This window comes from Salvelinus fontinalis, chromosome 18, assembly GCF_029448725.1.
Source record: "Salvelinus fontinalis isolate EN_2023a chromosome 18, ASM2944872v1, whole genome shotgun sequence".
NCBI classification, from domain to species: domain Eukaryota; kingdom Metazoa; phylum Chordata; class Actinopteri; order Salmoniformes; family Salmonidae; genus Salvelinus; species Salvelinus fontinalis.
The window spans coordinates 41,550,278-41,621,398 of record NC_074682.1 but is presented as its reverse complement, the minus strand read 5'-3'; the positions used below and the strand labels follow the sequence as shown (position 1 = coordinate 41,621,398).

Sequence of the window (71,121 nt, the reverse complement as noted above, 5' to 3'; positions counted from 1 at the left end):
CAGTGTAATGATTATCACCTCTACAGTACATATTAGTACATCAATATACTGAAGAGTTCAATGCCATCTCATGCTAAGTCATTGTGTATTTAGTCTAATGTAATCCGCCTCTAAAGAGTCTAATGTGGACGTCAAGGTTTACCAGTATGCATGTTCTGTAGTGGATCATTTGTGGCCTTTTCTGTTTATCAAGGTCAATGTGATGTGGTCATATTATGTAATGCTAATGCAATGTGCTCTCCTGCAGGTTGGGAAAGGTTGCACTGCCGCACTGAAAGCCATGGGATCCATCGTCTACGTCACAGAGATTGATCCCATCTGTGCCCTGCAGGCCTGGTGAGGGACAGCAAGTAGGAAGCAGGAAGTACCAAATGTTAAGCACCAAATGTTAAGCACCCAGAGAAATGACACAGTGACCCTGTCCTGCTCTGAGAGAAACCTTTGAAACATAAAATTCTCCAGCAAAATATAAACGGAAAACCTGAGCTGGCTTTTATAATTCAGGATAAAATGATAGAAACCAGACGGCAATTTATTAAACGTTTGAATATAACAAAGAGCCTTATTATTTGAATGGCACTTTACTGTAGGCAGAGCACTTGTCTCTCCCCCTCGGTTCTGATTAACCGCTCTTTCCCCATGTGTGTCTTAACAGCATGGACGGCTTCAGGGTGGTCAAGCTGAACGAGGTCATCCGCCAGGTGGACGTCATCATCACATGCACTGGTAAACATCAAACTACTGTGTTTATGTAATCAATAGTGATATTATTTTGGACAATTATATATGATTGTAAAAAAATATATATATATATATATATACTCGTCATGGCCCTTTGCATCACCTAATCACCCTGAGGGTTTGTGCTAAGCCCTATATGGAGATTGGGGTTTAGACTGGTGTTCTTCTCTGGTCTCCTAGGTAATAAGAACGTGGTGACCAGGGACCAGCTGGACCGCATGAAGAACGGCTCCATCGTGTGCAACATGGGACACTCCAACACTGAGATTGACGTGGTGAGGAACTTTGACAAACCAATTTGTTGCTACAGTAAAACAAAAAAATCAAGGGAGGGAATAGTTGAAGTTTTCCTAGGAATATGAAGTTCGTGATGATGATTTCAAATGTACTGCATATTTAGACTTTTAGTAGCGAGTGAGAGTGCGTAGTGTGTTTGCATGACCCTTGTGTGTGTGACCTGCTAACCAGGCGAGCCTGCGGACCCCAGAACTGACCTGGGAGAGAGTGCGCTCTCAGGTGGACCACGTCATCTGGCCTGACGGCAAGAGGGTCATCCTGCTGGCCGAGGTGGGAAGTTACCCACACACACACACACACACACACACACACACACGCATGCACATATACTCTCACATAGCAAATTACACGTTTGTGTGTCTCCCTCAGGGTCGTCTTCTGAACCTCAGCTGCTCCACAGTTCCCACCTTCGTCCTGTCAATCACAGCCACGACCCAGGTAAAAGACACTCCCCACAGTAGCTAACAACCATACAGAGTAGTGCTGCAGATAGTAGCAGGTAATACAGACCCTCACTGCCTCTTCCAACCCCACACTAGTTACCAGATAGAAGAGTCTATGGCAGACATGGGCAAACTACGGCCCGCGGGCCACAGTAGGCTTTTTAATCCGGCCCGCCGAACTTGTCCAAATTATAGTAAAAACCTCCTTTTTTTCCCCTTTCCCTGCAATGCCCACGTTTCCCCAATAGATGGCGCACTCAAAACACATTGACCGTTGTTGGAGTGGCGCGTATTTCTCTTTATTTCACTTTAATTTTCACTTCGTTTCACGTCACCATTAAGCCCTTCTGTGAAAATGAGCGGACAAAAGAGAAGGAAAGTGGACAGCGAATGCCGAGTGTTTAATAAGGAGTGGACAACAAAATACTTCTTCACTGAAGTCCGATCAACGGCTGTATGTTTGATATGCCAAGAAGCTGTTGCGGTTTTCAAAGAGTACAATATCAGCCGTCACTTTGCCACGAAGCATGCAAACTATGCTAGCAAGCAGTCAACACAAGAACGGGCGGCTACTGCTCAGAGGTTGGCAGCTAATTTACAGAGTCAACAGAACTTTTTTCACCGACAAACTGCAATTCAAGAGTCAAGTACCAAGGCAAGTTATTTGCTGGTATTCAAATTAGCAAAGGCTAGCAAGCCTTTCTCCGAAGGCGAGTTTTTGAAAGAGTGCATGGTAGAGACAGCAGGTCTCTTGTGTCCGGAGAGCAAAGCCAAGTTTGGAAAAATCAGTTTAGCACGCAGGACAGTGACTCGCCGCGTGGAACTGATTGACGAAGATATAGTCAGCGAGTTAAACAAAAAGGCATTTACGCACAGCAGCGGTACAGTAGCTTTATTAACAAGCCGCACATCGCTCTTAATTTAAATTTAAATTTTCAGCTGCAGGTAGGATATTTAATACAGCCTATGTCTGTGTGCTTGGCAACGATACACGATACACGTGTACTGTTTGCGCGTGAAGGCGAGGGCGTCCGTGGCGAGTTTGTAGAGCGCGCGGTCAGGACAATCCATCCATGATTTTGCGGAGTTTAACACAAGTAGATATTATTGAGCTTGAGTATTTCGTTGTGTAATAATATGTTTTGAATGTTAAAAGTGATTCCATTTTTCAATATATGTTGATTTCTTTAACTTTGCACCTTCGATTGCGTCTGTTTTTAATAAGTTTCAATCTTGATAAATCACAGTGCTTATGTTATTTTAATCTATTTACATTTCCTCATCCCGGTATCTGCGAAATAGTATGTAAATGCCATATCTTGCATATTCCTTGAGACAAATTTATTAACTGATAAGGGCTATTTTTCACATTTGAAAGACAGTTAATAAATTGGGTTGTAGTGTTCTTACTGTGCTATGAGGTTTGCACACACTACATTTAATGCTTTAGTATATCCGGCCCAAACACTCCCTCCAAATGCTCCTGGCCCGGCCCCTCTGTCAAATTTTAGAACCCATTGTGGCCCGCGAGTCAAAAAGTTTGCCCACCCCTGGTCTATGGGTTATTATGTGGTCTATTCCCTCCCATAATTAGGCCACCGTGGTAGATGATAAGAGTGTACCTTGACCTCAGTGTCATCTCCAATAATAAACCTCCGGGAGGGAATGGCTAAGGAGGGCTTATCTGAACTGCATGTCTCATGTCTCATGTAGATTAGGTAGACTCTCAGAGCACTGTGTAGAACACCAAGCTAGGACAGGGGAAGCAATAGCATAGTGTAGCCATCTCCCCTAGTGTATATTTCATTCAGTGACAATTTGTGCATCGAATAACACCTTTCATTTGGCACATTAAGAACAGTATATTTACATGCACAGCTGTATATTTAGAATGCTGTCATGGCATTTCTAAAAAGGTTCTGTGGTAATTCGATGGTTCCAGGAACGGTGTGGGTATTTATACAATGTTTGAATGTAAGGAGGCTCTATGTGTTCACACGAGTACATTGTATAATGTGATTATTGATATGTGTCTATTCCTGTGATTGTGTGTGTATAACGAGGATTGTGTATGGTGCTTCATTTCTCCAACAGGCTCTGGCCCTTATTGAGCTGTACAATGCTCCAGAGGGCCGCTACAAACAGGATGTCTACTTGCTGCCCAAGAAGATGGGTGAGTCCTTATTATATCCTCATGTGTTTGGAGCGTTACATGAGAATACAGAGAAATAGTGGCTGTAGTGGTAGTTGTTATAATTATTATGTTATGGTCTAGCTAGCTACACAATTCCACGCTTCAAGATTGCTTCGATCACGTGGACTGGGATATGTTCCGGATAGCGTCGAACAACAACATTTTTTTTTATTTTTATTTTTTTTTATTTTTTATCCCATTTTCTCCCCAATTTTCGTGGTATCCAATCGCTAGTAATTACTACCTTGTCTCATCGCTACAACTCCCGTACGGGCTCGGGAGAGACGAAGGTCGAAAGCCATGCGTCCTCCGAAGCACAACCCAGCCAGCCGTACTGCTTCTTAACACAGCACGCCTCCAACCCGGAAGCCAGCCGCACCAATGTGTCGGAGGAAACACCGTGTACCTGGCCCCCTTGGCTGGCGCGCACTGCGCCCGGCCCGCCACAGGAGTCGCTGGAGCGCGATGAGACAAGGATATCCCTACCGGCCAAACCCTCCCTACCCCGGACGACGCTATGCCAATTGTGCGTCGCCCCACGGACCTCCCGGTCGCGGCCGGCTGCGACAGAGCCTGGGCGCGAACCCAGAGACTCTGGTGGCGCAGTTAGCACTGCGATGCAGTGCCCTAGACCACTGCGCCACCCGGGAGGCCCTCGAACAACAACATTGATGTATACGCTGATTCGGTGAGCGAGTTTATTAGCAAGTGCGTCGGGGGTGATGTACCAACAGCGACTGTTAAAACCTTCCCCAACCAGAAACCGTGGATTGATGGCAGCACTCGCGCAAAACTGAAAGCGCGAACCACTGCTTTTAATCAGGGCAAGGCGACCGGAAACATGACCGAATACAAACAGTGTAGCTATTCCCTCCGCAAGGCAATCAAACAAGCTAAGCGTCAGTATAGAGATAAAGTAGAGTCGCAGCGGTTCAGACACGAGAGGTATGTGGCAGGGTCTACAGTCAATCACGGACTACAAAAAAAAAACAGCCCGTGCACAGCCCGTGCCACCGACATGTGCCACTGACATGTGCCACTGGCACGGCCCGCTACCAAAACCTGCGGACTCTCCTTCACCGCAGCCAACGTGAGTAAAACATTTAAACTTGTTAACCCTCGCAAGGCTGCCGACCCAGACAGCATCCCTAGCCGCGTCCTCAAAGCATGTGCAGACCAGCTGGTTGGTGTGTTTACGGACATATTCAATCAATCCCTATCCCAGTCTGCTGTTCCCACATGCTTCAAGAGGGCCACCATTGTTCCTGTTTCCAAGAAAGCTAAGGTAACTGAGCTAAATGACTATCGCCCCGTAGCACTCACTTCCGCCATCATGAAGTGCTTTGAGAGACTAGTCAAGGATCATATCACCTCCACCCTAGGCCCACTCCAATTTGCTTATCGCCCCAATAGGTCCACAGATGACGCAATCGCGATCACACTGCACACTGCCCTAACCCATCTGGACAAAAGGATGTAAGACTGGGACTAAATACCCCTCTCTGCAAATGGATCCTGGACTTCCTGACAGGCCGCCTGCAGGCTGTAAGGGACTGTACCTATGTAAGAATGCTGTTCATCGACTACCGCTCTGCATTTAACACCATAGTACCTTCCAAACTCGTCATTAAGCTCGAGACCCTGGGTCTCGACCCCGCCCTGTGCAACTGGGTCCTGGACTTTGACTGGCCGCCCCCAGGTGGTGAGGGTAGGAAACAACATCTCCACCCCGCTGATCCTCAACACAGGGGCCCCATAAGGGTGCGTTCTCAGCCCTCTCCTGTACTCCCTGTTCACCCATGACTGCGTGGCCATGCACGCCTCCAACTCAATCATCAAGTTGGCAGACGACACTACAGTGGTAGGCTTGATTACCAACAATGACGAGACGGCCTACAGGGAGGAGTTGAGGGCCCTCGGAGTGTGGTGTCAGGAAAACAACCTCACACTCAACGTCAACAAACAAAGGAGATGATCGTGGACTTCAGGAAACAGTAGAGGGAGCACCCCCCCTATCCACATCGACGGGACAGTAGTGGAGAAGGTGGAAAGTGTTAAGTTCATCTGCGTACACATCACGGACAAACTGAAATGGTCCACCCACACAGACAGCGTGGTGAAGAAGTCGCAACAGCGCCTCTTCAACCTCAGGAGGCTGAAGAAATTTGGCTTGTCACCAAAAACACTCACAAACTTTTACAGATGCACGATCGAGAGCATCCTGTCGGGCTGTATCACAGCCTGGTTTGGCAACTGCTCCGCCCACAACCGCAAGGCTCTCCAGAGGGTAGTCAGGTCTGCACAACGCATCACCGGGGGCAGCCATCACTAACATTGAGAGGCTGCTGCCAACATACTGACTCATCTCTAGCCACTTTACGAATAAAAATTGGATGTAATAAATGTATCACTAGCCACTTTAAACAATGCCACTTTATATAATGTTTACATACCCTACATTACTCATCTCATATGTATATACTGTACTCTGTACTGTCTACTGCATCTTGCCTATGCCGTTTGGCCATCGCTCATCCATATCTTTATATGTACATATTCTTATTCATTCCTTTACACTTGTGTGTATAAGGTAGTTGTTGTGAAATTGTTAGATAGCTTGCTAGATATTACTGCATGGTCGGAACTAGAAGCACAAGCATTTCGCTACACTCGCATTAACATCTGCTAACCATGTGTATGTGACCAATAAAATTTGATTTGATTTGACAGAACGCAGCAATTCCTGCTCTAGCTGTTTAATCACTCCCTCTGAGAATGTGGACATAATGATACTGTTTCACAAGTGCTTGTTTTGGATAAGCTGTTCAAACAAAGTCCACTGGTTTCTGAAGCCCTACTTATGCCCTCTGATGACATGAATGAGGCATTCCGTTACGTTGACACAAATTGTTACATTGAATAAAATAAAACATTGTTTATCACTTCTATAATTGTATGTGTGTTGTGATTGTCTCAGATGAGTATGTTGCCAGCCTGCACCTGCCCACCTTTGATGCCCACCTGACTGAGCTTTCAGATGAGCAGGCCAAGTACCTGGGTCTCAACAAGAATGGCCCATTCAAACCCAACTACTACAGGTACGATCATCCATTTAAGATCCCTTTAAATGACACCCAAATGTCCGATTTATGTACGATTTATCTGCAATGGATCCCCACAGCCACAACATGGTCTAATCGAGCATAGTAAAAGTTTGTATGCTATTCAGTACAAACATTTGACTGCTAGGTTTGTTATTTTTTGGTATTCACAGGTATTAGCTTGCATAAATGGACCACAACTCTGCACTCCTTGACTTGGACAAGGCCTGGATGACCAGAAGATAATGAAATCTGTATTAAATTTTTTTAAGACACTGTTTTTGTTTTCAAATCAAGCTCTATTCTGTCATCTTCAGTAAATGTTACCCTGTTTCACTTGCTGTTTTGTGTGTTTAGTTTCACCATCAGTTCTGTAAATACACACCTCCTCTAAGAAACCAATACGCAGGATCCCACTGGCCATGAATGACTAATTGAAAGTACACCACTTAACCTTTACTCTCTGCTAGAGATTTTTTTTTTTCTACAGAAGTCTGATTTCATACCCACTCTCCACTAGAATATACATTTTTTTGGTGGTTTATCAGTAGTTTGATTTATGTTTATGTTTATATTATTGTGCCAAATGATTGTGTAGGGAAGGGGATAGTTGTGATTGAGATTTTTATTTCTTTTCTGCATTGACGTCACTGCAAGCTTCTCAAATAATTACATTCCAGCCAGGGGAACAGGGAGAAATGGCCTCTACACTAGAAAGTCCCAACCGCATTTAAAGGTCCAATGCAGCCGTTTGTATCTCAATATCTAATCATTTCTGGGTAACAATGAAGTACCTTACTGTGATTGTTTCTTTTCTTTTTTTACTATTTTAATTGAAAACGAACAGCATCTTAGCAAAGAGCAATTTCTCAAAGCAAGAATTTTGCTAAGACTGTCAGGGAGTGGTGTGAGTTGGTAGGGGAAAGCCGAAAACTAGCTGTTATTGTCAGAAAGGTTTGGAACTCTCTTTCTTATTGGTCTATTGACTAATTTACCGTCTGGTGATGTCATCAGGGAGTCTTTTCAAACAGCTCTTACACTAAAAGGGCATTATTGTAATTTTAACAATTCCACAGCCTTATTCCAACCTCAGTCTAGAAATATACACTGCTCAAAAGAATAAAGGGAACACTTAAACAACACAATGTCAAGTCAATCACACTTCTGTGAAATCAAAACTGTTCACTTAGGAAGCAACACTGATTGACAATAAATGTCACGTGCTGTTGTGCAAATGGAATAGACAACAGGTGGAAATTATAGGCAATTAGCAAGACACCCCCAATAAAGGAGTGGTTCTGCAGGTGGTGACCACAGACCACTTCTCAGTTCCTATACTTCCTGGATGATGTTTTGGTCACTTTTGAATGCTGGCGGTGCTTTCACTCTAGTGGTAGCATGAGACGGAGTCTACAACTCACACAAGTGGCTCAGGTAGTGCAGCTCATCCAGGATGGATGGCACATCAATGCGAGCTGTGGCAAGCAGGTTTGCTGTGTCTGTCAGCGTAGTGTCCAGAGCATGGAGGCGCTACCAGGAAACAGGCCAGTACATCAGGAGGCCGTAGGAGGGCAACAACCCAGCAGCAGGACCGCTACCTCCGCCTTTGTGCAAGGAGGAGCAGGAGGAGCACTGCCAGAGCCCTGCAAAATGACCTCCAGCAGGCCACAAATGTGCATGTGTCTGCTCAAATGGTCAGAAACAGACTCCATGAGGGTGGTATGAGGGCCCGACGTCCACAGGTGGGGGTTGTGCTTACAGCCCAACACCGTGCAAGACGTTTGGCATTTGCCAGAGAACACCAAGATTGGTGTTCGCCACTGGCGCCCTGTGCTCTTCACAGATGAAAGCAGGTTCACACTGAGCACGTGACAGACGTGACAGAGTCTGGAGACGCCGTGGAGAACGTTCTGCTGCCTGCAACATCCTCCAGCATGACCGGTTTGGCGGGGGTCAGTCATGGTGTGGGGTGGCATTTCTTTGGGGGGCATCACAGCCTTCCATGTGCTCGCCAGAGGTAGCCTGACTGCCATTAGGTACCGAGATGAGATCCTCAGACCCCTTGTGAGACCATCTGCTGGTGCGGTTGGCCCTGGGTTCCTCCTAATGCAAGACAATGCTAGACCTCATGTGGCTGGAGTGTGTCAGCAGTTCCTGCAAGAGGAAGGCATTGATGCTATGGACTGGCCCGCCCGTTCCCCAGACCTGAATCCAATTGAGCACATCTGGAACATCATGTCTCGCTCCATCCACCAACGCCACGTTGCACCACAGACTGTCCAGGAGTTGGCGGATGCTTTAGTCCAGGTCTGGGAGGAGATCCCTCAGGAGACCATCCGCCACCTCATCAGGAGCATGCCCAGGCGTTGTAGGGAGGTCATACAGGCACGTGGAGGCCACACACACTACTGAGCCTGCACGTGGAGGCCTCATTTTGACTTGTTTTAAGGACATTACATCAAAGTTGGATCAGCCTGTAGTGTGGTTTTCCACTTTAATTTTGAGTGTGACTCCAAATCCAGAACTCCATGGGTTGATATTTGATTTCCATTGATAATTTTTGTGTGATTTTGTTGTCAGCACATCCATCTATGTCCATCTATGTAAAGAAAAAAGTATTTAATAAGAATATTTCATTCATAAGAATATTTCATTCAGATATAGGATGTGTTATTTTAGTGTTCCCTTTATTTTTTTGAGCAGTGTATATAAAACACAGGAAATCAAGTGTTTGACTGCACTGGGCCTTAAACACATTGTCACGTTTCCTACTGGAAACATGATACCCACATAGATTGTTTATTACCAGCTGTTAATTGTACTGCTCTATCCTCTCTCCCTTTGAAACAGAGCTGAAATGTGATTGAATTGAAAAGATGATTACTTTTACTGACTAAACCTCCTAAGGCAGACGTGTATTGTATTTTCTGTATAGCACATGTATGCACGTACAGTACAGAAATGTAGTTATCTTCACCAACACGTAGATACAGAAAGGTATGTGTAACCAGAAGAGCGATTATCCAAGGTGGCACTGGTTTTGATTGAGTCTCACATGGTTATAGGGTAATAACACTGACATGTTTTGCATTAAAGGAGTCTTATCGGACTCAAATGACAATAGTGGAGTTGACATTTCTCCAGCTCTGGTCCTAATTATGTGAAAATGCGTTTATTGAAATTATTTTTGAAATATTGTAGTTGGCTGACAGTTTGTTACTGGTATCATTTTTTTGTGTCGTGAATCCTGTTTTCTCTTAATGTTCCTAATCACCATGTTGTCCTTCTCTATTCTCTGCATCCATACCTGCCTGTTTTCATGTCACCATCACATGGTCACTGTTGTCAAGTTTTTAGCAGAAAGAAGAAACTTACACAGCCAACCAACTCTCCATAAGGGAGAGTTGATTTTCAGTTGAGTAATGATGATCATCAGACTGCAAACTGCATGTTTTATGTTGTTTTTTAGTTTCACCCGCCGATAGTATTAGAGGGTAAATAATATGTATGTATTACCTGTGCATTTAAAAGGACATGCACTGTCACCCTGGTCTGTTAACATGGGACACCGAGTCCATTGAATACAGACCACATCTGTGCATACAATTTTATTTTTTGCTGAGGTTTTCAGGCTTTTCTGTCCTTCCATTTTAGCTGTGTGAAACAGATACTGTTTTATTTGTGTATATGTTAGCTGATGCAACTGTGAGATAAAGCGCTTTCATCTTTGCACTACTTAAAGCTGTTGGCCAGTACAAGCAAGGACATATGCGTGAGAAGAACATTGTTGGCGGGGTATTGGCATCGTAACGTTGGTTACTGGTCAAGTGACAGTGCCTTGTGACTCATCTGTACATATTCATCACTTGTAGGATTATGTCTGTCTGCTCTCTTCCTCTTTGGAAGCTGTCCAACAGTTCTGATTCTGCAATATAATCGCTGTGCACAAAGCTGTGCATAAATCTAGTGGTCTCTTATAAAGATTTGTACTTATTGTGGGGGTACCAAAACTGCTTGATGTGTCAACATTTTAAAGTTACTTCCATTGTGAGTTAACAAAGTAGTTTGAATTCACTTGTTTTGTACATACCATTGTTTTTGAAAGTACAGTACATTTTTCAATTTCTTCCCCTGGGTATTGTCTGTATAGCACTACCAAAAGCATGCCATAAAGTAAAATGACTCAATCTCCCAGAATTCCTTTACATGCACTGCATTGATTACAATGCCTCTATCAAATTCAGTTATAGTTAAATGAATCTTCCATATTTTTTATTCATTCATACTGTCATAACGATAAGGACTAGCCGGATGTCCTAATAACTGACAAATATAGTCAATTTATAAAACATTGTCTAACAGGAGAGAGTTCTTATCTGACCAGCTCAAGTCCAGGGTCATTTGGCTGTTGTATGCAACAGTGCTCTGCAATTTCACTTCAACTGACGTAAATAGTGAAGAACTCTAGTGACATATAATTATTATGCTTATGTGATTGATTTGTAACCATTTTTAATAATTTCATCTCGAAAATACCATATACCAAATGACAAGTTTCACTTGTTGACAAGTGTTCAAAACCAAGTGATGCGTGAGGAGCTGAAGTGTTGACCCTTTATTATTTGAAGCAAGGATCACTGAGACGTACATGATGCGAGAATCGCTTATGTATCTCTGGCTTTGACAAAACTAACTTTTTACCTAAGGACTTTTATTTGAGCTTTGCAAATGAAATCATAATGTTAGATTATACAGTACTAAGTATTATTTTTCTGTGTATTATTTGGTATAGTCTGGCTGAGTCTCAATTCAAATTGATCTACTTGAATGCTCTCTGATGCTGTTATTTCTGTTTCTGCTTTCTGGTTGATGTATACCTATCCCTTTAATAAACTTTTCTGTGTTTGAATTAAACTGCTAGTGCAAAAATGTTCAAGTCCTTCTTTACCAAGTGTGATGTTAAGTCCCATTTCTGTAACTAACTGTATGGGGGTTTTCTACTTAGCATAATATTTTCTAACACAAATTTGAAAAGACACAGTAAATGGAATGAATAAACAATTGTATTCATGTAAACCAGGGGTGTCAAACTCATTCCACGGAGGGCCTTGTGTCTGCAGGTTTTTGGTCTTTCCTTTCAATAAAGCCCTAGACAACCAGGTGTGGGGAGTTCCTAACTAATTAGTGATGTTAATTCATCAATCAAGTACAAGGGTGGAGCGAAAACCCGCAGACACTCGGCCCTCCGTGGAATGAGTTTGACACCTGTGATGTAAACAATGCTTTAAATGACAAAATATAGATTAAAGTATAACAAATATTTGATTTTGCTGTTTTCAAAAAATGTAAGACTGGGCCAACAATGACTGTGTATTTCAGTCCTAGCTCCTGATACGTCTACAGCAGCCATAGGTTAACTCGCTTCACTGCCCTCCAAACACGGCAGAGAATCTCCCTTGGGTGATTTACGATCACCTGAAGGATAGGAAGAAGTCTTAACTATTTACCTCCAAATCCATATATTCTGTGATTAGTTGACTCACTTGTTTGGAAGCTTGGTTTCTCCTCTGGTGTCAATGATCTGCCAAGTGCATACAAGGCTGCAGTTTACTCAACTGTAAACGGACATAACACCACAGTTGTAACTCACTAAACTACATTTGTCTGACTAACATACTGTAATTGTATTCATAGAGAGCTTACTCTTTTACCCATGTCCTCTGATCCTATAACGACTGCAGGGCTGTGGAATCCTCCTTTGGTGCACCACATTAGATTAGGTTCAGAAGTTTGGTCACAATGGTGTATATGGTTGGAAAACCAATCACAAGAAGTTCTCCATGTACAAAAGGGGACTCAGATAAAGTGGAAGTTTATACAGGAGGGTCCAGTCTTGCAGTCAAATGTGATCAGCTGACAGACACTTCGAGTGACCGCTGTCATGACAGTCCCAGAAGCCTCACCAAATCCAGCAGTCAGGGCTTTTCTCTGTGCAGCCACACTCAGCAGGTCATCAAGTATGGAGTGCACATTGGAGTGCCTGGAGAATAGGACCTACATCTGCTTTGTATAATTTAAAACATCTGTGAAGTGCAGAGTAACCAGCCTGGGTTGGGTTTCCCAAAATCATCTTAGCACTAAAATCATCTTATATCCATTTCATTTAAATGGAATTAAGACGACCTTAGTGCTACGATGCTTTTGGGAAACCCAGCCCTGGTCTCATAGACTATACATAACATAGTAAACATACATCCGGGACACTTAAATTAGTATGATATGTTAAGTTTGGTATGGTTACATAGAATCCGGGACACTTAAATTAGTGGGCAAAAACTAAAGTTGGGTGATTGGGCGTATAACGCAAACATCTAGCAACCCAAAGGTTGCATTTTAGCTAATTAGTAACTTTGCAACTACTCACTACTTTTTAGCTACTTTGCATGTTAGCTAACTCATAACCTTAACCCTAACCCATAGCCTAGCTAATGTTAGCCACCTAGCTAACATTAGCATTAGCCACCTAACTAACGTTAGCAACAATATTATATCATTTTTCAAATTCATAACATATTGTATGATTTGCAGTTCGTAACATATAGAAATTGGAATTTATAACATACAAAATGGATGATGGACATCCACAAAATAAATACATAGCATACGAAACTTAACATATCATACTAATTTGGGTATACCGGATTTACATTTACTATGTTACCTCTACCCCTGAGTCCAGGTTGGAGTACCATCAAGGTCCTGCAGCACAGATATCGCCACCCACATCATCAGGTTAACAAGTGCCATCCATGCTGGTGATCCCTCTCCCTCAGGGGAGTCTGCAGGGTTGGCTCCAACGCTGAGAATCACTGGTGACAATTCCCACCACCTTCCAAGATGCACTCTGTAGACGGGAGGCTGGGAAGTAGGTCAAGTCACTGTTGTTGTCCTCAATGGTCTTGGAGTAAGCTTCTGGATGAAAAACCAATTTGTTTGCTTTGAGTCACAGTCTGCTCTCCGCTTGTAGTATTATGCTACAGCAAGACAGAAAATAAAGGCCACAAGTTCAGAGACCATGAATACTACAGGAAATAATGGAACTGATAGCTAATAAACATCTGTATCAAGTGAAGTGACAGACTCACAGGTTAAGAGAGGAAAGGGAGAAACACTGACCCTTCAAGGCTATTAGACTGGGCGTTCCTCAGTGAGTAGGCCTGAAGAGAGAGATCCAGATAGGATGAGTTTTAGTAAGGTAGGATTTTTTGTGCTTATTGCTATGATTATCAACTGTACTGCACTGATTGGGTGTAAGAGATTTTAGTGCAGAAGATCTACAGGGGGTTTTGAGAGGAGTGGTTCCATCCTTCCAGGCCTGGAGTAGGATATGTTTTTTTTTGGGGGGGGGTGTACTGAATATGTGTTGCACAGGCGGCCGGTGGTACCTTAATTGGGGAGGATGGGCTCTTAGTAATTGCTGGAACGGAATTACTGAAATAGTATTGAACACAAACACATGGTTTCCATGTGTTTGATACCATTCCATTTACTCCATGCCACACATTATTATGAGCCGTCCTCCACTCAGCAACCTCCTGAGATGTGTAGGGGTTTCTTTTCTTCTCCTTTTCCATTTTTTTGTGACAAAAATGTTCAATTCACACTCCGACCTGTAAAAGGCAGTGAGATGTAAGAAGGTCTGCGTCGGGGAAGAGATTGCTGAGGGTGTGAATGAGAGTGCGAGTCATGACGCAGAGGCGGAAGAATGGGAAGAAAGGCTCCAGGCTCAAACCTGTCTTCTGAATAAATACCTAATAGTGTTAAAGAGTACAAAACAACTACTGAGTGTGAGTTCCTGTCTCCTGTTGCAGGTGACCATGGAGGGAGTGGCATCCCACTGGTCACACACTGTTTGAATCAACGTTGTTTCCACATAATTTTTATGAAATTACATTGAACCAATGTGGAATAGACTCTGAATTGACATCTATGCCCAGTAGGTTGGAGTTTCGAAGTGAGCTTGACCAGGGTGAAGTAGAGACTTCCAATATTTGCCCTGAGGAGCCTGAGATGATTTTGGACTGGTAGGAGTGACATTTAAATGACAAATTGGGAACGGTTACATCTGTGAAAGTTTTGAGAAGGGGATTTTTTTGTATAAATGTTTTTTGCATCCTCCGCCCAGAGGCAGCAGGTGTTCCGCGTCATGCATCTCAGGGCTCAACCTGTGTCGTTCTTTGTTTTCCGGAGCAGGGCACCGCTCAAAGGAGTGATCAGTGGGGTGGCATTGAGTGTAAAGGTGGTTAAGATGAGAAATAATATTCCTGGTGTTTGTGATGCCTGCCGTTTGGTAAGACACAGACCCGGTGGAAATAGTGAGACAGAGAATACGCTGTCTGTCTTGTTGAGCTTTGATATGGACTTTCTGCCTGATAAGGTCAGGCTAGGGTATATTAGCTATTCGGTGATGGTGTTTGGTCCAAACCCACTACGATGCTCTAAGTGCCAAGGATTTGGACATGTGGCAGCAGTATGTAGAAGGGAGATTCCACAATGTGGAAAGTGTGCAGGAGGGCATAGTCAGAGGGAGTGTGAAGTATAGGCCTTCTCGGGTCAAAACAATTGGACCCGGACCCGAGGACAATCAGACCCAAACCCAATCTTTTTTTTTAAAGGGGGACCCAGACTCGAACGGACCAGAGGACATTCAGACCCAAACCCGAATGGACCCGACGACAACCAGACCTAGGCCAAAACCGTACCCTAACAGGTCTAGACAAGACCCGAGTGACAAAAAAACTATGTTTATCAGCCTAGTTGCTCTTCTGGTTAACGAATATGTCTTTATTGGTTGGTTAGGTCTTCTATAAGTCAATAAATTCAACTTATTCACATTAAATAAATATGCTATAGGCTATGCAGAGCTGTGGTCGGGTCCATTTGTGTCCACTCAGGTCTATCAGCTAGTTACATAGACCCGAGACCTGATGACAATCAAACAGGACCCGACCCAGACCCAAGGAAAAAGTTAGAGTTTTCGGCATTCGCGTTTGTGTTGACCTTTAGTGTGAAGTTGGGGTTGAGAAATCACTGTGTGTAAACTGTGGGGGTGCCAATACAACTGGAGATCCGAAGTGCCCTGTATGAGAGAGACACATTGAGATTGCCATTTTGAGTGGGGAAGAATATTTCATATGCTCAGGCAGTAAGGAGAGTAGAGGATAGCCCAAGGATGAGGGATTCGACTAGGAACCCCCCAGTGAGTAGGCCTGAAGAGAAAGATCCAGAGAAGACGGGTTTTATTAAGGTTGGATTTCTTGTGTTTATAGCCATGGTGATCAACTGCACTGCACTGATGGAGCGGAAATTGATGTGGTAGTTGCAGCAGCATAAAAATATTGGTGTGTGAGAGATTTTAGTGCACAATATCTACATGGAGTTTTGAGAGAAGGGGTTCCAACCTGCAAAAGGCAGCACTCAACACAGTGTCTAGTCGGCCGGAAATTCACACGAAGAAGAAGAAAGTCTGCGTCTAGTCACCCGGAAAGCCACACGAAAAAGGAAAACTTTGTTGGTCAATCAAACATGGACGTTGGTGGTAATGGTGGTGGATTGATTGTTAACAATAAACAGAGGGCTATGTTACCCAACAAAAGTAGGGGTGAATTTGTCCGTAATCAAAGAAAAGACTCGGAGGTAAGGACCAAAAAAATACTGGTTTACTGTATTACGTTCTGCATCATAAATGCATGTTTTGTGCTAGCAACAAGCCGAACGGTAGCTAGCAACTAGCGCGTTAGCCAATACATGCTAACTAGATATTTATTTATCCCCTGGTCCGTTTTCACCCATTACAACTCTTCTGATGGCCAACAGTAAGCTAGTTAAGAATTGTGGCTCGCTTTCAGAATTGTTAACCCTGAACACGGAACTGCCACTTGTCCAACGCTACCTGTTAACGTTAGCGAGCTAGGTAACGATTGCTACAGTAGTTATGGACGCTAAATAGCTTGCTATAGCTATCCAGCTTCTGTTTAAATATAGCTCAAGCCTTCTGCTATTCAGAACTCGTTACTATAGTAGATATACACTGAGCGTACAAAACATTTATCTCTCATACAGGGCACTTCGGATCCCTAATACCCCCCCCCCCCCCATTTCTCGGGTTCAAGGTGTCTAAAGCGTACAACAGGGGTGCTTGCCCATGTTAACTCCAATGCTTCCCACAGTTGTGTATGTCTATAAAGCCAATGGCATCTCTTGACATTTCAAACACCATTGATCCTACAATCTTCTATGAGTTCACTATATTGAATACTGTCAAGTCCAAATGCAATGGACATGCCCCATCTGGCTGCAAACTTAAAACAATATTTCCCAAAATAAAAAGACTACGGACATTGGAATGTGCTCACATTTTCGTCTCTTTGTGGCCCGAAATAGCAATACAGTAGTGTATTTTTGTCTGTGCTCCGACATAGGGCTTCTCTGAGTCTCCAGACCTCGAGTTTGAGTATGCAGATACAGACAAGTGGTCTGCTGAACTGTCAGGTGAGGTATTTCTGGACAACCTCCTTTATTATTTTCTAAATAGTGACCTCTGACATTCTCTTGTGAATTTGGTACCAACTTTGCCTACTTATCTTCTTCAGAGCTATACAGTTACACTGAAGGACCAGAATTTCTTCTCAACAGAAAATGCTTTGAGGAGGAATTCCGAATTCATGGTACATACCTTAACGACTTGAATGCGTTGTCTTCCTCCAGTGTGCTTATATAGTACCTCTGACTGAGTGTCTTTTGTTCCTGCGCTGTCTCAGTGTCTGATAAAAAATGGACTGAGCTGGACGTGTCTCAACACAGAGCTCACGCAATGCGTCTACTGGACGGCCTGGAGGTGATCACCAGGGAGAAGAGGCTGAAGGTGGCCAGGGCCATCCTTTACATGGCTCAGGGTAGGTCATCACCGCTCAAGGCTTTAGCAGCGTAAGTTGACTAAGGAAGCCTGTGAAGAGGTAGCTGTTGCCATATGTTTTTATAGTGAGGCAGCCAGCAAACAATGTTTCAGCACTTAAGTCATGTTTCCTATCTGTGGCTCTACAGGGACATTTGCAGAGTGCAGCTCTGAGGCAGAAGTGCAGCACTGGATGAGGTACAACATCTTCCTGCTGCTGGATGTTGGCACCTTCACTGCTCTGGTGGAGCTGCTTAACATGGAGGTTGAGTAAGTTGGAACTACAAATCAGTGAGATGTCATTGTTTTTGGGAAGAGTTTCTTTGCTATACAAAATGTTGTCAAAATCAGGTAGCTGATTCTTCTTTCACTCCTCTTCTCCCCTCTCTCTCCTCTGCTTCTTCGCTCTCAGTAACAGTGCTGCCTGTAGCAGTGCAGTCAGAAAGCCAGCAATCTCCTTGGCTGACAGCACAGACCTCAGGTAAGATTACACACTGACTTTCCTGCAGCTCTATATAGTTTATACACCAGTGTATTGGAGTCCTCTGATGCTAGTGTTCCTCAGGGTGCTGCTCAACATCATGTATCTGATGGTGGAGACCATCCAGCAGGAGGACACAGCTGACTCACCTGAGTGGAGGGCCACCAGGGAGACCTTTAAAACAGAGCTGGGTAAGAGTGTGTGTGTTTCTATTAGATAGAAGGGTTTTGTAGAGGAGTAATTTTGGACTGTAGTTTTGCTCTTTCTCCCCCCTCTCTCTCCCAGGCTCTCCTCTGTACAACAACGAGCCCATCTCTGTCATGCTGTTTGGCATGGTGACCAAGTTCTGCAGTGGCCACGCACCCCACTTCCCTATGAAGAAGGTTCTTCTGCTGCTGTGGAAGAGCATACTGGTGAGAGGGATTTTATCTTATTTAGCTGATTTTGGCTATTGTGTTAGCCAGGTACTTTTGGCTGGCATATATATTTCTCTCTTTTACAACATGTCTTCTCATCTGCTCCAGTTCACCCTCGGGGGGTTTGAACAGCTCCAGAACATTAAGGTGCGTAAGCGAGAGCAGCTGTGCTTGCCCCCCCTCCCAGAGGACAGCATCCGGGTCATCAGGAGCATGAGGGCAGCCTCGCCTCCAGCTTCCGCCTCTGACCTCATCGAACAGCAGCAGAAACGGGCACGCCGTGAACACAAGGTAACCTCTACCGTGCCTGAATGAAATCTCAATGCAAGGCAACAAAGTGAAGGCAACCCCCTGTTTGACACCTGCTCAATGTAATATTGTCAGGCTCATTTGAAAAGTACCCTTTCCTCTCCATTAGTCCCTGACAAAACAGGACAACCTGGATGCCTTCAATGAGAAGGACCCCTACAAGTCAGATGACCCTCGTGAAGATGAGGATGACAACGATGACAATGACAACTCCATGGAGGTGGAGCCTTTTCCCATGGAGCGGGATGAGGTCATGCCCCCGCCCATCCCACACCCCCCCTCAGAGAGGGTGAACTTCCCCAAGGGGCTGCCCTGGGCCCCCAAAGTCAGGTGCGGGGCTGAGGGAGACCTCAAGAAGACCATTTGCTACAGATTAATGCTGTGTCTTTAGATGTACTTTGTGGTTTTATGTGTCTTGTATAATGTGCCTAATAGTATATGACTATATTTTTTTGTTTTGTTTTGCTTTTTACAGGGAAAAGGACATAGAACATTTCCTGGAATCAAGTAGAAGCAAATTTATTGGCTATACGCTTGGAAAGTAAGTTCAATTGGTGTCTTTTTTTTCATTTAAAGATGCACTATGTAGAAATCGCTCCGCCATTTCCAGGTTGCTAAAATTCTTATTGTTAACCAAATTTTTTATGTGACAAAACAAGCAAGTACAGTGTAAAAAATTATTGTTCCCTCAAAACCGCTGTGAAATATCTTTTCCATAACCAAAAATATATTATTTTCAGCTGTTTGAAGCTGGTGTACAAAACTGAAAATAAAAGTTGCTAACTAGCGCTAGCGCAAACCATAGACTTCCAGTCATTGCACTAACGCTGGTTAGCATTGGCTCGTGAAACTACCTCTTAACTTCCTACATACTGGACGCAGATAAATAAAAATGATATTCACAAGCTCATTTCCCAAATCTTGAAGTATCCCTTTAACAGAGATTTACTATTCATCTTGAAAAGTAATTTCTTGTCGAGGATCCTTGACCTAGATTTTGTGGTTATTTGTATTGCAGTGACACAGATACAGTTGTCGGCCTACCCAGACCCATCCATGAAAGCATCAGAACATTGAAGCAGGTATTATGCAGTTCTCAACATGTCTCAAGCATTGTTAAACATGGATAGATGTTCTAGTTATTGCTTAATAATCCTGCATTGTGCCTGAAAGAGAGCGGCTTAAGTTGGGCTGGTCTGTGACTCACTGACACGTTATTATTCAGAAGAATAGGGCAACCTCAGTGTCACACAATTGAGAACTTAATTTCCAGAGGATATGAGTTGGATGTGGTTCTGTACAAAGAGATATGAATGAATATATACAGATAGCAATACAATGAATGGGTAATTGGATACAATAGCACAAGCAATATTATTGTTATCCCGCTAAAGTCTATGCATTTGGTTGGGGGGGTTCTACAAAGCTAATGTGGAATTGTTTTAATATGTCATACCAAGGATCATTTTGCTATTTGATTTAAGTGATTTGATATAATGTTGAATTTTGCCTTACTGCGTTTAGCCCATAGAAACACGTTGAATAACATTCATACATGGAAAAACAGTCAAAAAAGGAAGTATGTTGTAAAGTGGGACCCATATTTAACCCCTTTTTCTTGCTCAAAACTACATCCATACTTCCATTCATTTAAAAAAAACGGTACCGGGTTACGTTTTGATGAGTCTTGTGAAGCTTTTGGGCGTCGTAGAACAAATCAACATGTTGGTGAGAGTCTAGGCTTGCGATGGTGGGGTCATTAGTTTGTAGCTCAAAACGTTTGGATTCTACAGACAGAAGTTGGCACATTGGCGGGACCAACTTCAGACGAGTCCCGTGACACTTGTGGGGAGCTGAGAGAACCATCGATTTTGGGAGAGTCTCAGCTTTCCATAGTGGGGTCATATAGTGCCTTCAGAAAGTATTCACACACTCCACATTTTGTTGTGTTACAGCCTTGATTTCAAATATATTAATTTTTGATTTTTTATCACTGGCCTACACACAATACCCTATAATATCAAAGTGGCAATATGTTTTTTCTAAATTGTCTTGGGAGGGAAAATATCTTTAATCAATAAGTATTCAACCTCTGTTATGGCAAGCCTAAATAACTTCAGGAGTAAATATTTGCTTCAGAAGTTGCATGGACTCACTCTGTGTGCAATAATGGTATTTAACATGATTGTTGATTGACTACCTCATCTCTGTACCACACACACATAATTATCTGTAAGGTCCCTTAATCGAGCAATGAATTTGAAACACAGGTTCAACCACAAAGATCAGGGAGGTTTTCCAATGACTCGCAAAGAAGGGCACCTGTTGGTAGATGGGTAAAAAAGCAGACATTGAATATCCATTTGAGCATGGTGAAGTTATTAGTTACACTTTGTATGGTGTCACTGGGTGTATTGATACAGGTGTCTTTGCTAACTCAGTTACCGGAGGAAGGAAACTGCTCTGGGTTTTCTCCATGAGGCCAATTGTAACTTTAAAACAGAGTTTAATTCCTGTGAAAGGAGAACTGTGGCTGGATCAACAACATTTGAGTTGATCCACAATACTAACCTAAATGACAGAGTGAAAAGGAAGCCTGTAGAGAATACAAATATTCCAAAACATGCATCCTATTTGCAATAAGGCACTAAAGTAATACTGCAAAAAATGTGGCAAAGCAATTCACTTTTGGTCGTGAATACAAAGTGTTATGTTTGGGGCAAATCCAATACAACACTACTGAGTCCCACTCTCCATATTTTCAAGCATAGAAGTGGCTGCATCATGTTATGGGTATGCTTGTAATCGTTAAGGACTGGGGAGTTTTTCAGATAAATAAATAAATGGAGCTAAGCACAGGCAAAATCCTTGAGGAAAACCTGGTTGTCTGCTTTCCACCAGACACTGGGAGATTAATTCACCTTTTAGCAGGACAGTAACCTAAAACACAAGGCCGAGTCTTCACTGGATTTGCTTGCTAAGAAGATGGTGAATGTTCCTGAGTGGCTGAGTTACAGTTTTGACCTAAATCTACTTGAAAATCTATGGCAAGACCTGAAAAATGTTTTTTTAGCAATGGTCAACAACAATTTGACAGAGCTTGGAGAAATCAGAAAATTATTATGGGCAAATGTTGCACATTCCAGGTGTGGAAAGCTCTCAGAGACTTACCTAGAAAGACTCACAGCTGTAATCGCTGCCAAAGGTGATTCTAACATATTGACTCGGGTGTGAATACCAATGGCTGTGCACCTGCCCAGTCATGTGAAATGGAAATAAGATGCTTCTATATTTCATTTTCAATACATTTGCAAAAGTGTCTAAAAACATGTTTTCACATTGTCATTATCGGGTATAGATTGGTGAGAGAAAAATATATATTTAATCCATTTTGAATTCAGGTTGTAATGCAACAATGTGGTAAAGTCTACACTTGTTGTATTCGGCACATGTGGCAAATAAAGTTTGATTTGAATAAGTCAAGGGGCATGAATACTTTCTGAAGGCACTGTCTTACACTGAACAAAAATATAAACGCAACATGCAACAATTTCAAAGATTTTACTGAGTTTACAGTTCATATAAGGAAATCAGTCAATTGAAATACATTCATTTGGCCCTAATCTATGAATTACAGTTAACTGGGCAGGTGCGCAGCCATTGGTGGTACTGGGAGGGCACTTGGGAGCCAGGCCCACCCACTTGGGAGCCTGGCCCACCCACTGGAGAGCCTGGCACAGCCAAACAGAATATGTTTTTCCCCACAAAAGGGCTTCATTACAGACCAAAATACTCCTCAGTTTAATCAGCTGTCCGGATGGCTGGTCTCAGATGATCGCGCAGGTGAAGAAGACGTGTTAAGGTCCTGGGCTGGCGAGGTTACATGTGGTTTGAGGCGGCTCATAGTACAGAATTGAACATTAAATTCTCTGGCAACATCTCTGGTGGACATTGCTGCAGTCAGCATGCCAATTGCCCACTCCCTCAACTTGATGTAACCGTTATTTAACTAGGCAAGTCATTTATTTTTGATACATCTGTGGCATTGTGTTGTGTGACCCAACTCCACATTTTAGTGTCTTTTATTGTCCCCAGCACAAGGTGCACCTGTGTAATGTCATGCTGTTTAATCAGCTTCTTGATATGTCACACCTGTCAGGTGGATGAATTATCTTGGCAAATAAGAAATGCTCACCAATAGGGATGTGAACCAAATTTGAGATAAATAAGGTTTTTGTGCGTATGGAGCATTTCTGGAATCTTTTATTTCAGCTCATGAAACATGGGTCCAACACTTTACATGTTGCTTTTGTATTTTTGTTCGGTATAGTTAGTAGCCCTAACCGTTAGGATGCTACAGACGTTTTTGAGAGATGTTTTGTGATGTGTCCTGGTCTGAGAAACAGCACTGTTGCTCTGCCACCTTCCACAGCAGATGCGGAAGGCCGACATTGGCGGATTTCTGCCCATGCAGAAAAACATATCTATAGCTTTTTATGGAAGATTTTTAAATTTTATTATGGTAATTTGATTTCTGCGTGGATATCGATTCTAGGGGGATGAAGTGATAGGGATGTAAGAAAAGGACTGTATAACACCTAGCACAACTACTATGAACAACTAACAATAGACAGATTGGAACCATAAACAGCAAACACAAGTTACAATAGTTACACCAACTCAACTCTGTCCACTCACTCCCTTACACATGTCCACTTGGAGAGAAACTGAGGAGTCTCTGACCTGTGAAGGCAGAAGGGCTGTCAGGTGTCTGGCCCTCTAGAAACCTGACCCTAGCACCCTATCAATGGCCTGGTCACTGGGATTTTGAGGGGCAGGTTTATCATCCCCCCAGTCTCTCTGGCACTGTTGCGGGATGGGTGGAGTGAGGTCGTGAGGGGATGAGAGAGGGACCTCACCACTGGTACTGGGAATACAGTGACAGTGTGTGACAGTGTTCTCCATTTCCTTGCAGCATAAGTACATCTCTATAGCTGAGATTCAGATTGCCAAGGAGGATGAGTTTCAGAAAACTCCATTGTCAGGGGTGAGTGCCAATGTATATCACTGACCTATCACTGGGATATATGCAGGAATATTACTGTCCAAGAGAAAGGGCAACAAGTGTTTATTTTTTATTTTTTTATTGTGTTTGTTTATAGGGGGAAGAGGATGTGGAGATGTGCTCCACTGAGCTGCTATACCAGGGCATTCTTCCCAGCTTGCCTCAGTACATGGTGAGTGTTCTGCTCCCCTTGTATGCTGATGAACATAGATCTCCAGTCCATTTCTATGACCTCTGGCAAAATTGACCTGTGACTCTTCTCCCTATCAGATTGCCCTGCTGAAGATCCTGCTGGCGGCAGCCCCCACCTCCAAGGCCAAGACAGACTCCATCAACATCCTGGCAGATGTGCTGCCTGAGGAGATGCCGTGAGTCAACTGTTAGTTTTGAAAGGGAGCTGTATTCAGTCGAGCTCCAATTGAAAGGGTTGGATTTGATACTGTATCTGCAGGACCACGGTGCTCCAGAGCATGAAGCTTGGTGTAGATGTTAACCGCCACAAGGAGGTCATTGTTAAGGCCATCTCTGCCATCCTGCTGTTGCTTCTCAAACACTTCAAACTCAATCACGTCTACCAGGTACTGGCAACCCACTCTCAACCACTACCACCAAATACAGTCAAACTCTGACTTACCCTCATCTACCAAGTATTGACAACCACTTAATAGGAGTGGTAATTTCTCACAAGCACCTCAAACTTGTGAATGGTCTTACCTTGCCTTACCCTTCTGTTTCTTGTGGGATTATTTTCAACAGTTTGAGTATATGGCTCAGCACCTGGTGTTTGCCAACTGTATTCCTCTCATTCTCAAGTTCTTCAACCAGAACATCATGTCTTACATCACAGCCAAGAACAGGTACGTTGGTGAATTTGAACCATTTCAAGACCCAGATGATCAAGAAGTTCTGTGACCCTTTTTAGTAATCATCTCTCCCACCACCTTTCTCATTTTATCTCCTGCAGTATTTCTGTGCTGGACTTCCCTTACTGTGTGGTGCATGAGCTTCCGGAACTTACTGCAGAGAGTTTGGTAAGTTGCATACTCCACCCCTCACATAATTGAAATACCTATTGTAATATGAGCTGCTGAACTCAAACAAACACCTAGGAAATGTTGTTGTAGAAGGGGTGGGGGGGGGGGGACACCAGGGTAACTAATGGAAGTGTTACAGTAGTCAAAGGTTGGAGGTGAGGTGTTGGTACCAATTGGTCGGTTTGTCTGTGTTCTTCAGGAGGCTGGAGACATCAACCAGTTCTGCTGGAGGAACCTGTTCTCCTGTATCAACCTGTTGAGGATTCTGAACAAGCTGACCAAGTGGAAGCACTCCAGAACCATGGTGAGGGAGAGACCCACCCACCCAAAACAACGCAGAGTTATTCTTATTCACTAGGAAAGACATCAGTCTGCGATTCTTTTAGATCATAATTTCATACCTCGCACTTCTCTCTGTCAGATGCTTGTGGTGTTCAAGTCTGCACCTATCCTGAAGAGGGCGCTGAAGGTCAAACAGGCCATGATGCAGCTGTATGTCCTCAAGCTGCTCAAAGTGCAAACCAAGTACCTGGGCCGCCAGTGGAGGAAGAGCAACATGAAGACCATGTCTGCCATCTACCAGAAGGTCCGCCATCGCCTCAATGACGATTGGGCCTACGGTAACGGTGAGTCGCTGTCGACACAAATCGACCCAGAAAAAGCCCATTGAGTTTTTCAGTCAGTGATTGACATGAAATGATTGGGAGCTGCTATCATAGACGTAACCGTGAAACATTTCCCCACAATGACTGAACTGCTAAATGTAAGCACCCCTACGTTTTTCAAGTTACCCCATTATCCCAAGTAATGAGCTTCCATGTTTCTTTGACAGCAGACCTGGATGCGCGGCCCTGGGACTTCCAGGCAGAGGAGTGTGCTCTGCGCGCCAACATTGAGCGCTTCAACAGCCGCCGCTACGACAACAACCAGAGCAACCCTGACTTCCTGCCCGTGGACAACTGCCTGCAGAGCGTTCTGGGACAGCGTGTCGACCTGCCGGAGGACTTCCAGATGAACTATGACCTCTGGCTGGAGCGAGAGGTCTTCTCCAAACCAATATCCTGGGAAGAGCTACTGCAATGAGAACAGGGCTGGGGTTGGGTGGTGGTGCTATAAGGAGGTTTTCCTTACACCTCCCCAAGGTGGCAGCAATGGTCTACATCCCCACCTCTTTAAGTTTACCTCTTTAAGTGCAAATGTTGCTGAACAAGCATATCTGTTACTTAAAGACAGCATTCATAGAGCACTGCATTTGTTTGTGAAAATGATGCAGACATGAGTCCCAATAACAAACCTTATCCTTGCATTGTTGTCACCTCATGCAGAGAGGAGTAACAAGTCAGTAAGTGATATTTAAGAGGTAAAGGGTCAACAGCAAAGCCACCTAAATGTGGACCTTTTGCATTACCCCTGCACAGTTGGACCAATCCTTTATAATCCCTGAATCTAGGCACTAGACCAGGGTTTCCCAAACTCTGTCCTGGGACTCTCCTGGGTACATGTGTTGGTTTTTGCCCTAGCACTACACAGCTGATTCAAATAATCAAAGCTTGATGATGAGTTGGTTGTTTGAATCAGCTGTGTAGTACTAGGGCAAAAACCAAAAGGTCCAGGATCAAGTTTGGGGAGACCTTGGGGTAGATTTATCCCATGTAGAACCCTTTTTCGTTTTGAACTGGACCTTTTTACAGAGTGCTATAGGTCTTATCGGCCTTTTCAAACCTCCCAGGGTGGGGATGTTAACCCTTTGTATTCCTGACTTCTTACACACTTAACCCCCCTCCTGGGTGTCGGCCCAGTACTTTGCCCTTCAAGCACTACAGTATAGTATGAAAACCCTTAGGAACAAGTGCAAAATAAAATGTGTTCTGTTTGTAAGGGAGGAGTTGCTTGAGTGTGTACAGTATGTGTCTGTGTTATGGTTACTGCTTTAACCTCCTGTTGATCAGGCTTTTGAATCCCTTTTGATGTTCCACTATTACTCTACTCACTGAGTGTCCATTGGCTTGTATGAATCACACACCTGTATGCAACCCAGGCGGAGATCGTTTGGTTTGGTATTAAGACATTTTAATTAAATTTACATACTAAAGTTTTAACCTAAAGCAACAGGAAAATGTGCTGGAGCACTCCACAACCTGGTTGAATAAGAACTTGGAAAACGTACTTTAATATTGTGTTTGTATACAGTATGTTTGAGAGAGTGAGGAAAGAAACAGAATGAGCCCTATGTTATTATTTGTGGTTCTCACTTAACTAGCTAACAGGTGTTTTTTACTCAAGGGAACAATTTTGCCCACCTGATAACTCCTCAGATTTAAGATAATTTTATAGTTGCATTGTGCTTATACTCATTTGCAGCTTCTATTGTTTTTTGTTGTCTTATAATGGTTATTAAATCTAAGATGGAGAAATGAAAACATCAGATGTTGGGAAAACCCTTATTTATCATGGCTTTTGTCAATCTGTTTTACATTGTATGAGTAAAAATGCTGGATTAAACAAATGCTCCCTCTTGCTCTGTCATTCTTGTTTTTGCTTTATTTATACAATGATATAATGGAATCACTCTCAAACAAACATACTGAGCTTTCTGTCAAACATCTTGATTTATTTTCCCTTAACTCAGCAAAAAAAGGAATGTCCTTTTTTCAGGATCCTGTCTTTCAAAGATAGTTTGTAAAAATCCAAATAACTTCACAGATCTTCTTTGTAAATGTTTAAAACACTGTTTCCCATGCTTGTTCAATGAACCATAAACAATTAATGAACATGAACCTGTGGAACGGTCCCTAAGACAATAACAGCTTACTGACGGTAGGCAATAAGGTCACAGTTATGAAAACTTAGGACACTAAAGAGGTCTTTCTACTGACTCTGAAAAACACCAAAGGAAAGATGCCCAGGGTCCCTGCTCATCTGCGTGAACGTGCCTTAGGCATGCTGCAAGGAGGCATGAGGACTGCAGATGTGGCCAGGGCAATAAATTGCAATGTCTGTACTGTGAGACGCCTAAGACAGCGCTACAGGGAGACAGGACGGACAGCTGATCATCCTCGCAGTGGCAGACCATGTGTAACAACACCTGCACAGGATCGGTATATCCGAACATCACACCTGCGGGACAGGTACAGGAGGGCAACAACTGCCCGAGTTACACCAGGAACGCACAATCCCTCCATCAGTGCTCAGACTATTCGCAATAGGCTGAGAGAGGCTGGACTGAGGACTTATAGGCATGTTGTGAGGCAGGTCCTCACCAGACATCACCGGCAACAACGTCGCCTATGGGCACAAACCCACCGTCGCTGGACCAGACAGGACTGGCAAAAGTGCTCTTCACTGACGAGTCGTGGTTTTGTCTCACCAGGGGTGATGGTTGGATTCGCGTTTATCGTCGAAGGAATAAGCGTTACACCGAGGCCTGTACTCTGGAGTGGAATCGATTTGGAGGTGGAGGGTCTGTCATGGTCTAGGGCGGTGTGTCACAGCATCATCGGACTGAGCTTGTTGTCATTGCAGGCAATCTCAACGCTGTGCGTTACAGGTCCTCCCTCATGTGGTACCCTTCCTGCAGGCTCATCCTGACATGACCCTCCAGCATGACAATGCCACCAGCCATGCTGCTCGTTCTGTGCGTGATTTTCTGCAAGACAGGAATGTCAGTGTTCTGCCATGGCCAGCGAAGAGCCCGGATCTCAATCCCATTGAGCACGTCTGGGACCTGTTGGATCGGAGAGTGAGGGCTAGGGCCATACCCCCCAGAAATGTCCAGGAACTTGCAGGTGCCTTGGTGGAATAGTGTGGTAACATCTCACAGCAAGAACTGGCAAATCTGGTGCAGTCCATGAGGAGGAGATGCACTGCAACACTTAATGCAGCTGGTGGCCACACCAGATACTGACTGTTACTTTTGATTTTGACCCCCCCCCCCCCCTTGTTCAGGGACACATTATTCCATTTCTGTTAGTCACATGTCTGTTGAATTTGTTCAGTTTATGTCTCAGTTGTTGAATCTTGTTATGTTCATACAAATATTTACACATGTTAAGTTTGCTGAAAAATAAACGCAGTTGACAGTGAGAGGACGTTTCTTTTTTTGCTGAGTTTAGTGATCTTTTGCTAACAACTACTGCTTTCACAGACTATCCACATTGACTCTATGCTCATCCATAGGTTTCTAACCATTCAACCTATGCTGCTGCTAAAATTATTATTGAATCAATTTATTACTCCGTTATGCTGCTATCTATTGATTATTGATTGCCATTAGTATTTATCTACTTATCCTACTACTGGTCACTATTACTCTTGTTTACATGTATATATTACCATTATTATATTACTATAAGTATCTATATATTCCTACTACCAGTCACTTTTCAGCTCTGCTTACATTTAAAGTACCATTCAAAAGTTTGGACACACCTACTCATTCCAGGGTTTTTCTTTATTTTTACTATTTTCTACATTGTAGAATAATAGTGAAGACATCAAAACTATGAAAGAACAATCATGTAGTAACCAAAAAATGTTAAACAAATCAAAATATATATTAAATTCTTCGAAGTAGCCAGCCTTTACCTTGATGACAGCTTTGCACACTCTTGGCATTCTCTCAACCAGCTTCATGAGGTAGGTACCTGGAATGCATTTCAATTAACAGGTGGGCCTTGTTAAAAGTTAATTTGTGGAATTTCATACCTTTATGCGTTTGAGCCAATCACTTGTGTTGTGACAAGGTATGGGTGGTACACAGAAGATAGCCCTATTTGGTAAAAGACCAAGTCCATATTATGGCAAGAACAGCTCAAATAACCAAAGAGAAACGACAGTCCATCATTACTTGTAAGACATGAAGGTCAGTCAATCTGGAAAATTTCAAGAACTTTGAAGTGGCAGTGTCAAAAACCATCAAGCGCTATGATGAAACTGGCTCTCATGAGGACCGCCACAGGAAAGGAAGACCCAGAGTTAACTCTGCTGCAGAGGATAAGTTCATTAGAGTTAACTGCACCTCAGATTGCAGCCCAAATAAATGCTTCACAGAGTTCAAGTAACAGACACATCTCAACATCAAGTGTTCAGAAGAGACTTTGTGAATCAGGCCTTTTTTAGCTTAACATCCCCACCTGCCCTGAATGACGGGTCGCCACTGGTGCACATGTAACCTATAGCCTCTTTTAGAGAAATGTAATCATTGAATATTGTAAGAGCTTTCATTTGCTCCTTATGCCCCCTTTATTTATCCTATGGTTCTGACTTGGTGTACAGGGAGAATACTGTAAGAACAGGCCATGTTCTGAATTCTGTCACTGTGCATTTCAAAAGTGCTGAAGAAATAGTTATATTCACTACGTCCATCCTAGCTCACTCATTAATGTCTTAATCGAAATTACGGATGCCTCGTATCCGCTTTTCGTCTCGTTATGCCATAGTTTGTACATCTTAATTATCAGTAGAAACCACATTTGTTTAAGCAAGTCAGCCATATCAGATATGTCTTTTTAAAAGGCAGTAAATTAGGCTGAATGAACTGTGTCGCTGCCAGACAAGGTTCCGCTGATTGCCAGGTGTAGCAGTGGTAAGGATTCACTCCATGGTGCTGAAAAGAAAGCTCTGCTGGGACAGCTTTATGTAGGCCCCAGTGATGTAAAGTACTTAAGTAAAATACTTTAAAGTACTAAGTTACTTAAGTCGTTTTTGGGGGGTATTTGTACATTACTTTACTATTTATATTTTTGACAAAACTTTTTTTTTACTTCTCTACATTCCTAAAGAAAATTATGTACTTTTTACTTCATACATTTTCCCTGACACCCAAAAGTACTTGTTACATTTGAATACTTAGTAGGAGAGAAATTGTCTAATTCACCAATTATCAAGAGAACATCACTAGTCATCTCTACTGCCTCTGATCTGGCGGACTCACTAAACACAAATGCTTTATTTCTGAATGATGTCTGAGTGTTGGTGTGCCCCTGGCTAGCCGTAAATAAAATAAAAAACCAGATTGTGCCATCTGGTTTGCTTAATATAAGGAATTTGAAATTATTTATACCTTTACTTTTGATACTTAAGTACATTTTAAAAATTACATTTCCTTTTGATACTTAAGTATATTTAAACCAAATACTTTTACTCAAGTAGTATTTTACTGGGTGACTTTCACTTTTAGGCATAATAGAGTAATAGAGTAATTTCCTTTTAAGGTATCTTTACTTTCACTTAAGTATGACAGTTGGGTGCTTTTCCCACCAGGCCCTAACAGTTTGTGGACACCGTTTGTCACTGTTATAGTCCAATTAATTCATTGTTAAGTGTTGTGTAGGGATTTTGCTGGCATGCATAGAACATTTTTGTGGGGAGTTTGCCCCACCAAGATTTACATGCTAAAATCGCCACTACTGGAGAGACCTAAAAATAACTGTGTAGCGACGCTCCCCATCCAACCTGACAGAGCTTGAGAGGATCTGCAGAGAAGAATGCGAGAAACTCCCCAAATACAGGTGTGCCAAGCTTGTAGCTTCATAACCAAGAAGACCCCAGGCTGTAATCGCTGCCAAAGGTGCTTCAACAAAGTACTGAGTAAAAGGTCTGAATACTTATGTAAATGTTATATTTCCGGGTTTTTTGTACATTTGTAAAAATGTATAAATAACTGTTTTTGCTTTGTCATAATCGGGTATTGTCTGTAGATGAGGGAAAAAAACAATCAGTACATTTTAGAATAAGGCTGTAAAGTAACAAGATTTGGAAAGAGTCAAGGGGTCTGTATAGTTTCCGAATGCACTGTCTGAATAGTTTCCGAATGCATACTCGTATTTCTTTAACTTACATCGTAGTTATGTGTTTTTCATATTGTTTTTATAATACTATCTATATTATTATCACTGCATTGTTGGGAAAGAGCTCTCAAGTAAAGAACAAGAAGGCCAAAATATACACATTTCACCTGACATGACCATTACCCACATTACACATGGTGGGTGTGGAAACAATTCAATTCACCTTGTGCACAATCTATCATAATTAATCAGAGGTACATATGGTCATAAAGGATTATATACATACAAATGGGTTCAAGTTAAAACCTAGGCAACAGTAAAAATATTATGTTGGAAACTGTTTGAATAACCACCCATATGAACATTATGCCCAGGATACGTGGTGACCGTAAATATAATTCCAGTGGCCTGTTAAAAAAAAAACCTGTGTATCTCTAATCATTTGATATCAATTAGATGGGAACATGTAGTAGTTACAGAATCTGATATATATGTACAAAATGACCAAGTAGGAGACCTGGAAGGCAAGACCATTAAAGTGACATTCATGTAAGAAATGGTCTGATATCAAACTCCTGGATCAGACCTTTTGGAGACATAGTGCACGAACGGTGAATCCAATACAATTCTCTTCTCAATAATAGATGATCAGTATCTTCCCCTTCCTATGAGTTTTAACATGTTCGATGCCAATGTATCTCAAAGAGCTAATGTTGTGACGAGCCTCTATGAAATGTGCAGCCACAGGGTTTATCTGGTCAGTAGTCTTGATATTTCACCTGTGTTATGCTATCCTTGTTTTCAGAGCTCGTTTCGTTGGTCCAACATAGCCTAGCATAGACCACAAATACACTTGATCAGATATATAATTTTTTTGTGGAATACGTAATGATGCCCTTAATCTTAATGACCTTGCCCATAATAGGTTGATTGGACATTTGTTGGTAAAGTTACACTGGGTACATCAGCCACCTCTGTAATCAGCCACCTTTGTAATCAGCCACCTCTGTAATTACCGTCTGGCACAATGTCATGGCACCGGTGGAAGATCAGACCTCACCACCGTTTGACTGATGTTGGAGGAGCGTCTTAAGACCACCAGCAGTGTTTATTTAAATATTGTTTTTATTCTATTAACTATATTATTATTATCACTGCATTGTTGGGAAAGAGCTCTCAATGTCAGAAATATTTTATACATGTTGTTTCCCACCGCAGCTCTCTGATTCAACCACTTCCCCTCAGCTCTCATGAACATACCAAGAAACGACAAGCAGTGCCACCTCACTTTACAGAATCGAAACTCTTGTCTTTCTGGAGGAAATGAAACTTGTTCCAGTCAGTCGGTATCAGTTTGTTCTCAGATATGGCAGTGTCTGGTGTATCGGTCAGGATGGCCCACCTCAGCTGTCCACTCTGCCAGGAGGTGCTCAGGACTCCAGCTGCTATTCCATGTGGACACACTTTCTGCAGTCTCTGCATCCAGGACTTCTGGGACAATGAAGAAAAGCATGATCGTTTCTGCAGCTGCCCTGAATGCCAATATACCTTTCATCCGAGGCCTAACCTGATCAAGAACATTGCTCTGGCTGAAATGGTGGAAGCCATGGAGAAGTCCAGGTGTAGAAAGAATGTGGGTTCCGTAGGTAAGCACAGACCTGCTGCAGCCTGCCATCAGGCAGGGCCATCCTCCAGTCAGACTCAGGAAAAGGCCAGACCCATGAAGAGTCCGCAAACCACTACAGTCTCAGAGGCACCGAAGAGCAGAGTATGTCCCACACATGACAGACTGCTGGAGGTTTACTGCTGTGATGATGATCAATGCATCTGCCTTCTGTGCGCCCTGGTTGAGCACAAAGCACACTCCACTTTGTTCGTTAATGAGGGATGGAGCAGGAAACAGGTACTGACCTATAAACTTAAATCTGTTGCTTCAAGTATCCCAAGGGTTATGTGTATAATGCACATTTGATCACTTATTTATTCAATTCAAATAAGTAAGTAAATATCACTTAATTCCCTTGTGCATTCCAGGATTTATGAGATCATTATTGGTTTAACCTTTAAAATATTTCATCTGTAGATATATTTTCCCTCCACAGACACAGCTCCAGGACCTTAAGAAGGAATCCAAGGAGAGGATCAAAAAGAGAGAAAATGAGCAGAAGGACCTGATAGAGAGCATACAGATGATTAAGGTGTGTATACAGTAGGTCAGAGAAGGAAGTGAAAATAGTTATTTACAATGCTCTCAGGACCAAACCAACTAATGGCAATGTCTATGTCTCCTTCCTACCTTATGGGTTTATATTGCCCCAGCTGCCCAGGGGGCCCCCACTGACAGATTTTTTAACACAAATGTGTTAAAAACAACTTTATACGGCCTATATCTTTAAAAATGAAAAAGTCAAAGGGTCTGAAAAAAAACAAAGATAAATTGCTTTGTCCGCCCCTAACTGTATGCGTAACAGGAAGGTAGTAGGGCTGCTGAAGAGCACTGTGAGGGCGTCCTCGCTGGGCTTATTGACTCCCTCCAGAGGCACTACTCCACCACAGTCAGAGAGCTGATCAGGGCCCAGGAGACAGCTGTAGTGGCTCAGGCTGAGAGCTCCCTGTGCAACCTGGAGACAGACATTGCTGACCTGAAGAAGAAAGACACTGAGCTGGAGGAGCTGTCACAGACAGATGATGATATCCACTTCCTACAGGTATGGTTAGTTGCATCACAGGCTGTACCCACTGGACACACTGGTTGAATCAATGTTTCCACTTCATTTCAATGAAATTACATTAAACCAACGTGGAATTGACATTGAATTGACATCACCACATCATTTCAACATGGACATTTGGGTAATATTTGGTTGAGACATTGATCAATGAGATTTCAACCTTTATTCACCCACTCAAAAAGACAGAGAGAAGTTTATTTAATTACCAATGTGTTATCACTATGCTTTCAACCATCTAAAAGCACAACCAAATTCCAATGGAAAAACTATTTCTGATTTATGGTTTAGTTGCCATCTAAATGTGTTATCACTGCGCTTTCAACCATTTAAAGCACAACAACATTCAAATGGGATACAATGTCAGATATTTTGTATTTATACAACAACTTAATGTTTCATCACTCTGCTTAATCAAATAACACAACCAAATGACCTGGATTGCAGTTGACATTGCATTAAAAGTAGATAGTTCAAGTGACCAATGGTGTTCGAGATTCTGCACATATTATTCTAGCAATTGTGATTATTATAGTAGTCTCCACAGACCTGCAACCTTTCCATACCATCTTGAACATGCCTGCTTTCTATGATTACATAAGAAGATATTGATAGTTACAGTACCCTAACCTCAAAATGTGGCAATAGATGTGTTACTCATTTTAAGGTTAAATAAATACTGTTGCATTAGTTTGTAAGATAGCCTTAACATTAGGCTATTTACTGTATTAAATAATAAAGTCATATTGAATTGTGTTTGGTTGACAACAACCAAATATCAACATTTAAAGGATATCTAATGCTTGGACAGTTTCATCTGAGCCACTGGCTTAATTTTTTAAGATTTTATTTTATTTCACCTTTATTTCACCAGGTAGGCTAGTTGAGAACAAGTTCTCATTTACAACTACGACCTGGACAAGATAAAGCAAAGCAGTGCGTCACAAACAACAGATGGAATAAACAAACATACAGTCAATAATACAATTTAAAAAGTCTATATACAGTGTGTGCAAATGAGGTAGGATAAGGGAGGTAAGGCAATAAATAGGCCATAGTGGTAAAATTATTACAATATAGCACTTAAACACTGGAGTGATAGATGTGCAGAAGATGAATGTGCAAGTAGAGATACTGGGGTGCAAAGTTGCAAAATAAATCAAATAAATAACAGTATGGGAATGAGGTAGTTGGATGGGCTTTTTACGGATGGGCTATGTACAGGTGAAGTGATCTGTGAGCTGCTCTGACAGCTGGTGTTTAAGGTTAGTGAGGGAGATATGAGTCTCCAGCTTCAGTGATTTCTGCAGTTCGTTCCAGTCATTGGCAGCAGAGAACTGGAAGGAAAGGCGGCCAAAGGACGAATTGGCTTTGAGGGTGACCAGTGAAATATACCTGCTGGAGCGCGTGCTACGGGTGGGTGCTGCTATGGTGACCAGTGAGCTGAGATAAGGCAGAGCTTTACCTAGCAAAGACTTATAGATGACCTGGAGCCAGTGGGTTTGGCAACAAATATGAAGCGAGGGTTAGCCAACGAGAGCATACAGGTCGCTGTGGTGGGTAGTATATGGGGCTTTGGTGACAAAACGGATGGCACTGTGATAGACTGCATCCAATTTGCTGAGTAGAGTATTGGAGGCTATTTTGTAAATGACATCGCCGAAGTCAAGGATCGGTAGGATAGTCAGTTTTACGAAGGTATGTTTGGCAGCATGAGTGATGGATGCTTTGTTGTGAAATAGGAAGCCGATTCTAGATTTAATTTTGGATTGGAGATGCTTAATGTGAGTCTGGAAGGAGAGTTTACAGTCTAACCAGACACCTAGGTATTTGTAGTTGTCCACATATTCTAAGTCAGAACTGTCCAAACTAGTGATGCTGGACGGGCGGGCAGGTGTGGGCAGCGATCGGTTGAAGAGCATGCATTTAGTTTTACTTGCATTTAAGAGCAGTTGGAGGCCACGGAAGGAGAGTTGTATGGCATCGAAGCTTGTCTGGAGGTTAGTTAACACAGTGTCCAACGAAGGGCCAGAAATATACAGAATGGTGTCGTCTGCGTAGAGGTGGATCAGAGAATCACCAGCAGCAAGAGTGACATCATTGATGTATACAGAGAAAAGAGTCGGCCCCATAGAGACTGCAAGAGGTCCGGACAACAGGCCCTCCGATTTGACACACTGAACTCTATCTGAGAAGTAGTTGGTTAACCAGGCAAGGCAGTCAATTGAGAATCCAAGGCTGTTGAGTCTGCCGATAAGAGGGTGGTGATTGACAGAGTCGAAAGCCTTGGCTAGGTCGATGAATACAGCTGCACAGTATTGTCTCTTATCGATGGCGGTTATGATATCGTTTAGGACCTTGAGCGTGGCTGAGGTGAACCCATGACCAGCTCGGAAACCAGATTGCATATCTGTTTGTTAACTTGGCTTTCGGAGATCTTAGAAAGGCAGGGTAGGATAGATATAGGTCTGTAGCAGTTTGGGTCTAGAATGTCTCCTCCTTTGAAGATGACCGCGGTAGCTTTCCAATCTTTGGGGATCTCAGACGATACGAAAGAGTGGTTGAACAGTCTAGTAATAGGGGTTGCAACAATTTTGGCAGATAATTTTAGAAAGAGAGGGTCCAGATTGTCTAGCCCGGCTGATTTGTAGGGGTCCAGATTTTGCAGCTCTTTCAGAACATCAGCTATCTGGATTTGGGTGAAGGAGAAATGGGGTATGCTTGGGCAAGTTGATCCTATTCTTTACATTTTATTTTTGGTTTAGTTGGAGACGTGACTCCAACATATAATTTGTTAACTTGTCAACAAGCTAATAGGCTATTTACTGTATTGCAAAAGTGATATTGAATTGCGTTTGGTTGTCAACGCAACCAGATATCAACATTTGAAGGAGATGTATCTTTTGTGCCACTGACTTAGTCCGACTTTAATTCAAGTTTGTCTACAAATGAATCATTTATATTTTTATTTATTTTATTTAACCTTTATTTAACTAGGTAAATCAGTAAAGAACAAATTCTTATTTACAATGACTTCATACCAAAAGGCAAAAGGCCTCCTGTGGGGACGGAAGCTAGGACGCTAGGAAGCTAGGAAAATAGGACAAAACACACATAATGACAAGAGAGACACCATAACACTACATAAAGAGAGACCTAAGACAACAACATAGCATGGCATCAACACATGACAACAACATGGTAGCAACACAACATGGCAGCAGCACAACATGGTAGCAGCATATAACATGGTACAAACATTATGGGGCACAGACAACAGCACAAAGGGTAAGAAGGTAGAGACAACAATAAATCGTGTGAAGCAGCCACAACTGTCAGTAAGAATGTCCATGACTGAGTCTTTGAATGAAGAGATTGAGATAAAACTGTCCAGTTTGAGTGTTTTTTACAGCTCGTTCAAGTCGCTACGTGCAGCGAACTGAAAATAGGAGCGATGCAGGGATGTGTGTGCTTTGGGGACCTTTAACAGAATGTGACTGCAGAACGGGTGTTGAATGTGGAGGAAGAGGGCTGCAGCAGGTATCTCAGAAAGGGGGGAGTGAGGCCTAAGAGGGTTTTATAAATGAGCATCAACCAGAGGGTCTTGCAACAGGTACAGGGGCAAAAATCTGAGATCAACCTTGGAGGGGACAATTACATTAAATTTTCTCAAGAGCAATTCCTGAGGGGGACACCAAAAGTAGTGCTGTAACACATAGCATACGTTGTTAAATGTATATTGAGGAACCATAATTCCTACAACTGGATAATTGATAGGTACAGTAGTTAACTGAAGGGTTTTCCCAACTTGTTCAAATGTTTAAATCATTATAATTCTACTACTAATAATAGTTATAGCAGTGCTCCTTACCAGTCCAGTATGTATGCAGGTATTCGTACTTACAACCAGCAATATCAAGAAAGGTCAGTAGGTGACAATGGTACTGTACACTGTATGGGTGTAGTTTTCATAAATACAATGAACATGGTGTGATCACATCTAAAAGAATCTCCATTGAGAACCATCACAAAGTTGGTCTCCGTATTGAATTGACCTTTTAATTTGACTTTTTCTGATACATTTATATAGTCATTAAATATGTGCACCTGGCCTGAGTCTACAATATCTTTGCAAGAACAAAAAGCTTAAAATAAGTACAGTTCTAAAAGCAAAATAACTACTTCAATGAAAAACCCAAATAAATCAAACAAAATATCCTTCAGTGTCTCAACTCTTCAAACAACAGCTATGGACAAGTATGTCGCACAAAGTATGCCATTTTAAATAAAATAACATGAAATAAATCATTTGTAAGTGTACTGAAAACTACTAAACAAAAGAACAACTATCAATTACACCATGGGTTCTCTTGGTTTGCAATGGACCCCGTAGTTCCACTCTCCGTACCTCTGATACCTCCTTTGTCCCACCCCCCACACATGCGGTGACCTCACCCATTGAGACCAGCATGTCCAGAGATACAACCTCTCTTATCATCACCCAGTGCCTGGGCTTGCCTCCGCTGTACCCGTGCCCCACCATACCCTGGTCTGCACATTATGCCCAGAATCTATTCTACCACGCCCATAAATCTGCTCCTTTTATTCCTTGTCCCCAACGCTCTAGGCGACCAGTTTTGATAGCCTTTAGCCGCACCCTCATCCTACTACTACTCTGTTCCTCGGGTGATGTGGAGGTAAACCCAGGCCCTGCATGTCCCCAGTCACCCTCATTTGTTGACTTCTGTGATCGAAAAAGCCTTGGCCTCATGCATGTCAACATCAGAAGCCTCCTCCCTAAGTTTGCCTTACTCACCGCTTTAGCACACTCTGCCAACCCTGTTGTCCTTGCCGTGTCTGAATCCTGGCTTAGGAAGGCCACCAAAAACTCTGAGATTTCCATACCCAACTATAACACTTTCCGTCAAGATAGAACTGCCAAAGGGGGAGGAGTTGCAATCTACTGCAGAGATAGCCTGCAAAGTTCTGTCATACTTTCCAAGTCTATGCCCAAACAGTTCGAACTTCTAATTTTAAAAATTAATCTCTCCAGAAATAAGTCTCTCACTGTTGCCGCCTGCTACCGACCCCCCTCAGCTCCCAGCTGTGCCCTGGACACCATCTGTGAATTGATCGCTCCCCATCTAGCTTCAGAGTTTGTTCTGTTAGGTGACCTAAACTGGGATATGCTTAACACCCCGGCAGTCCTACAATCTAAGCTTGATGCCCTCAATCTCACACAAATCATCAAGGAACCCACCAGGTACAACCCTAAATCCGTAAACATGGGCACCCTAATAGACATTATCCTGACCAACTTGCCCTCCAAATACACCTCTGCTGTCTTCAATCAAGATCTCAGCGATCACTGCCTCATTGCCTGTATCCGCCACGGGTCCACGGTCAAACGACCACCCCTCATCACTGTCAAACGCTCCCTGAAACACTTCTGCGAGCAGGCCTTTCTAATCGACCTGGCCCGGGAACCCAGGAAGGATATTGACCTCATCCCGTCAGTTGAGGATGCCTGGTCATTCTTTAAAAGTTACTTCCTCACCATATTAGACAAGCATGCTCCGTTCAAAAAATGCAGAACCAAGAACAGATATAGCCCTTGGTTCACTCCAGACCTGACTGCCCTCGACCAGCACAAAAACATCCTGTGGCGAACTGCAATAGCATCGAAGAGCCCCCGTGATATGCAACTGTTCAGGGAAGTCAGGAACCAATACACGCAGTCAGTCAGGAAAGCAAAGGCCAGCTTTTTCAAGCAGAAATTTGCATCCTGTAGCTCTAACTCCAAAAAGTTCTGGGATACTGTAAAGTCCATGGAAAACAAGAGCACCTCCTCCCAGCTGCCCACTGCACTGAGGCTAGATAACACGGTCACCACTGATAAGTCCGTGATAATCGAAAACTTCAACAAACATTTCTCAATGGCTGGCCATGCCTTCCACCTGGCGACTCCAACCTTGGCCAACAGCCCCGCCCCCCCCGCTGCTACTCGCCCAAGCCTCCCCAGCTTCTCCTTTACCCATATCCAGATAGCAGATGTTCTGAAAGAGCTGGAAAACCTGGACCCATACAAATCAGCTGGGCTTGACAATCTGGACCCCCTATTTCTGAAACTGTCCGCCGCCATTGTCGCACCCCCTATTACCAGCCTGTTCAACCTCTCCTTCGTATCATCTGAGATCCCCAAGGATTGGAAAGCTGCCGCTGTCATCCCCCTCTTCAAAGGGGGAGACACCCTGGACCCAAACTGTTACAGACCTATATCCATCCTGCCCTGCCTAGCTAAGGTCTTCGAAAGCCAAGTCAACAAACAGATCACTGACCATCTCGAATCCCACCGTACCTTCTCCGCTGTGCAATCCGGTTTCCGAGCCGGTCACGGGTGCACCTCAGCCACGCTCAAGGTACTAAACAATATCATAACCGCCATCGATAAAAGACATTACTGTGCAGCCGTCTTCATCGACCTGGCCAAGGCTTTCGACTCTGTCAATCACCATATTCTTATCGGCAGACTCAATAGCCTCGGTTTTTCTAATGACTGCCTTGCCTGGTTCACCAACTACTTTGAAGACAGAGTTCAGTGTGTCAAATCGGAGGGCATGTTGTCCGGTCCTCTGGCAGTCTCTATGGGGGTACCACAGGGTTCAATTCTCGGGCCGACTCTTTTCTCTGTATACATCAATGATGTTTTCTTGCTGCGGGCGATTCCCTGATCCACCTCTACGCAGACGACACCATTCTGTATACTTCCGGCCCTTCTCTGGACACTGTGCTATCTAACCTCCAAACGAGCTTCAATGCCATACAACACTCCTTCCGTGGCCTCCAACTGCTCTTAAACGCTAGTAAAACCAAATGCATGCTTTTCAACCGCTCGCTGCCTGCACCCGCACGCCCGACTAGCATCACCACCCTGGACGGTTCCGACCTAGAATATGTGGACATCTATAAGTACCTAGGTGTGTGGCTAGACTGCAAACTCTCCTTCCAGACTCATATCAAACATCTCCAATCCAAAATCAAATCTAGAGTCGGCTTTCTATTCCGGAACAAAGCCTCCTTCACTCACGCCGCCAAACTTACCCTAGTAAAACTGACTATCCTACCGATCCTCGACTTCGGCGATGTCATCTACAAAATAGCTTCCAATACTCTACTCAGCAAACTGGATGCAGTTTATCACAGTGCCATCCGTTTTGTTACTAAAGCACCTTATACGACCCACCACTGCGACCTGTATGCCCTAGTCGGCTGGCCCTCGCTACATGTTCGTCGTCAGACCCACTGGCTCCAGGTCATCTACAAGGCTATGCTAGGTAAAGTGCCGCCTTATCTCAGTTCACTGGTCACGATGGCTACACCCACCCGTAGCACGCGCTCCAGCAGGTGTATCTCACTGATCATCCCTAAAGCCAAAACCTCATTTGGACGCCTTTCCTTACAGTTCTCTGCTGCCTGCGACTGGAACGAATTGCAAAAATCTCTGAAGTTGGAGACTTTTATCTCCCTCAACAACTTTAAAAATCTGCTATCCGAGCAGCTAACCGATCGCTGCAGCTGTACATAGTCCATCTGTAAACTACCCACCCAATTTACCTACCTCACCCCCATACTGCTTTTATTTATTTACTTTTCTGCTCTTTTGCACACCAGTATCTCTTCTTGCACATGATCATCTGATGATTTATCACTCCAGTGTTAATCTGCTAAATTGTAATTATTCGATTTATTGCCTACCTCATGCCTTTTGCACACATTGTATATAGATTCTCTTTTTTCTAACATGTTATTGACCTGTCTATTGTTTACTCCATGTGTAACTCTGTGTTGTTGTCTGTTCACACTGCTATGCTTTATCTTGGCCAGGTCGCAGTTGCAAATGAGAACTTGTTCTCAACTAGCCTACCTGGTTAAATAAAGGTGAAATAAAAAAATTAAAAAACAGGGGTCCATGGACTAATTGCAAGGGGTCCGTGAAATAAAAAAGTGTAATGAATGTAGTCAGTACCACAAGGTTTCCAGTAAGTTTACATATAATATAGAGGGGGTGGAGGTCCCTGAGGACCGCTTAAAACCTTGCCTGCCTTGCCTCAAAATATGCAGGGGTTCCAGTACCCCAAAAAGGTTGAGAACCACTGCTATACACACTACTGAACAAAAGAACTGAGCATATGTTTGCGGGTTTCCTCAACAACACATCAGTTGGCACTTTCGCAATGCCCTCGCCTGTTGTCTCCGACACCCTGTATAGCCCAATAAACTCCTCGTGAGGGACAAGGTCTTGGTCAACATAACGCAGACAGACATTCTCCTGTTCAGCACCAGAGACATCTTGAGTACCATCAACAATTAATGAAAATTGTACAATCGGAAGAGACCTAATCTCAGCTGCAATGCCTCGAATGACTATTGGCCATGATGTTCAGAATTTCATTCTGTGCTTTTGGGCCTGTGTACATTGTGGTACGCTCTGTTAACCACTTCAGTAAAATGGGATCATCCTCTTCTGCCCTAAGTTTCAAAATCTGGTATAAATTCCCACTGTCACCCGTGTGGCCTCTAAAGGCTTGTCCCTGTCTTACTACATGCCGCACCGAACTAACAATTTTCATCAAGCAATGCCTTGCGTCATCCTGCTGTTTACCCCACGCGCTGGACATAACTGGACACTGATTGGATTTAGCTGGTGTGCTGTTACAATTACAAAGTGGCGGTGGGTTTGGCAATTTTGATGTGCTGTGAATTTTTCAATGCCTTTTCTCCAGTTCCTAAATCCTGCACTAATGAAGGCAGCATCAGCTCTTTGGCCAAAAGATGGCTGGCTTGAAAACCCTTGGCTACAGTGAAAACACAACACTCCTTTTATTGATGGGTTATAATGTAGCCAGGGGAAATCGCGAAACCATCTCTCTTGAAACGTCAACACTCTGTTGGCAAGAGTTTGCGGTTCTATAAATTGTGGGTGTGGCTGATATGGTTTTGTGCCATCACTGTGGTAACTGGACAATGCTGTGCCACTGTCCCCTATACTGGTGCTGCTGGCAACAAGGGTGACACTTGGTCCTGCCGTGGCTGTGACACTGTCCTCTGAAGTCTCTCTCCCTGGCTCTTTCCCTTTCACCACCCTAACTGACTCAGTCTGTCTCCTAGAAAATAAATAAGGTGTTTGCCGTACTCCTAACTACCGGTACCCAAAACTACACAATTAATCACAACAGCAATACCATTGCCGTAAACAAATCTTAGTTTAGTCACCAGTTTAAGTTGAGAGTGGGGGTATCCATGGCATTTTCCAATTATGTCCCTATTTTACAAGTCAAAAAAATTGAGAACCTTTCATAATGTTGCCAAACAAAGACTCAACAAACTTACCTGAGACTCCCTGTCTCTGCCAATCTGTCCCTGCATATCTGTCCCCAGCTCTGCTGTCTGTGTGCCATCTGTTGCCTGCTCTGCCTAATGACATCATTGTGAAACATTTCCATTAGCATTTCACTTCTTTCTTATGAACATTTTATCAACTAGTCTTTGAGATATTAGGATACTAGAGTTCTTACTATGCGTTTTGGTGTACTGACAAATACTCTGATGTCCGTCTTCTTACTTTTTTCTGCCATTTTTCTACCTGGCTGGCTGGCCTAGCTGCACACACACACATTTACACAACACATGCTGCAACCTTTTGTAATTTAAATAGTTTGTTTCATATTGGCTGGCTTCCAACAATAGCTGAATTTGTAAAGCTAGCGAGCACCAATTCCGTTTCTGTGTGTTTGCTATAATCTTTGCTACCTGGTTAAATAAAGGTGAAATAAAATAAAATAAAAAAAGTTCACTAGCGACAATTTATCTTTTGCAACGAGACCATTATATATATTTAAGACAATGGTAGAAGAGAGTGTAGTTCTGTTCTGTTCAGTTTGGACTTCAGTTTATTGCTAACCTTATCACAGGGACGTCGAAGCACTACAGCTGCATGCTGATCTTGGAATAAACTGACGATAGCAAAGATTCCATCTTTGACGACGCCACATAAATGGAATAGGTACTAGCTAGCTTGATAGTTAATGTTTGCTTTAGTTTGCGCGCTAGCTCTGCAAATTCAACTAGTGTGTGAACCCTGCCAACATAAAAATAAATAAATAACATTGCTATGGACCTGCTATGGATTGACTGAATGAACCTCACGTCAGTTACGTACATGTCCCTTTCGGACAGTAGATACGAACCCTTTATTACCTTGCCAGCTAAAGAACTGGCAGTGGATCAAACCATTGTGAGGCAAAGGGCGGGGGGGGGGTCGCAATCTTTTGAAATTTAAATGTGCTATTAAGTGTCTATAATCAGCACAAGTGCTTTCATTGCGTATTATTAATATTATTGAAATTACATAGTTATGTTTACAGTGATATATTGGGGGGGACAAATCATATTTTTCCCAAGATGGGGGGGTCGTGTCCCCCCCGGGATTTCCGCCTATGAACAGGTATACAGAGACGACCAGTTTACAGAGTGTAGAGTGCAGTGATGTGTCCTATTAGGAGCATTAGTGGCAAATCTGATGGCTGAATGGGAAAGAAAATCTAGCCGCTCGAAAGCACCCTTATCTTCCAATTTATTTTTTATTTTTTATTTATTTCACCTTTATTTAACCAGGTAGGCAAATTGAGAACACGTTCTCATTTACAATTGCGACCTGGCCAAGATAAAGCAAAGCAGTTCGACACATACAACAACACATAGTTACACATGGAGTAAAACAAACATACAGTCAATAATACAGTGAAAATAAGTCTATATACAATATGAGCAAGTGAGGTGAGATAAGGGAGGTGAAGGCAAACAAAATATATATATAAATAAATAAAAAAATATATAAAAAGGCCATGGTGGCGAAGTAAATACAATATAGCAAGTAAAAAAAATAACACTGGAATGGTTGGTTTGCAGTGGAAGAAGGTGCAAAGTAGAGATAGAAATAATGGGATGCAAAGGAGCAAAATAAATAAATACAGTAGGTAAAGAGGTAGTTGTTTGGGCTAAATTATAGATGGGCTATGTACAGGTGCAGTAATCTATGAGCTGCTCTGACAGCTGGTGCTTAAAGCTAGTGAGGGAGATAAGTGTTTCCAGTTTCAGAGATTTTTGTAGTTCGTTCCAGTCATTGGCAGCAGAGAACTGGAAGGAGAGGCGGCCAAAGGAAGAATTGGTTTTGGGGGTGACCAGAGAGATATACCTGCTGGAGCGCGTGCTACGGGTGGGCGTTGCTATGGTGACCAGCGAGCTGAGATAAGGGGGGACTTTACCTAGCAGGGTCTTGTAGATGACCTGTAGCCAGTGGGTTTGGCGACGAGTGTGAAGCGAGGGCCAGCCAACGAGAGCGTACAGGTCGCAGTGGTGGGTAGTATATGGGGCTTTGGTGACAAAACGGATGGCACTGTGATAGACTGCATCCAATTTATTGAGTAGGGTTTTGGAGGCTATTTTGTAAATGACATCACCGAAGTCGAGGATTGGTAGGATGGTCAGTTTTACAAGGGTATGTTTGGCAGCATGAGTGATGGATGCATTGTTGCGGAATAGGAAGCCGATTCTAGATTTAACTTTGGATTGGAGATGCTTGATGTGAGTCTGGAAGGAGAGTTTACAGTCTAACCAGACACCTAGGTATTTGTAGTTGTCCACATATTCTAAGTCAGAGCCGTCCAGAGTAGTGATGCTGGACAGGCGGGCAGGTGCAGGCAGCGATCGGTTGAAGAGCATGCATTTAGTTTTACTTGTATTTAAGAGCAATTGGAGGCCACGGAAGGAGAGTTGTATGGCATTGAAGCTCGCCTGGAGGGTTGTTAACACAGTGTCAAGAGAAGGGCCAGAAGTATACAGAATAGTGTCGTCTGCGTAGAGGTGGATCAGAGACTCACCAGCAGCAAGAGCGACATCATTGATGTATACAGAGAAGAGAGTCGGTCCAAGAATTGAACCCTGTGGCACCCCCATAGAGACTGCCAGAGGTCCGGACAACAGACCCTCCGATTTGACACACTGAACTCGATCAGAGAAGTAGTTGGTGAACCAGGCGAGGCAATCATTAGAGAAACCAAGGCTGTCGAGTCTGCCGATGAGGATGTGGTGATTGACAGAGTCAAAAGCCTTGGCCAGGTCAATGAATATGGCTGCACAGTACTGTTTCCTATCGATAGCGGTTAAGATATCGTTTATGACCTTGAGCGTGGCTGAGGTGCACCCATGACCAGCTCTGAAACCAGATTGCATAGTGGAGAAGGTATGGTGGGATTCGAGATGGTCGGTAATCTGTTTGTTGACTTGGCTTTCGAAGACCTTAGAAAGGCAGGGTAGGATAGATATAGGTCTGTAGCAGTTTGGGTCTAGAGTGTCTCCCCCTTTGAAGAGGGGGATAACCACAGCTGCTTTCCAATCTTTGGGAATCTCAGACGACACGAAAGAGAGGTTGAAAAGGCTGGTAATAGGGGTGGCAACAATTTCAGCAGATAGATTTAGAAAGAAAGGGTCCAGATTATCTAGCCCGGCTGATTTGTAAGGGTCCAGATTTTGCAGCTCTTTCAGAACATCAGCTGACTGTATTTGGGAGAAAGAGAAATGGGGAAGGCTTGGGCGAGTAGCAGAGGGGAGGGCAGTGCTGTTGACCGGGGTAGGGGTAGCCAGGTGGAAAGCATGGCCAGCCGTAGAAAAATGCTTATTGAAATTCTCAATTATAATGGATTTGTCGGTGGTGACAGTATTTCCTATCTTCAGTGCAGTTGGAAGCTGGGAGGAGGTGTTCTTATTCTCCATGGACTTTACAGTGTCCCAGAACTTTTTTGAGTTTGTGTTGCAGGAAGCAAATTCCTGCTTGAAAAAGCTAGCCTTGGCTTTTCTAACTGCCTGTGTATACTGGTTTCTAGCTTCCCTGAAAAGTTGCATATCACGGGGGCTGTTCGATGCTAATGCAGAACGCCATAGGATGTTTTTCTGTTGGTTAAGGGCAGTCAGGTCAGGAGAGAACCAAGGGCTATATCTGTTCCTGGTTCTAAATTTCTTGAATGGGGCATGCTTATTCAAGATGGTGAGGAAGGCATTTTTAAAAAATATCCAGGCATCCTCTACTGACGGGATGAGATCAATATCCTTCCAGGATACCTCGGCCAGGTCGATTAGAAAGGCCTGCTCGCTGAAGTGTTTCAGGGAGCGTTTGACAGTGATGAGTGGAGGTCGTTTGATCACTGACCCATTACGGATACAGGCAATGAGGCAGTGATCGCTGAGATCTTGGTTGAAAACAGCAGAGGTGTATTTGGAGGGCAAGTTGGTTAGGATGATGTCTATGAGGGTACCCGTGTTTACAGAATTGGGGTGATACCTGGTAGGTTCATTGATAATTTGTGTGAGATTGAGGGCATCAAGCTTAGATTGTAGGATGGCTGGGGTGTTAAGCATGTTCCAATTTAGGTCGCCTAGCAGCACAAGCTCTGAAGATAGATGGGGGGCAATCAGTTCACATATGGTGTCCAGAGCACAGCTGGGGGCAGAGGGTGGTCTATAGCAGGCGGCAACAGTGAGAGACTTGTTTTTAGAGAGGTGGATTTTTAAAAGTAGGAGTTCAAATTGTTTCGGAACAGACCTGGATAGTAAAACAGAACTCTGCAGGCAATCCTTGCAGTAGATTGCAACACCGCCCCCTTTGGCCGTTCTATCTTGTCTGAAAATCTTGTAGTTAGGGATGAAAATGTCAGAATTTTTGGTGGTCTTCCTAAGCCAGGATTCAGACACGGCTAAAACATCTGGGTTGGCAGAGTGTGCTAAAGCAGTGAACAAAACAAACTGAGGGAGGAGGCTTCAAATGTTAACATGCATGAAACCAAGGCTATTACGGTTACAGAAGTCATCAAAAGAGAGCGCCTGGGGAATAGGAGTGGAGCTAGGTACTGCAGGGCCTGGATTCACCTCTACATCACCAGAGGAACAGAGAAGGAGTAGGATAAGGGTACGGATAAAAGCTATGAGAATTGGTCGTTTGGAACGTCTAGAACAGAGAGTAAAAGGAAGTTTCTGGGGGCGATAAAATAGCTTCAAGGAATAATGTACAGACAAACGTATGGTAGGATGTGAATACAGTGGAGGTAAACCTAGGTAATGGGTGATGATGAGAGAGATATAGTCTCTAGAAAACATCATTGAAACCAGGTGATGTCATCGCATATGTGGGTGGTGGAACTGAGAGGTTGGATATATAGTGAGCAGGGCTAGAGGCTCTACAGTGAAATAAGCCAATAAACACTAACCAGAACAGCAATGGACAAGGCATATTTACATTAAGGAGAGGCATGCTTAATCGAGTGATCATAAGGGTCCAGTGAGTAGAGGTTGGTTGGGGGCACGGCGATCCAGACAGCTGGCCGGGTAGCTGGCTATCGGTAGCAAGATAACATAGGATGGAGGTCTGTTTTTATTTTTTATTTTTTTTATTTTTTTGTCACCTCGTTCGTTTCCGTCGGTAGATTAGTGGGGTTCCGTGTGGTAGAGGGGATCGATCCAATTGGCAAAATAGATATAGTGACCCAGGAAAAAGAAAAAAAAAATTGTCCGGTATATTTATTTAGATAGCAGCCGATAAGACAGCTAATAATTAGCAGATGGGTATTCAGAAACGTCGCAATGGAAAAGCCTGTTGAAACCACCTCGGACAATTACGTCGGCAGACCAGTCGTGATGGATCGGCGGGGCTCCGTGTCGGCAATAAAGGGTCCAGTCCAATTGGCAAAAGAGGTATTGTAGCCCAATAATTCGCTGGTAGGCCTCTTCGGCTAGCCGGCAGATGGGCCTAGCTCGAGGCTAGCTCAAGGCTAACTGGTGCTTGTTTCGGGACAGAGGTATTAGCCAGTAGTAGCCACCTGGTTGCAGCTAGCTAGCGACGATGATCCGGTGTAATTGTCCAGAGCTTGCGTCAGGAATCCGGTGATGTGGTAGAGAAAAAGCAGTCCTATATTCTCTGGGTTGATATCGCGCCTGCAGACTGGCAGGTATTTGCCCGAGCTGAAGCTGGCTGGTGTCCGAGTTAAGGGCGAAGACCGCAGCAGTGGCTAACTGACTAGTAGTAACTAGTAGCTAGTTATCTGGCTAGCTTCTGATTGGGGTTACGGTTCTAAAGTATAAAAAATAGCAGATCCGTACCACATTGGGTGAGGCGGGTTGCGGGAATGTATATTCAGTTCCAAGATGGAAAGTGAAATTAAAATATATACGAAATGTATACAAAAAATACGAGGACTATTTACGCGGGACAAGACGGGACAAGACAAGACAAACACACGTCCGACTGCTACGCTCAGAGTTAGTTTGGCAGCTGGGGTGAAAGAAGAGTGATTACGATAGAGGAAACCAAGTCTAGATTTAACCTTAGCCTGCAGCTTTGATATGTGCTGAGTGAAGGACAGTGTACCGTCTATCCATACTCCCAAGTACTTATGAGGTGACTACCTCAAGCTCTAAACCCTCAGCGGTAGTAATCACACCGGTTTGGAGAGGGGCAATCTTCTTACCAAACCACATGACCTTTGTTTTGGAGGTGTTCAGAACAAGGTTAAGGGCAGAGAAAGCTTGTTGGACACTAAGAAAGCTTTGTTGTAGAGCGTTTAACACAAAATCTGGGGAGAGGCCAGTTTAGTTTTTTGACCGTATTGTCTGCATATAAATGGATGAGAGAGCTTCCTACTGCCTGATCTATGTTCTTGATGTAAATTGAGAAGAGCGTGGGGCCTAGGATCAAGCCTTGGGGTACTCCCTTGGTGACAGGCAGTGGCTGAGACAGCAGATGTTCTGACTTTATACACTGTAATCTTTGAGAGAGGAAGTTAGCAAACCAGGCTAAAGACCCCTCAGAGACACCAATACTCATTAGCCGGCCCACAAGAATAGAATGGTCTACCATATCCAAAGCTTTGGCCAAGTCAATAAAAATAGCAGCACAACATTGCTTAGAATCAAGGGCAATGATGACATAATTTAGGACCTTTAAGTTTGCAGTGACACATCCTTAACCAGAGCAGAAACCAGATTGCATACCAGAGAGAATACTAAATACATCAAGAAAGCCAGTCAGTTGATTATTGACAAGTTTTTCCAACACTTTTGATAAACAAGGCAAAATAGAAATTGACCTATAACAGTTAGGATCAGCTTGATCTTCCCCTTTAAATAAAAGACACACCGTGCCTGCCTTCCAAGCAATGGGAACCTCCCCAGAGAGGAGAGACAGGTTAAAAAGGTCAGAGATAGGCTTGGCAATGATCGGGCTGCAACCTTAAAGAAGAAAGGATCTAAACCATCTGACAGATGTTTTTGGGGGTCAAGTTTAAGGAGCTCCTTTAGCACCTCAGACTCAGTGACTGCCTGCAGGGAGTAACTTTGTAGCGGGGCAGGGGAAAAAGAGGGAGGAGCATCAGTGCTAGTCGCATTAGAAGGGGTGGGAGATGAGGTAATGTTGGACGGGCAAGGAGGCATGGCTGAGTCAAATAGGAATCCTGACTTAATGAAGTGGTGATTGAAGAGCTCAGCCATGTGCTCCTTGTCAGTAACAACCACATCATCAACATTAAGGGACATGGGCAGCAGTGAGGAGGAGGGTTTATTCTCCAGGTCTTTAAACGTTTTCCAGAACTTCTTGGGGTTAGACCCACAGAGCTAGAACTGCTCCTTAACTCCTTAAAGTAACTAACTTTGGCCTTAGTAGCCTGAGTGCACTTATTTCTCATTTGCCTGAACGAGAGCCAGTCAGCCTGAGTATGCGTGTGCCGAGTGCGTGTGCCGACATATCAATGATTAACTTGAAGATTACATTTGAAATCAACCAAAGCTTGAAACCCTAGGCCTATATGTATTGTCTATTTTTAGTTGAACCCTGGGTTGAATTGAAACAATAGTTGTTGATGCTTTATAGGCCTAAATCAGTGGATGCTGCTGAGTGGAGGACGGCTCATAATAAGGGCTTGAACGGCGCTAATGGAATGTCATCAAACACATAGAAACCATGTGTTTGATACCACACCACTGATTCCGCTCCAGCCATTAACACGAGCCTGTCCTCCCCAATTAAGCTGCTACCAACCTCCGGGGGCCTAAATAGCATCATTGAGGATATATGATTGATAAAGTATGGTTACTTTTCATTTGCTCTGTTGAACCTACCCTTTGGAATGACTTCACTGGCAACAGTGAATATATTTAGTTATAAACAGATATCTCAATAATCATACTTATGATAGCAAATTGGTAGTAGTCAGTGACACAGCTAAGCAGGGCTGGGCTTGTTAAAAACCCTGGATGGGAGACCAAATTAATAGCTGTAAGGGCAACACATTCAGAAAGTATTCAGACCCCTTGACTGTTTCCACATTTTGTTACGTTAAAACGTTATTTTAAAATGGATTAAATTGTTTTTTTCCCTCATCAATCTACAGACAATAATCCATAATGACAATGCAAAAACAGGTTTTTAAAGTAATAAAACTGAAATATAACATTTTCATAAGTATTCAGACACTTTACTCAGTACTTTGTTGAAGCACCTTGGGCAGCAATTACAGCCTTGAGTCTTCTTGGTTATGACGCTACAAGCTTGACACACCTGTATTTGGGGAGTTTATCCCATCCTTCTCTGTAGATCCTCTCAAGCTCTGTCAGGTTGGATGGGGAGCGTCGCTGCACAGCTATTTTCAGGTCTCGCCAGAGATGTTCGGTCGGGTTCAAGTCTGGGCTCTGGCTGGGCCACTCAAGGACATTCAGAGACTTGTCCCAATACCACTCCTGTGTTGTCTTGGCTGTGTGCTGAGGGTCGTTGTCCTGTTGGAAGGTGAACCATCATTCCAGTCTGAGGTCCTGAGCAGGTTTTCATCAAGCATATCTCTGTACTTTGCTCTGTTCATCTTTCCGTCAATTCTGACTATTCTCCCAGTCCCTGCCGCTTAAAAACATCCCCACAGCATGATGCTGCCACCGCCATGCTTCACCATAGGGATGGTGCCAGGTTTCCTCCAGATGTGATGCTTGGCACGCTTGGTATTCAGGCCAAAGAGTTCAATCTTGGTTTCATCAGACCATCAGACTACGTTTCTCATGGTCTGAGAGTCCTTTAGGTGCCTTTGGTTAAACTCCAAGCGGGTTGTCATGTGCCTTTTACTGAGGAGTGGCTTCTGTCTGGCCACGCTACCATAAAGGCCTGATTGGTGGAGTGCTGCAGAGATGGTTGTCCTACTGGAAGGTTCTCCCATCTCCACAGAGGAACTCTGGAGCTCTGTCAGAGTGACCATCAGGTTCTTGGTCACCTCCCTGTCCAAGGCCCTTCTCCCCCGATTGCTCAGTTTTGCCAATCGGCCAGCTCTAGGAAGAGTCTTGGTGGTTCCAAATTCGAGTCTCATAGCAAAGGGTCTGAATACCTATGTAAATAAGGTATTTCTGTTATATTTTTTATCAATTTGCAAAATTTCTTAAAAACCTGTTTTTCCTTTGTCATTATGGTATAGTGTGTGTAGATGAGGATGTTTAAAGCAATCCATTTTAAAATAAGGCTGTAACGTAACAAAATGTGGAAAAAGGGAAGGGGTCTGAATACTTTCCATTAGGATGTGCTGCCCAGCCAATAGTTTTTTTCTGAATGTGGATATAAAGTTGAAGATCTGACTTTGTTTCAACGTACAAATTCAACATATCTTATACAAGGTTTGTCTATGTTGAAAATTGCTCAAAAACATATCAAATCTAAAGTATTTTCCACATACATTCCATGTCACAATAAGTTGACAAATTACATTGAAATTACGTTGATTCAACCAGTTTGTGCCCAGTGGGTAGTAGATAGATGTAGGGTCTGGTTCTGAAGGTTTGCAACTGTGTGCATGATGATATGGTGAATTGTCACGATTAATAACAATAACTCTTTCAGTTTCATGTCTCTCTATCTCCCTCTCTCTTATTACCAAAGAGTTGGCCCTCTCTTCCTACCCTCTCAGAGTCCAACATTTTTTCCAGCGTCTCGACGGACCCACACCTCCCCTTTGAGGCTATAAGAAATGTCGTCTCAGAGTTTGGGGATCGACTGGAGGCATTCTGTGAGGAAGAAATCAATACAGTGTCTCAAACTGGTCAGTTGAAGAGAGCAATATACAGACAGACAGACAGACAGACAGACAGACAGACAGACAGACAGACAGACAGACAGACAGATATACAAGACATTTGTAAAGGATTTTATGATCTGTCTCAACAGTGGCTGGTAATGGAGGTTCCCAATCTCCAGTCAGACCTGAGCAGCTTCCAGGTGACTGTTATCCTGAGTGTTTTAGAAAATCAGTCACAGTTTACTTGACCTTAAGTAATGAGAGTTAGTAAGTAACTACAACCTTAACCACAACTGAGCATGATCAATTACATATTACGTCTGTTCTGCCTTTCTCCTGACCGACAGTTATCAGCGCTGCACAGACCCTAGAGCCTACGACCAGACCTGAGTTTCTACAGTGTGAGTCCTAAGTCCTTTAGTCACACACACAGACATGCAACACATCTAAAATCCCCTCAACCTGTACAACACCAACTGTAAAGAAACATAATAATAAAGAGATTTTTGTTTTAAATGGGTCTGAACCAACCTCATGAGAATGCTGTTTGAACATGATCATGAACATAATTTTACGATCCTCTGATCCTTCAGATGCCTGTGATCTCACTCTGGACCCCAACACTGCCCACAAGGACCTCTCCATCTCAATGGAGGACAGAATGGTGAGGTGGGACCCTAAAAAGCAGAAGGTTCCAGTCCGACCTCACCCTGAGAGGTTTACAAACCGTCACCAGGTGATGTGCAGGGAGGGGCTTGAGGCTGAGCGCTGCTACTGGGAGGTGGAGATGGTGGGGAACAAGGCTGAGATTGCCCTGGCCTACTGGGGCATAAACAGAAAATCACGCTCTAAGACATCCGCTTTTGGGGGCAGTGACCAATCCTGGAGCCTCGACTGTTCAAAAGGCTATTCTGTGTCCCACAACAATAAAAGTATTCTACTCAGTGCAACCCCCAGCCAGCACAAAATAGGGGTTTACCTGAAATTCAAGGAGGGCACCATAGCCTTTTATGAAGTCTCAGATAGGATGAAGTTTCTCTACAGAACCCAGAAATGCACATTCACTGAACCCCTCTACCCAGGGTTCTGGCTTGAGGACGAGAGTCCCATCACACTATGTAATCTGAGGCATAAGAGATTCTAACCATGAGATAGAGAACAAAACACCCAGGAAGAGTAGGCTGTGGGTAGAAGTTCCAAATAAAGATATGCATTCGGGAAAATTAATGGATGAAAATTCAAAACTGTTTTTGTTTTGTCATTATGGGGTATTGTGTGTAGATTGATGAGGGAGAAAAAACAATTTCATCCATTTTAGAATAAGGCTGTAATGTAACAAAATGTGGAAATAGTGAAGGGGTCTGAATACATTCCGAATGCACTTTACATCCCGGAGAACATTTGAAAGGTTTTAGATTGCTGTTAGGTTTTGGGGAATCTTATTGTCTAAATAGCTTGTAATCCTCTAAATGGTTTCATGGTTACCCTCTTTACATTTGTAATATCGACTTATTTGTAATATCTACGGGGGAAAAAATACTTTTTTTAATAAATAGTTTCATAAATACATTTACATTTAATATACATATAAAAGCAAGCGAATAAAGAGCAAAGTGTTGGTTATTATACAGCTTTTATGTCATTCTTTCTCTGACTATTTCTCTTGGAAACACACTAGAGGGCAGTGTCATGTCCCTTATACAGCAGGATGACACGAGAGGTCATTAGCCCAATAGATACTGCTTTACGCTTTAGTCAATGTTGAGGTTCAAAGAATGTGAAGAGTTTGTTAACCATTTGCACTTCAATGAATTACTTATTAGTTCATCCTTATAGTAAAGGTGACAGTGACAGCAGTTGTTAACTGATGGAGAAACTCTTAAAACTGTCTCACATATTGTGAGGTTGTTCTTTTCCAGAGATTTATGTTTGGATGTTTTACCTATTTTGAAATCTATTGATATAAACTTTAAGATGTAAAGAAATTAAGCCGTACCCCTAACCAGCCTGGTCTTATAGACTAGAAATAACATACTAAATGTAAATCCGATGCACTCAAGTTAGTATGATATGTTATGTTTGATATGGCTACATAAGACAAATGATTACTTAAGGCAAAAACAAAAGTAGGGTGGTTGGTCAGGGTGGGGGTATAACACGAACGTCTAGCAACTCAAAGGTTGTGAGTTCAAATCTCATCACGGATCTCTTTTCCTGACCTTAACCCTCTAACCTACCTGCCTAGATAACGTTAGTCAGCTAGCCACCTAGTTGGAATTCGCAAGATATCACGTTTTGCAAATTCGGGAACCTATTGTGCATCGTAACATAATACACCTTTTTAATTTGTAATATATCATATGAAATGGGTGTTGGACATCCACAAATTAATACATACCATACAAAATGTAACATATCATACTAAATAGAGTATCTCAGATTTACTTCAGGAATAATACTAAATGCTTGAAGACCAGGTTTCCCTAACTGACAGAAGTGGGAAAAACTTTGGAATGCAGGAAGGGGGCTGCCTACAGGGCGGGACTACACTGTAGTAGGCTCTGAAGCAATAAATAGAAGGAAAGATCATGATTTCTTCTCAAACTTAACTACCAAAGGAGAGAGATGATAGCCTGCCGTAATGCTGTTTTTCTTTACACCTGGGCCTGAGAAACTTTTTAAATCTCTTCAAAAATGTTGCCACAGACGAGGACCGTAGGCTAAACAACATTCCTTCCAGGTCATGATCAGCTCAATGTATGTGTCCTCTCAGGGCCATACTTCAGCCCATGGCCACGACAGGACCTCGTCGAAAACATATCTAAGGGAAGACTGGGACAAAAAAGGGGATGTCACAAAAAAGGTTGTGATCAACGTTGGTGGCATGCGTCATGAAACTTACATGAGCACTCTCAAGAGCTTGCCTGGTACCCGTTTGGCTAAACTGATGGATCATGACCCCAGTGGTGACCCTGAATTCTTCTTCGACAGACATCCAGGTGTTTTCTCCAATGTTCTGAATTATTACAGAACCGGTAAGCTTCACTGTCCAAAAGATGTCTGCGGTCTCCTTTTTGAAGAGGAGTTGGCTTTTTGGGGGGTCGACAAGGCGGACGTGGAACCTTGTTGCTGGATAACATTCTGCCAACATAGGGATGCCAAAGAGGCCCTTGCAGCGTTCGGGCCATCTGACTCAAATGAGCACCACAATGAAGAGTTTCCAGAGTCATTCGATGTTGAGGACAACCCAGCTGATTCTCAGAGCTGCTTCAAAAGGTGGAAACCAAAAATATGGGCTTTATTTGACGACCCGTTCTCATCTAAGACTGCCAAGGTTTGTATTCTTTATTCTCTCCCAATTAATAAAAAAAAAAGTTTTGATAGGGACTGAATCAGGTTAGTCAGTGTGAGGCTGGGTAATTCCCTCTGGGCATTCCTACCAAGCTGTGGAGAAGGTGGTGTGGTAGCAGGCAGGCTCTGTTTACTGCAGTTATAAACCATATGGCTTTTCCATAAACCAAACAGCTCTAATGACTGCGCAGAGCAGGCAGCAGGCATAGAAACGGATCACAGCAGTGAAACAGCGTCACTAATTTTTAAGAAAAATAAACACTTGCAATGGCTTGGAGAAGCACGTGGAAGCAGCTCTGAAAGCCTGAAGCACGTCTAATGTATCACACTCCTTTAAAGGCCGTGGCTGTGAATACTGAGTTTGTGCCCCTGCTCTGCCCCTCTGGAAACCTCTTTCTCAAACCTATGGATTCAGATCACGTTCTGCGCATGTGTTATTTTACTTACACATATTTGTCCTTGTTGATGTTGTCTATATCACTACCTCATATTCTGAGCAGCTGAAATAAAAACCCTGCAGTGATTTGAACAAACATTCAAGGCCTTTATGAAGGCTACAGGCTTCTCTGTCTGTTGTAATGGATATTGCAGTTGCACAAGCAGGACACAGTCCATACATGTTGCATTGGAGTAAAAACAATCTGTGTTTTGTTAGCCAATGTTTACAATTATGATAAAAAAATAACATTACATTTCTAATTAGACTGTATGTCTGTGTCTTGCTTGTGTTTGATATGCTGCCTAAATAGCTGCATGTAACTCCCCACTTGAGTTTAGCCTTGGGGCAAAAAACTATCTGCAAGTTTGTATGAACATGTTGATCATCTTTTGTGTACAACATGTAAATAGCTGCATGTAGCCTAATTCCCCTCCTGAAAAAATAACATGAAATCATGCATATGCTTAATAGCCTACTGAGGCATGGAATCCAATAAATAGTTGGAACATGTCGACCATGCCCGTTGTGTACAACATAAGATTTGTGGGCTACACCTGGGGTGTAATCATTTGCCAAACGAGAGTTGTTATTTGACAAATTCAGGGAGGTCCTGCCCCGTTTAGTTTGCTTCCGTTTAAGAAAAGTTTTGCAACAGAATCAGCGTAATGAATACATCCCAGGCAAAGGTATACAAGGAGGGGGAAGCGGCAGCAGAGCACTGAGCAGCAGCTACTGTTCACACATTTTTATTTGCACATGCGCAGAAATGTCCATATCTTTAAACCATGCACTTCACAAATAAAAATTGAAAACAAAAAAGAATAAGATATAAAAGTAATCACAGACAATAAGGGCAAAAAACACTACTACAAAAGGTAGTAGCATAAGCCAAATGTAAAAAATAAGTAAAGGCAAGGCTAAAAAGGTGTGTGCAAAAATAAATAAAAAATCCACTGTTTTTACTACATTCAGATTCTCTTGTCGGCTGTTCCATAGGCTAGGACTTGTAATAATAAAAGCAGCTTCACCAGAATTGAAGCTTCAGGGTGAATCTCAATTCTATTTTCTTCTTACATATGTTTTCCTTTCCTCCTTCTTAAAACAGAGAAGATTGGAGTGCAGGAACTTCAGATCTTCTGCTCCAATGTGCTTTGAGAAGGAGATGGGGAGAGAGGAATGAAGGAATGAAAAAATGCAATTGAGATTCACCCTCAGAGTCCCTTGAATGGTTCAGTCATGTAACTCTCATTAGGTCATGTCACTCAAATGAAGGTACTGTGGCTCCATATGAAACAGCAACCAACAAATAGCCTTTTTAATACAATGGTCCAACACGTCAATCAAACCTAGAAGACAAGTAAATCAGTGTGTTGTTTGTGTCTTTAATCATTATGAGATGATCCACTTAGTCATACAATGCCCCTTGTCATTTGCAGGTCATTGCGTTTGCTTCCCTCTTCTTCATCCTCCTTTCCATCACAGCTTTCTGTCTGGAGACACATGAGAGCTTCCACACGTTAGAGCAACGCACAGAGCTGGTCATAGATGGGAACCACACCGAAGAGGTGACGTACTATGAGAGAGTGACCAAACCTACTCTGACTGTGGTGGAGGGCGTCTGTGTGGTGTGGTTCATATTTGAGTTCCTGGTCCGTTTCACCTGCTGCTCCAACATACTGCTGTTTGTGAAGAACATACTAAACATCATTGACTTTGTGGCCATCCTGCCCTTCTTCTTGGATGTGGGGCTGAGTGGGAATGCCCTGGGCTTCCTGCGTGTGCTGAACTTTGTGAGGATCCTGAGGATCTTTAAGCTGATGCGCCACATGGTGGGAGTGCGTGTGTTAGTCTATACACTAAAGGCCAGCGTTCAAGAGTTCTGCCTCCTTGCTGTCTTCTTTGGAATTGGAATGCTAATTTTCAGCACCCTGGAATTCTACGCAGAGCGAGTACATGGTGACCCTGAAGACCCAACTTTGACTGCGCACACCAATTTTAAGAACATCCCCATAGGCTTCTGGTGGGCGGTGGTTACCATGACAACCCTGGGCTATGGGGACATGTACCCGGAGACCTGTTCCGGCATGGTAATTGGAGCCCTGTGTGCTCTGGCAGGTATTCTGACCATAGCCATGCCTGTCCCAGTCATAGTCAATAACTTCCGCCTGTACTACTCCCTGGCCATGGCCCAACAAAAGCTCCCAAAGAAGAAGAAGAAGCAACACCTGCCCCTGTCTGGAGCGCTTAGCCAGCCATCCCCAAGTGGGGAGCAGATAGAATTATGCCTGTTATCAGGGGAGCGCTCCTGTTCAGGTATTTTATAATATTTGTATATTCATATTTGATTATATTAATATCCCTATTTTTGTTCCTCATAAAACAAGATCAACTTTTCTCTCTCTTTCCCTCTTAGAATGAATCCCGGCATTAGTCTGGCTATGAGACCCTGGATGTAGAGACTGGATCCTGATTGTACCATTACACCAGATTGGGACATTATAGCTATGTTATACCATGAATAACATTATAACATTTTACTATCTTTATAGCCCAAAGGTCAAACAATATTTGTTTGTGTGTATTCAAGGTACTATGTATTATTGGTTTATTCGGATCCCCATTAGCTTTTGCAGAAGCAGCAGCTATTCTTCCTGGGGTCCACACAAAAACATAAAACACAACAAGTAACAAAACACTGATGTACTGATAGACAAGAACAGTCACACAAATGTAAAATGATACAATGTCAAGTTGTCTAGGTGTTATAATTATTTCAGCTCTGCCCAAACTTGAAAACGGCTTGCTCAACCCGTGAAGGATGCAAAGGGACAACTCAATTCCTTTCCAGTGTTTTATTATGGTTTTGATGCCATTTGTTGAATATGTTGAAACAGTTGATTTGTTGAATAGAGTAGTTGAATGACAGAGGAATAAGGAATAGGAATATGGAATAGGAATAGCAATAGCAATAGGTTGATAACCTTAAACAGAGAATAAACATGCATTATTTTACACTAAACAATGCATGACACAGCAACAAAGCATGGCTTTGAATAAAGCAAACGTTTAAACAATTTAATCTAGCACTTCTAGCAATTACTTCTGCAGTCAGAAAATATCCACAACAAAAGTCAACACTCCTACCAGAGTTAAACATGTAAATTGTGCTAAGCACTGGATGCAACATAATAAATAATTCCAATGAAACATTACATACCAGTTGCGTCTTTAGGGTTGAACAATGAGCTGTGTGTATGTTGAGGACCAAACATTTTATACCCATGCTTATCTGCCAGGTGCGCATGTAAAAGTAGTCCCTCCAGAAATCATGGCTCAATTTTTTAGATCCACCCGTGTTTTTGGGTTATCTGCCCTCTTGAGGCCTGGAGTTCTTTAAAGGAAGAGCTGCCATTTTGCTCATGTTTTGAGTGCTCTGTTTTTTGAGTGCTCTGTTTTTTGACCTGGAGCCATCGTTCAATTTCTATTCGACTGTGCTTTTCAACGTACTTTCGAAGTCGTGCTGCATAGACAGCACCGCAGATTTCAGCTTTTACTGGTTCTCCCTTTTGGTCCAATGGTGTGAGCTTTGCTTTGGATTCAACCAGTCTGACTTTGATGCCTTTCTGGGTCTCCCATCTTAAGTACACTACGGCTCCATAGCTCTTGTCACTTCCATCAGAGAATGTTATTCCCCAAGGTTTTCCAATCCAGTTGACTGGTGTGAGGCTTCTGTGAAAGGTGATTTGGCCAAGACGTGTGAATTCCTCAAAGAATTGGATGGCTTCTTCCCTCAAATTTTCAGACAAAGGTTTGTCCCAAGTGTCTCGAGTCAGAGTTTTGCCTCCAGCTTCCTGAAACGCCTTTCTGACAAGAATGGCGCCCTTTTGTTTGGCAGGTGTGACGAGGCCTATTGGGTCATACAGGCTAGCTACCTGGCTCAGCAGTTCTCTTCTCGTCAGTAGGTTTGGAGTTTTCCCTCTCACCTCTTCATCAAGGAGATTTTGGCCGACTCTCATTTTCCCTTTCCTCTTTGAGAAATTGATTGAAGTCATGAGGTACAGTTTATCCTCCTCAACAAGGTATCCAACTCCAAGGGCTTTATTGTCTCCTTCCCTCATTTGGTTTGGGAGAATGAGTGCTGTGCTTGACTGCGCTCCTTGTTCTCCTGGTACGATCTCCTGCTTCCCACTTTGATCTGACCGGACCCAGGGCTTGAGGACGAAGGACGAAGGATCTCTTCAACCCTTTTGGTGTTCTGGTCCAGCTTTTGCAAGTCATTATGGGAAGTCAGGATGTCATCGACATAGGTATCCTCTTCAAGGATCCTACGTTCCTCCTCCAGGTGAGCAAACATGGGCAGTTTGCTTGTCTCTCTCATAGCCAATTGTGCAATGCACCTTGCTGGTCGATCGCCAATGTTGACTCTGGTGATCGCATACTCTTCAATCTCTTCCTCCTCAGTGTCTCTCCAGAGAAATCTGTGGAGGTGCATCTCCAGGTCTTCCAACCACACAGAATTGTACATTTTCTTAATGTCGCCGAGGGCAGCATGGACGCCTCTCCTGAACCTGAGTAGTACTGCTCGGATGGGATTGAGGACATCAGGCCCTTTCAGCAGAAGGTCATTCATGCTGACCCCTCTAAACTTCTGGCTGCTGTTCCATACCAGTCGCACAGGTGTTGTGAGAGAGTGCGGGTTTGCCGCCACCAAGTGGCTGACATACCATACTGGCCCCTTCCAGCTGGCAATGAGCTCTTTGGTGAGTTTCTTCACTGCTCTTCTCTCCACCATTTCATGGACTTGAGCTGTGTATGCTATTCTCCACTCTGGATCTTTTTTGAGTTGCTTTTCTGTTCTCAAGAAGGTGGCTTCCACCCCACTCCTGTTGTCAGGAAGGGAACTTGGATCTTGAATCCAGGGGTATTTTGTGTCCCAGTGGGGTTCATCACTGTGAGCATCTGCTTTGATGTAGGTGAGGCCTTTCCTTATGATCTCCAGCTCTCTTTCCTCACTCAGAGTAATTTCTTTGCCTCCTGGTTGACAGTTGCCGCACCGGCATCCTCCACACTTTGGGTCGCAAGCTGCTCCAATGCTGTCCCATTTCCACCAATCCAAGAACTCTCTGTGAGCAACTGTGCCTTTGGTTTCAGCTGTGAACAGCTTAGCTACCTCTTGATACTTGACAGCGGTTGCTCTCATGGATCGAGCAAAGTGTGTTTCAGACCTGTATGCGGCTATATCCACTTCTTCAAACAGATCTGGATGTGATCCACCAACAGTCTTTCCTAGCGGGCCTTCCCACAAGACAAGGTCTCCAATCACCTTCACTCTTTGCGGAGCAAGTCTTCCTTCGAGCCATGCTTATCTGCCAGGTGCGCATGTAAAAGTAGTCCCTCCAGAAATCATGGCTCAATTTTTTAGTTCCACCCGTGTTTTTGGGTTATCTGCCCTCTTGAGGCCTGGAGTTCTTTAAAGGAAGAGCTGCCATTTTGCTCATGTTTTGAGTGCTCTGTTTTTTGACGCAACAATACAGTTAGTATTCCAAACATCAAGAACACCTTCCTAACATTGAGTTGCACCCCCTTCTGCCCTCAGAACAGCCTCAATTCGTCGGGGCATGGACTTTGTCGGGGCAAGGTGTCGAAAGTGTTCCACAGGGATGCTGGCCCATGTTGACTTCAATGCTTCCCACAGTTGTGTCAAGTTGGCTGGATGGCCATTTGGGTGGTGGATCATTCTTGATACACACGGGAAACTGTTCATTCACATTTGAGAAACTGAGCGTAAAAAACCCAGCAGGATTGCAGTTCTTGACACAAACCGCTGCCCCTGGCACCTACTACCATACCCGTTCAAAGGCACTTAAATCTTTTGTCTTGCCCATTCACCCTCTGAATGGAACACATACACAATCCATGTCTCAAAAATCATTCTTTAACCTTATCTATATTGATTAAAGTGGATTTAACAAATTACATCAATAAGTGATCATAGATATCACCTGTATTCACCTGGTCATGGAAAGAGCAGGGGTTCTTAATGTTTTCTACACTCATTGTACAAACAACACAACTAAAGAATAATGTGTGTGTAGATTGTTTGTGTTAGAGTGTGATAGAGTGTGTGGGCATGTGTTTGTATGTGTGTCATTTCACAGTCCCTATTGTGCCATGAGATGTTGTTTTATCCATTTGTTTTATGTAATTTTGCTGTTTGCTTGAGTAATTGGAGATGGACGGGAGTTCCATGCGTCATGGCTCTGTATAATACTGTGCATTTCCGTGAATTTGTTTTGGACATGGGGACTGTGAAGAGACCCCTGGTGGCATGTCTTGTGGGGTATGTATGGGTGTCTGAGCTGTATGTTATCTGATTATGCAGACAATCTGGAATTTTCATCACAGTGATATTTCTCATAAAGACTAGAAGGGGATCAGTTCATCTCTCGTCAACCCTCAACCAGGAAAAACTGTCATGCATTGTCACGATCGTGTGGAGGATTTACGGACCAAAATGCAGCTTTTGGAAAATAAGCCATCTTCTTTTATTAAACACGAAGATGAACACGACACAAAAACACTTTAACAAAACAACAAAACAACAGTGAAGCTACAAACGTTGTGCACATACAAACAGGCTACAAACGTTCTTACATAGACAATTACCCACAACCAATGAGAGCCTATGGCTACCCTAAATAAGGCTCCCAATCAGAGACAACCGAAATCAGCTGTCTCTAATTGGGAACTCATTCAGGCAACCATAGACTCTCCTAGATAACTAACCAACATAGACAACTCTAGACATATACACTCAACACAAAACCATCTACTACACCCCATAACCCCTTTACCAAATAAACACCCAAAACCAACAAAACATAAACATTACCCATGTCACACCCTGACCTAACTAAAATAATAAAGAAAACAAAGAATAATAAGGCCAGGGCGTGACATGCATGTTCTTGATGTTAGTTCTGTGTGTGCAGTTAAGGGCAAGGCCTGCTGCTTTGTTTTGAGCCAGCTGCAGCTTTGCTAGGGATTTCTTTGCTGCACTTGACCATATTACCGGACAGTAATCAAGATGGAAGAAGATCAGAGCCTGAACAACTAGTACAGTTGATTTTAGTGTTAAAAAACTTTTTATACCAGACATAACAACTTTGTCAATATGACTTGACCATGATAATTGACCATTGAATGTTACATAGGAGTTCAGCTTCCTCAACTTGCTAAATGGTCACACCTTTTATGCACAACTCCATTTGAGGTTTAGGTCTTAGAGAATGTTTTGAACCAAATACAATACTTTTGCTGACATGTAGAGTGTGTAATCATATTCAAGTTTCAGTCAAGTAATTTACACTGAACAAAAATATAACCACAACATATGAAGTGTTGGTCCCATGTTTCATGAGCTGAAATGAAAGAGCCCAGACATTTTCCATGAGCACAAAAAGCTTCTTCCTCTCAAATTTTGTAAACAAATTTGTTTACAGTACATCCGTGTTAGTGAGCATTTCTCCTTTGCCAAGATAATCCATTCACCTGATACGTGTGGCATATCAAGAAGCTGAATAAACAGCATGATCATTACATGCGTTGGGGACAATAATTGGCCACTCTAAAATGTGCAGTTTTGTCACACAACACAATGCCACAGATGTTTTGAGGGAGCGTTACATTGGCATGTTGACTGCCGGAATGTCCACTGCAGGAATAACCACGCCTGCCCAGGACCTCAACATTGCCTTCTTCTCCTGAAACTGAGGAGTATTTCTGTCTGCAATAAAGCTTTTTTGTGGGGGGGAAATATATTCTGATTGGCTGGGCCTATGCCCTCCCAAGCCCACCCATGGCTTTGCCCCTGCCCAGTCTTGTGAAATCCATAGATTAGGGCCTAATTTATTTATTTCAAATGACTGATTTACTGTAACAGTAAAATCATGGAAATTGTTGCATGTTGTGCTAATATTTGGGTTTAGTATAGCTATACTAATTCATTTTACATTAATTGAGCATTGATTTAGACATGTACTTTTCTATATGTGAAACAATGAGTTGAAACAATGCCATTTCTGTAATTTTATCAATACTTGCCTGGTTAACTCTTATTCATGATTTGTTTAGGTGAGAGTGTGAAATCACATTGATATTTAAAACAAAATGCATGATTTATCAGGGGAAATTGAAACACAGATGAAATGCATTATCTTTGATATAAAAACATTAAAACCTCTAACAATATTAACACTACATTTACATTACATTTACATTTAAGTCATTTAGCAGACGCTCTTATCCAGAGCGACTTACAAATTGGTGCATTCACCTTATGACATCCAGTGGAACAGCCACTTTACAATAGTGCATCAGATCTTTTAAGGGAGGGGGGGGGGGGGGGGGGCAGAAGGATTGCTTTATCCTAGGTATTCCTTGAAGAGGTGGGGTTTCAGGTGTCTCCGGAAGGTGGTGATTGACTCCGCTGTCCTGGCGTCGTGAGGGAGTTTGTTCCACCATTGGGGGGCCAGAGCAGCGAACAGTTTTGACTGGGCTGAGCGGGAACTGTACTTCCTCAGTGGTAGGGAGGCGAGCAGGCCAGAGGTGGATGAACGCAGTGCCCTTGTTTGGGTGTAGGGCCTGATCAGAGCCTGAAGGTACTGAGGTGCCGTTCCCCTCACAGCTCCGTAGGCAAGCACCATGGTCTTGTAGCGGATGCGAGCTTCAACTGGAAGCCAGTGGAGAGAGCGGAGGAGCGGGGTGACGTGAGAGAACTTGGGAAGGTTGAACACCAGACGGGCTGCGGCGTTCTGGATGAGTTGTAGGGGTTTAATGGCACAGGCAGGGAGCCCAGCCAGCAGCGAGTTGCAGTAATCCAGACGGGAGATGACAAGTGCCTGGATTAGGACCTGCGCCGCTTCCTGTGTGAGGCAGGGTCGTACTCTGCGGATGTTGTAGAGCATGAACCTACAGGAACGGGCCACCGCCTTGATGTTGGTGGAGAACGACAGGGTGTTGTCCAGGATCACGCCAAGGTTCTTAGCGCTCTGGGAGGAGGACACAATGGAGTTGTCAACCGTGATGGCGAGATCATGGAACGGACAGTCCTTCCCCGGGAGGAAGAGCAGCTCCGTCTTGCCGAGGTTCAGCTTGAGGTGGTGATCCGTCATCCACACTGATATGTCTGCCAGACATGCAGAGATGCGATTCGCCACCTGGTCATCAGAAGGGGGAAAGGAGAAGATTAATTGTGTGTCGTCTGCATAGCAATGATAGGAGAGACCATGTGAGGTTATGACAGAGCCAAGTGACTTGGTGTATAGCGAGAATAGGAGAGGGCCTAGAACAGAGCCCTGGGGGACACCAGTGGTGAGAGCGCGTGGTGAGGAGACAGATTCTCGCCACGCCACCTGGTAGGAGCGACCTGTCAGGTAGGACGCAATCCAAGCGTGGGCCGTGCCGGAGATGCCCAACTCGGAGAGGGTGGAGAGGAGGATCTGATGGTTCACAGTATCGAAGGCAGCCGATAGGTCTAGAAGGATGAGAGCAGAGGAGAGAGAGTTAGCTTTAGCAGTGCGGAGCGCCTCCGTGATACAGAGAAGAGCAGTCTCAGTTGAGTGACTAGTCTTGAAACCTGACTGATTTGGATCAAGAAGGTCATTCTGAGAGAGATAGCAGGAGAGCTGGCCAAGGACGGCACGTTCAAGAGTTTTGGAGAGAAAAGAAAGAAGGGATACTGGTCTGTAGTTGTTGACATCGGAGGGATCGAGTGTAGGTTTTTTCAGAAGGGGTGCAACTCTCGCTCTCTTGAAGACGGAAGGGACGTAGCCAGCGGTCAAGGATGAGTTGATGAGCGAGGTGAGGTAAGGTAGAAGGTCTCCGGAAATGGTCTGGAGAAGAGAGGAGGGGATAGGGTCAAGCGGGCAGGTTGTTGGGCGGCCGGCCGTCACAAGACGCGAGATTTCATCTGGAGAGAGAGGGGAGAAAGAGGTCAAAGCACAGGGTTGGGCAGTGTGAGCAGAACCAGCGGTGTCGTTTGACTTAGCGAACGAGGATCGGATGTCGTCGACCTTCTTTTCAAAATGGTTGACGAAGTCGTCTGCAGAGAGGGAGGAGGGGGGGGGAGGGGGAGGAGGATTCAGGAGGGAGGAGAAGGTGGCAAAGAGCTTCCTAGGGTTAGAGGCAGATGCTTGGAATTTAGAGTGGTAGAAAGTGGCTTTAGCAGCAGAGACAGAAGAGGAAAATGTAGAGAGGAGGGAGTGAAAGGATGCCAGGTCCGCAGGGAGGCGAGTTTTCCTCCATTTCCGCTCGGCTGCCCGGAGCCCTGTTCTGTGAGCTCGCAATGAGTCGTCGAGCCACGGAGCGGGAGGGGAGGACCGAGCCGGCCTGGAGGATAGGGGACATAGAGAGTCAAAGGATGCAGAAAGGGAGGAGAGGAGGGTTGAGGAGGCAGAATCAGGAGATAGGTTGGAGAAGGTTTGGGCAGAGGGAAGAGATGATAGGATGGAAGAGGAGAGAGTAGCGGGGGAGAGAGAGCGGAGGTTGGGACGGCGCGATACCATCCGAGTAGGGGCAGTGTGGGAAGTGTTGGATGAGAGCGAGAGGGAGAAGGATACAAGGTAGTGGTCGGAGACTTGGAGGGGAGTTGCAATGAGGTTAGTGGAAGAACAGCATCTAGTAAAGATGAGGTCAAGCGTATTGCCTGCCTTGTGAGTAGGGGGGGAAGGTGAGAGGGTGAGGTCAAAAGAGGAGAGGAGTGGAAAGAAGGAGGCAGAGAGGAATGAGTCAAAGGTAGACATGGGGAGGTTAAAGTCACCCAGAACTGTGAGAGGTGAGCCGTCCTCAGGAAAGGAGCTTATCAAGGCATCAAGCTCATTGATGAACTCTCCAAGGGAACCTGGAGGGCGATAAATGATAAGGATGTTAAGCTTGAAAGGGCTGGTAACTGTGACAGCATGGAATTCAAAGGAGGCGATAGACAGATGGGTAAGGGGAGAAAGAGAGAATGACCACTTGGGAGAGATGAGGATCCCGGTGCCACCACCCCGCTGACCAGAAGGTCTCGGGGTGTGCGAGAACACGTGGGCAGACGAAGAGAGAGCAGTAGGAGTAGCAGTGTTATCTGTGGTGAGCCATGTTTCCGTCAGTGCCAGGAAGTCGAGGGACTGGAGGGACGCATAGGCTGAGATGAGCTCTGCCTTGTTGGCCGCAGATCGGCAGTTCCAGAGGCTACCGGAGACCTGGAACTCCACGTGGGTCGTGCGGGCTGGGACCACCAGGTTAGGGTGGGCGCGGCCACGCGGTGCGAAGCGTTTGTATGGTCTGTGCAGAGAGGAGAGAACAGGGATAGACAGACACATGGTTGACAGGCTACAGAAGAGGCTACGCTAATGCAAAGGAGATTAGAATGACAAGTGGGCTACACGTCTCGAATGTTCAGAAAGTTAAGCTTACGTTGCAAAACATAAGAATAAAATACAAGATCTTATTGACTAAAATGATATAGTACTGCTGGCTGGTGAAGTAGCCTGGCTAGCAGTGGCTACGTTGTTGAAAGTGAAGCTGGCTAGGTAACCTCGACAATTTCACTAAATTTCTCTAAACTACACAATTATCATGGATACAAGGACAGGAAAGACAACTAGCTAACACTACGCTAATCAAGTCGTTCCTATTGTAATGTAAGTTTCTACAGTGCTGCTATTCGGTAGAAGTTGGCTAGCTAGCAGTGTTGGCTAGGTAGGAGGACGGCAGCGCGGGAGGCGAAAAATAGCTGGCTAGCTAACCGATAATTACTCAAAGCTACACAATTATCTTAGATAGAAAGATAGCAAAGAAAACTAAGTAGCTAGCTAACACTACACAAGTCAAGTCGTTCCGTTGTAATGTAATCGTTTCTACAGTGCTGCTAATCGGTGGCTAGCTGGCTAGCTAGCAGGGTTGACTACGTTACGTTAGGGCGAGAATACCTGGCTAGCGAACCTCAGCGAACCTTGATAACTACACAATTATCACCGATACAAAGACGGCTATGTAGCCAGCTAAGTAGCTAGCTAAGATCGAACAAATACAAATCAAAGATAGCAAAGACAACTGTGTAGTCAGCCAACACTACACTGATCAAGTCGTTCCGTTGTAATGCACTCGTTTCTACAATGCTGCTATTCGGTGGCAAGCTGGCTAGCTAGCAGTGTTTGGCTACGTTGCGTTATGTTAGGGCGAAAATAGCTGGCTGGCGAACCTCAATAACTACACAATTATGTTTGATGCAAAGACGGCTATGTAGCTAGCTAAGATCAAACAAATCAAACCGTTGTACTGTAGTGAAAATGAAAATCAGACCGTTGTACTATAATGAAAAGTTTATACTACTATTCGGTAGACGGTGGACGTTTGCTAGCTACTGGGCAGATAGCAGTGTGGACTACGATAGACGACGGAATACGATAATTACGCAATTATCTTTTATACACAGACGGCTAAGTAGCTAGCTAAGAAGAAATTGCTAAGGTTAGACAAATTAAACCGTTGTACTATAATGAAATGTAATGAAAATGAAATGAAAATTTATACTACCTGCAGAGCGAATGCAAATGCGACCGCTCGCTCCAAACCGGATGTTACACTACAAATTAAAACATTGCAATTATAGTTACTGTATATTCTATAGTTTCTAAGTTTCTGTTCAGTAATTTATTCATTATATGTCACAGTTAGGTGAGAGCGTAATATCACCACAATATCTGTCTGTAATAATCATCCGCAACAAAGTCTAATAAAAATGTCTACTGCCTGTGTTCTGATGGGTTAAGCCTGTGTTCACAGCTGTGTCCTCTTGTTGAAGGGTTGTACATTGGCTTCTAAGAAGCCCTTTAGCTGTTCTCTGCCAAAACATCCATTATGAGGGAGGACAGCACCATTTCCTCTTCCAGAATAACAACAGCTGTGTACAGATGTGTCATCTGTTGGCCTCCAAGGGATTGCTTCACAAATATGTACAAAGGGCGTATTTTCATTGCGTTGAAATGTGAATTAATTATGGTCCTTGTGAACCATGGCAATACTTTCCTCTGTGTACAGTATATATTACTTAATGAGAGTGAGGACATGTGTGATTGTGTTCAGCTGGGAACATGGTTATTTCCCAATATGGGATATGTTGAGTGCCAGATGGTTAAGTTTGCGCAATGCTAGGAAACATTATGCTCCCATTTGTAAAGAGAACAGCACAGTGTTTCAGGCCATCCAAACTACATGTATCTTATCTACACATCTAGCTTGTCCTAAAAGTTCAACACAAATCACTGGACAGGTTCTTTATGGTTTATTGATATTTTTGGTGATATCCCAAAAAACATTATTACTCTTTTCACATGTAGTTTCAATAGCGTACAATCGTCATGATGGAAGAGAGAGTTGGTTTTGGTTGGGCCTCCGATTCAATGTTCAACTTCTGATTGGTAAGTCCCTGCACCCACTTATTATAAGAAGTAAACTACAAACTCACTAACACACATTCATAGACACAAATACACATACCCACACTCACACACTCATATTATGTTGAAAGTCACTTTAACACTTTAGCTACAAAGGGGTAGTTCCTAACCACAACTAATTTTCTCTAC

At 43.5% G+C, this 71,121-nt stretch overlaps 4 protein-coding genes across 6 annotated transcripts in view; all 4 read left to right on the top strand.

The window, feature by feature from the left end:
• Positions 1 to 11,690, top strand: part of LOC129815554 (S-adenosylhomocysteine hydrolase-like protein 1) — an 80,505-nt gene extending 68,815 nt beyond the window's left edge. For both annotated transcript variants that reach the window (XM_055869475.1, XM_055869476.1), the window contains exons 10-17: positions 248 to 336; positions 656 to 726; positions 922 to 1,016; positions 1,210 to 1,308; positions 1,408 to 1,476; positions 3,576 to 3,654; positions 6,653 to 6,773; positions 6,950 to 11,690. In XM_055869475.1, the coding sequence (XP_055725450.1) occupies positions 248 to 336; positions 656 to 726; positions 922 to 1,016; positions 1,210 to 1,308; positions 1,408 to 1,476; positions 3,576 to 3,654; positions 6,653 to 6,773; positions 6,950 to 6,956 (630 nt within the window). In that variant the 3' untranslated portion in view covers positions 6,957 to 11,690. The remainder of the gene's footprint in view (positions 1 to 247; positions 337 to 655; positions 727 to 921; positions 1,017 to 1,209; positions 1,309 to 1,407; positions 1,477 to 3,575; positions 3,655 to 6,652; positions 6,774 to 6,949) is intronic.
• Positions 11,691 to 16,192: 4,502 nt separating this feature from the next.
• Positions 16,193 to 27,561, top strand: LOC129815553 (striatin-interacting protein 1 homolog). 2 transcript variants are annotated; one of them, XM_055869473.1, is made up of 21 exons: positions 16,193 to 16,472; positions 17,258 to 17,327; positions 17,429 to 17,503; positions 17,597 to 17,731; positions 17,880 to 18,000; positions 18,143 to 18,211; positions 18,296 to 18,402; positions 18,497 to 18,624; positions 18,736 to 18,918; positions 19,046 to 19,266; positions 19,412 to 19,477; positions 19,955 to 20,018; positions 23,912 to 23,983; positions 24,099 to 24,173; positions 24,272 to 24,369; positions 24,453 to 24,579; positions 24,758 to 24,858; positions 24,966 to 25,032; positions 25,235 to 25,339; positions 25,457 to 25,661; positions 25,868 to 27,561. In XM_055869473.1, exons 1-21 carry the CDS (start codon positions 16,362 to 16,364, stop codon positions 26,116 to 26,118), a joined length of 2,451 nt encoding a protein of 816 aa, XP_055725448.1. In that variant the 5' UTR covers positions 16,193 to 16,361; the 3' UTR covers positions 26,119 to 27,561. The 2 variants fall into 2 exon arrangements, with proteins under 2 accessions (XP_055725448.1, XP_055725447.1); XM_055869472.1 differs by having other exon boundaries at positions 16,270 to 16,472; positions 25,871 to 27,561.
• Positions 27,562 to 33,137: 5,576 nt separating this feature from the next.
• On the top strand, positions 33,138 to 55,304 carry LOC129815551 (tripartite motif-containing protein 16-like protein). Its single transcript, XM_055869470.1, has 7 exons — positions 33,138 to 33,726; positions 33,926 to 34,021; positions 34,295 to 34,531; positions 53,565 to 53,724; positions 53,850 to 53,900; positions 54,048 to 54,101; positions 54,294 to 55,304. The coding sequence occupies exons 1-7, from the start codon at positions 33,190 to 33,192 to the stop codon at positions 54,842 to 54,844; spliced, it is 1,686 nt and encodes a 561-aa protein (XP_055725445.1). The 5' UTR covers positions 33,138 to 33,189; the 3' UTR covers positions 54,845 to 55,304.
• Positions 55,305 to 56,275: 971 nt separating this feature from the next.
• Positions 56,276 to 60,702, top strand: LOC129815552 (potassium voltage-gated channel subfamily C member 1-like). Its single transcript, XM_055869471.1, has 3 exons — positions 56,276 to 57,034; positions 58,927 to 59,803; positions 59,904 to 60,702. Exons 1-3 carry the CDS (start codon positions 56,444 to 56,446, stop codon positions 59,906 to 59,908), a joined length of 1,473 nt encoding a protein of 490 aa, XP_055725446.1. The 5' UTR covers positions 56,276 to 56,443; the 3' UTR covers positions 59,909 to 60,702.
• The last annotated feature ends 10,419 nt before the right edge of the window (positions 60,703 to 71,121 follow it).

Bases quoted from the DNA above. Each gene is read 5' to 3' on its own strand.
- LOC129815553 (XM_055869473.1), top strand. From the start codon at position 16,362: ATGGACGTTGGTGGTAATGGTGGTGGATTGATTGTTAACAATAAACAG. The intron at 17,328-17,428 runs GTGAGGTATTTC...TATCTTCTTCAG, and splicing joins GTGGTCTGCTGAACTGTCAG to AGCTATACAGTTACACTGAA. The intron at 19,267-19,411 runs GTGCGGGGCTGA...TGCTTTTTACAG, and splicing joins CCCTGGGCCCCCAAAGTCAG to GGAAAAGGACATAGAACATT.
- LOC129815551 (XM_055869470.1), top strand. From the start codon at position 33,190: ATGGCAGTGTCTGGTGTATCGGTCAGGATGGCCCACCTCAGCTGTCCA. The intron at 53,901-54,047 runs GTGACTGTTATC...CCTGACCGACAG, and splicing joins CAGACCTGAGCAGCTTCCAG to TTATCAGCGCTGCACAGACC. The intron at 54,102-54,293 runs GTGAGTCCTAAG...CTGATCCTTCAG, and splicing joins CAGACCTGAGTTTCTACAGT to ATGCCTGTGATCTCACTCTG.
- LOC129815552 (XM_055869471.1), top strand. From the start codon at position 56,444: ATGATCAGCTCAATGTATGTGTCCTCTCAGGGCCATACTTCAGCCCAT. The intron at 57,035-58,926 runs GTTTGTATTCTT...TGTCATTTGCAG, and splicing joins TCTCATCTAAGACTGCCAAG to GTCATTGCGTTTGCTTCCCT.